Below are 72089 nucleotides of genomic sequence, written 5' to 3'. Positions count from 1 at the left end.
TTGGTTGTTAGCCAGTACGAGGGAAGTTATGAGGCTACCCATCTGGCTATGATCAAATATCTTCAGGCAGTCAAAGAAGAGGCCGGGGCACTTGAGGAATTCCGACTAAATCAAGTGCCTAGGTCTGAAAACAATCAGGCGGATGCATTGTCAAAACTGGCATCTTCCGCCTTCCATAACACGCCTCGGTCTGTCTTTTGGGAAGTCCTGGAAAAGAGAAGCATCTATGAAGATCCCATTGGAGTCCTGGATCGAAGCTCTACCTAGATGGATGGCATCCGGGCTTATCTTTCAGGCGACACCCTTCCTGATTCGCCACAGGAGGCAGCCGCCCTGAAGAAGCGAGCTGCGAGCTTCGAGTTGAGAAATGGAGAACTCTTCAAGGCGGGGTTTCTTAAACCCCTGTTGAAGTGTGTCACACCAGAAAAGGGGAGGGAAGTTCTCGAAGACTTGCACTCGGGATTCTGCGCCTCTCACATAGGCGGCAGGTCCTAGCCGTCAGAGCCAGACGACATTACTTTTGGCCCACTCTTGAGGCAGACGCCAAGGAATTGGTGAAAAAATGTGACAAGTGCCAAAAGTTTGGAAAACTTATTCATCGTCCGGCTACTGATCTGACGGCCATCCACAGCCCAATCCCGTTTGCAAAGTGGGGGATGGACATTCTAGGTCCTTACACGCCTGCTCCAGGCGGAAAGCGCTATATCTTAATGGCTGTGGATTATTTCACCAAGTGGGTTGAGGCTGAGGCGGTTAAAAACATCAAGACCTCAGATGTCATTTCCTTCATCTGGAAGAATGTTATCACCCGGTACGGGGTACCCATGTCTATGGTATTTGATAATGGTCCTCAGTTTGAGACGCCTCAGCTAAAAACTTGGTTGGGGGATCAGGGGATCTCAAGCTATTTTGCATCTGTTGGCTGGCCCCAAGCAAACGGCCAAGTTGAAGCTTTCAACAAACTCATCTCAGACGGCATTAAAAAGAAAATAGAAAGAGCCGGTGGCTTATGGGCAGAAGAATTAATCCATGTCCTATGGGCCATCCGGACAACAGCGAAAGGGGCAACCGGTGAAACCCCATTTCTTATGGTTTACAGTGCTGAAGCCGTCTTTCCCATCGAACATTACGAGCCGACTCTCAGAGTCATGCTGTATGATGAAGAGGCAAACTGGGAAGCAATGCGCCTGGCATTGGATTCACTCCCAGAACGCCGGGGCAATGCCGCCTTGCGTCATGAGATTTACCGTCTGAGAATGACTAGAGCCTACAACAAAAAAGTACACAAGCGTCCTTTGAAAGTTGACGACTTAGTGTTACGAAAAATGGAGGCAACCGGTAGGGCCAATGAGTTGAGAAAGCTAACACCAAATTGGGAAGGCCCCTACCGGATCTATGAAGAAGTAAGGGACGGCACCTTCCGCCTGGAAACCCCAGACGGCAGGCGCCTGCCTAGAACTTGGAATGTAGACAATCTAAAAAAGTACTACTTCTGATAATGTAACTTTTTGTAAACAATGAGTCAATTATTGAAGATTCAGTCTTTGTTTGCAAAATTGAGTTATCGTTTGATTATCCATCCGGGTAATATCCAGGCGGATTCCCCATCTACCTAACTAAGTTCGATACTTAGTGAAGGTTACATTTGTTTATCCGCCTGGGTAATGCTCGGATCCCTTGTTTATTTAAGTTGGATACTTTGTTTATTCAACTGCTTGACTATCCGCCTGGGTAATACTCAGACGGATCTCCATTTATCTAACTAAGTTTGATACTTAGTATGATCAAATAATTGCATGTCCGTCTGGGTAATACCCAGACAGACTCGTTTGCTTAAAAAAATAAGTTCGATACTTAGTGTAAATTCAATACTGACTAGAAACTAAGCACAAAAACGTTTAGTGGCTACGCAACCGGTCTCAAACAAGACCAGAGGCTAAAATGGCCGGATGATTGCTCATTTTATAAAATCGCCTGTCCCAACATGGACAAAGGCATCTGGCGACACCCCTCTGGGTGCAATCGTTGCAGAGAACAGACTATTTGTCGGTTCTACGTATCCATGCAGACGGCAAAAATTGAACGACTAAATTGGTCAACTCATAGCCGTCTGACCAAAATAACCTATGAAGAATGAATTAAGTTTCCGGATATCGGATGCCCATAGGCATCAGTCGTTCACCGGCTGAAGTTCTCACTTAGGTTATTTATTCCAAAATTGCACTTCCCACCCCAATTGGGGCAAAAGAGTTGTTCAATGGCTATGAAATCTCTACCAAGACGGACAAACGCCGTCTGTGTAGTGACTGAAACGCCTGTTGATGTACGGCTGTGCACTTGGTTTGGGGCAATCACTACTGTGATTGATTGACTTACAAACATATCATGCTCTTTGCAGCATCAGACGTTTTCAAGTCAATCAACCAGCTCCAATTGAAACCAATCACACACTCGTCCAGGGGCAAGGACAGTCGGACTATTGATACTATTGATAAGTTAGGCAAAAAATCGCCGCATGCTTTCGATAAGTTAAATAAAAATTCAAATGCAAAATGATCAAAACCGACTTAGTCGGTGCAATTCATAAAAGTCCATCCAACCAAACGGTTGTAATGGATCAAATGTTAACCGGACCCCGTCCGAGAGAAAGAAATTGTTAATTAACCCGGCTCCATAGCCGGTAAAAACACAAATACTCGGCACGCAGGCCGGAAAGGCAAGTGATGTGAATTATTGATCCGAAAATCAACAAAACACAAGGGATATGTTTAAGTCTAATTCTATACAGGAAATCCACCAAGAATTAAACAAAAACTAAGATTAATCAATTAAGAATCCACCTAATTAATCAATCCAAACGAATGTTTTAACTAAAACAAGCAAAACAGCAATTGATCGCAATCAACCAAAACTCAAGTATGCAACTTAAGAAATAAATCTGAATATTAATCTACGTATGTTTATTCGTGTGTTTACAGCCCTATTTATAAGACTTAGTTTACCTAGGAAGATTAGGACAAGTCCCTAATTCAATCCTAATTAAACTAGAATTCTAACTTGCTTGAAGAGCAAGCACCTTGGCGCACAAGCATACACCAAACTCCTTTGAGAACAAGCACACGCCTAAACTGATTTATTTTGCTAACTAACTGATTTTTAAAGCAACTAAATAAATAAATAAAAATTAAAGAACTAAATAAAGATTAAAGATCCTAATGCTTGAACCAAGAAAAACCCTTTCAAGTGAAAGGTAAAAACTTGTAAGCAAAAATCTAAGTAAAGAAAATTCAAGAAAGTTCAAGAAAGTGAACTAGACTCCAAGAAAAACCACTAAGCAAACCGTGGCTTTGCTTTGATATCCAAGAAAGTGTCCATGCAATGCTTGGCTTGAATCAATGTTTAGGGACAAGCTATCTTGATGCATGATAAGCAAATCTTCGAAGTTCTCCATGCTTAGACTTGCATCATCCTCCTCTTCTTCGAAAGAATTTTTCCTCAAATCTCGAAGTTCTTCATCAGGAATATACTTAGCCAAATCGCCAACATTGAATGTAGCACTAACTCCATATTCTCCCGGAAGTTCTAACTTATAAGCATTGTCATTGATCTTCTCAACAATCTTGAAAGGACCTTCACTTCTAGGCATCAACTTATTCTTGCGTTTTCCTGGAAATCTTTCCTTTCTCAAATGTAACCATACCAAGTCTCCAACATTGTAACTTTGTTGCCGTCTATGCTTGTTTGCTCTAGCTTTGTACATGTCATTTACTTTCTCTATTCTTGTTTGAACTTGAGCATGTAATTTCAGCATACTCTTCAACTTAGACTCGGCATCTTTGTGAATTAATTCACCCTTAGGCAATGGAACAAGATCAATTGGAAGTTTCGGATTGACTCCATAAACTACCTCAAAAGGACTATGTTTGGTAGCATATGTAGGTGATCTATTATAAGCAAACTCCGCATGAGCTAACTTGATGTCCCAATCCTTTTGTGTCTTACTCACTAACCCACGCAATAGCGCACCAAGAGTACGATTAGTAACCTCGGTTTGTCCATCAGTTTGTGGATGGTAAGATGTACTAAAGAGCAATTTAGTTCCCACAAGCTTCCATAGAGACTTCCAAAAGAAACTCATGAACTTTTTATCTCGATCACTCACAATAGTTTTCGGAATTCCATGCAATCTAACAATCTCTTTGAAGTATAATTCCGCCACTTTCATAGCATCATCCACTTTGTGACAAGGAACAAAATGAGCCATCTTAGAGAACCTATCCACAACAACCATAATAGAGTCTTTCCCCCGTTGTGTTCTCGGCAATCCCACAATAAAATCCATAGAAAACAACTTTGAACCATGTAGTTCATCAAGTAGATCATCTAATCTTGGAATAGGAAATCGGTATTTGATAGTGATGTTATTCACACTCCTACTATCAATACACATGCGCCAACTCCCATCTTTCTTTGGGACAAGTAAAGTAGGCACGGCACAAGGGCTCATACTTTCTCTCACGTATCCTCTAGTCATAAGCTCTTCAATTTGCCTTTGCATCTCCTTTGTTTCTTCCGGATTATTTCTATAGGCTGCCTTATTAGGTAATGGTGCTCCCGGAATCAAGTCAATTTGATGCTCTATCCCACGAATAGGAGGTAGTCCCGGAGGTAATTCCTTAGGAAAGACATCCTTGAATTCTTCTAAAACAGATTCCAATTCATACGGCCTCTTTGCTTGTTTATCTTGATCAATTCGAATCTCATTAGAAACAAGTATATATACCACATTGTTGCTGCAAATCTCTTTTTCTAATTCCCTCTCACTAATCAAATAAGAATTCTTCGAATTAGAGGTAACATTAGAAGACTTGTTGCTTATCAAAGGTTTTAAAGCAACCGGTCTCTCTTTTTCTCCTTTTCTCACAACATACACATTAGTCCTTCCATCAAACTTCACAAATCTATCATATTGCCAAGGACGGCCTAATAGTATATGACAAGCATCCATAGGACAGACATCACACAAAACTTTATCATGAAATTTACCAATTGAAAAGGAGATTAAGGCTTGTTTAGTTACCTTAACATCACTCGAATTATTAAGCCAATGAAGCTTATAAGGGCTTGGATGTTCAGTAGTTGGCCACTTCAATTTGTCTACCAAAGTAGTAGATACCACATTAGTGCAACTCCCCGTGTCTATGATCATGTCACACAACCTATCTTCTACCTTGCACCTTGTAAGAATGATTTTCTCCCTTTGATTGTTTTCCATAGGTACGGTTTTAGAGTGTAGCGCCCTTCTTAGAACCAAACTTTGACCATGAGTCTCGGGATCAATTTCGTCAATATGCCCCTCCTCTTCTTCAAAGTTTTCCTCTTCGTTCTTTTCTTCATAGTCACTACCCTGCTCACACTTAGCTTGTTCTTGTTCCCACTCTTGAGCAGTCATTACTCTTTTTGATGGACAATTAGTTGCAATGTGACCAACACTACCACACTTGAAGCACTTCCTATCTTCAACAAGCTTTTTAGGAGCTTCAAATTTTGATTTAGTCTCCTTGTAGTTCGAACTAGAACCACTTTTCTCCAAGCTGTTCTTCTCAAAAGGTTTAGTGAAACCTTTTACAAAGGGCTTAGTGTACGTCCCTTTCTTCCCCTTTATCTGTTTTTCAACTTTCAAAGCTACCTTGCAAACATCCTCAAAGGACCAATATTGTTGCAATTCAACTTTTTCAGCAATATTATCATTCAACCCCGAAATAAATCTAGCAATCTTATGCTCAACAATCTCTTCTAAGCCACATAGCATGCATAACTTTTCAAATTCACCAATATAATTCTCAACAGTCATAGAATTTTGTTTAAAAAGTTGCATCTTAAGATAAACATCTTGAATATAATCACTAGGTACGAACCTTTTTTTCATGTGCTTCTTGAGTTGTTCCCAAGTTGAGATTCTGGCACGCCCCTCCTTATGCCTCTTCTTCTTTAGATTATCATACCAAAGACTAGCATAACCGGTCAGTTTTAATTCAGCCAATTTGCATCTTTTCCTTTCATCATACTCCTTGTAATCAAAGAGTGTCTCGGCCCTTCTAATCCACTCAAAGTATTTTTCAGGTTCATTCATACTCCCATTGAATTCGGGAAGATCTAATCTAAGGTTCCTATCATCATCCTTTGGTCGATCTCTCCTCCTAGGCCTTGGTGATTCATCACTTGAGGAATAATTATTTCGTGGCCTCCTTGGGTTCCTCCTTGGTTGTTCTTACTCACTTGAACCAGAATTAGGGTTAGAATTCCATTTCCTTGAAGAATCTCCAGCAAGAGTATCAAACCTTTTTAATATCTCATCCATCCTTGCTGCCAACTCGTCAATTCGCCTATCTCTTCTAAGATTTTGAGCCTGTTCTAAGGTTAATCCCCTTGGAACCTGAGGAACCTCCTCGTCACTCATGATTCCTACACAAACCAAGTCAGTTTATGCAAAAATCTTGATTAAAAGATCGAATCTTGAAGGAAAACTAGGCAACACAAAAACCGGACTCCCATCCGCAAATCAGTGCACAAACACCAAAAGTTTGAGGCTGTGTAGAACGCGTTACTCAACTAAAAATTATGAAATTTTATATGGTGATAGATGGACGTTTTTAGAGTTCAATGCAAAAAGAACCACGTAAAAATTCCCAGCCAATTGTTCCCAGTTTAATTTTTGCCGAAGTTGCGCAAACCTGCTCTAATACCAAAGATGATGTGAATTATTGATCCGAAAATCAACAAAACACAAGGGATATGTTTAAGTCTAATTCTATACAGGAAATCCACCAAGAATTAAACAAAAACTAAGATTAATCAATTAAGAATCCACCTAATTAATCAATCCAAACGAATGTTTTAACTAAAACAAGCAAAACAGCAATTGATCGCAATCAACCAAAACTCAAGTATGCAACTTAAGAAATAAATCTGAATATTAATCTACGTATGTTTATTCGTGTGTTTACAGCCCTATTTATAAGACTTAGTTTACCTAGGAAGATTAGGACAAGTCCCTAATTCAATCCTAATTAAACTAGAATTCTAACTTGCTTGAAGAGCAAGCACCTTGGCGCACAAGCATACACCAAACTCCTTTGAGAACAAGCACACGCCTAAACTGATTTATTTTGCTAACTAACTGATTTTTAAAGCAACTAAATAAATAAATAAAAATTAAAGAACTAAATAAAGATTAAAGATCCTAATGCTTGAACCAAGAAAAACCCTTTCAAGTGAAAGGTAAAAACTTGTAAGCAAAAATCTAAGTAAAGAAAATTCAAGAAAGTTCAAGAAAGTGAACTAGACTCCAAGAAAAACCACTAAGCAAACCGTGGCTTTGCTTTGATATCCAAGAAAGTGTCCATGCAATGCTTGGCTTGAATCAATGTTTAGGGACAAGCTATCTTGATGCATGATAAGCAAATCTTCGAAGTTCTCCATGCTTAGACTTGCATCAGCAAGTTTTGGCATACAGCCGCTGAATAAAAAGAAAATTAAAAAAGCAAAGACTGGCATACTGCCGCTGAGGGGTCACTTCTGGCCTACAGACGGAGCCTCCTGGTTCTCCCCCTTCTCATCATCTGAGGGAATTTGGTGCGCTTCACCGGGACCAGGAAGCTCAGGCGCGGTCGGCTCATTGTTGCTGAGCCAGGCGTCAAAGGAGGCAGGCTCTGGCTCGCCTTGCTCTCTCAAGTACACCACGTACTCGGCATAGCTGTGTGCCATTGCCCAGATGCTATAATCCGCGTCTGGGTACAAGGCAGCCCAAGCAATCTTCATACAGGCGTCGTTGCCAGCATCACTCTCAGCAACAAGGCGGTTTTGCTCTGCCTCCAGGCTTGCTGCAAATTTTTTTTGAGCTTGAGCAGCATCCTTCTCCAGCCTCTCAACCTTAGATTTCAGTTTGCCAAGGTCCGCCTGGGCCTTCTTGAGCTCCTCATCAGCCTGTTTGGCGCTCTCGTCTGCCTTCTTCTGGGCCTCCTCCGCCCCCTTCTTGGTCGTCTCAACCTCCGCTGCCCGCTGGTCGGCCGCCTTCAGATCTAGCTCCGGCTGCTGGATTTTAGACGCCTGTGTCATAATTATTGCTTTAGTTTCAAGTTCATTTACGATAGTCGAGTGGAAAGCAATATTATCAGCGTCTATGGCGGACTTCTTAGCCCTTTTTACCTCTTCCCGTTTGCGGGAATAAGGACGTTTGAGCCCGTCCACCCACAGCATGGCCTGCAAAAAAGCAGGCGGTATAAGAATTACAAGCGGGATAATTACTTGGAAAAAATTAAATTGAATTGACAAGTTTCTTACCTCAGCCAGAAGGGATAGAATGCGTTCAAGATTGAACGTCTCTATCCCAGGGATATTGTCCTTATCCCTCTTCCGGACGGCTTCCAGCATGGCCTTGGCGTGCTTCTGGACGTCTGGCCAGCGGGGAGATTGATCTGCACCACAATCAATACGTGATGAGTGCGAAACTAAGGCAGCACCTATTTGTTGCCGACCGTTTGAGGATGACGTCTGTTGGGAGTGGGATTTCACCCGTAAAGGCCACCCCAGCTCAAGCGGGGATTCAAAAGGGTTCTTACCTTCAGAGCCGGCCAAGCGAGAAACGCTTGCAGGCGTGGGGAACCCCGCGGCTGCTGATAAGGGGTTGACAAAATCAAGGCACACGCTGCCGCCTACCTTCTCGAGTCGCCCCTGATTTGGGTATTTTATACCCGGCCAGGTGGCCCAATCAGAAAAAGCCACGTGTCTTTCGTAAAGGTTCCATTTGGACCTATAGAATGATGACACGTGGAGGGTGGACTCTTCTCCGTCCTACGTGGACTGAAGGTCCAGCAGGGACCATTTTGGTGGCGACGCGTGTCACACAAAAAGTGCTTCAAAATCCTTTGGGCACAGTGACACGTGTCACTCAGGCATTGGCCCTGGGATGGCGGCCTTCTAAGGCCCAAATCCCGAGGCGCCGCAAAACGGCGTGACCTAATTACTAGGTCACCAGATCCTAGGAAGGCACACTTTTCAAAAGGACCCTATAAATAGGGACATTATGTCATTTATGACAGAAGAGAGAATTTTTGACACGCAATACGAGGCAATACATCACTTACCACAAAGCTGTCGTTTCCAAGGAACACACAGCACTTTACCTGAGCTTGGAATCCAAGCAGATAACTTTACTTCCGCACGTTTTATCTCCGAACGTTTACTAACTTAATCTTCGGAGGCGGACCACCGACCATCCGGCGGTCCGTTTGCTTTGCAGGTACAGGCATCCTCAGTTGAATCCAGTTTCAGTGTTGTAACTCTCCCGAGGGACAAAAACTCCCGAAACATTTGGCGCCGTCTGTGGGGAGAGTACCTCTGAAATGGCTTCACAAGAACCTGTACCAAATCCCTAGAAAGGAGCAGTCGGCCAAGAAGCCAGCCCAAGCTGGCAAACAGAAGTCGGTCAGGGACCGTCAGCCGACTCCTCATCCTGCCCCTAAGGAGAAGGCCCGGCCCCAATTTGATCTCACTCGGCTCCGTTTCCCAGAAACGAGCACAAGAAAGCCCATCCGGCATGTATAGCCGGATGGCAGCAAGAAGACGTTCTCCGACGCTCGGCAATACATCGAGGAGAAGAGAACTCAGCTATCAGAGTCGGCTTCAACGTCGACTTATCATGATAGCTTTCGGAATACCTCTGTGAGGTGTTCCCAGTCTGTACATAAGACCCCAGCAAGCAGCCAAAGGGTTCAGTCTGGGCCTCATGTGATTCAATCCGCCCAGTACATGGCACCGCCACTGTACCAGGCGCCAGTAGTACCTTACATGCAGCCTACCCTCTACGGGGGACAGGCGGCATACGGCTATCAGCCGATGGACTGGCAGCTTAGACTGCAGCACCTTGGAGATCATTCCTCTGCTTTCTCCAGAGAAATAACTAAAGCCGTGCAGCCGGCTAAAGTTAAAAACGTTCTGGTTGGAGCCTATGACGGGACCTCCAACCCAGAGGACCACCTGTTGGCATACACCCACCTCATGTATTTACAGGGGTTGGATGATGCCGCATGGTGTCGTTGCTTTCCAGCCACCCTGAAGGGCATAGCCCAGCAGTGGTTTGGCAACCTGCCGGCTGGCTGCATAAATAGCTTCAAGACGCTTGCGTTCTTGTTTGCATCAAACTTCTCTATGAACATCCCTGCCAAAAAGACAAGTCTTGACTTGGGCAATGTACAGCAGGGAGATAGAGAAGGTTTGCGATCCTACGTCAGGCGGTTCAATCAGGTCCGAATCTAGATTCATGGGTTGTCTGATGAGGTCGCCTTCACAGACTTCTTTAAGGGTCTGAAGGACGGGTCTACTTTTAAGTACGAACTCGTCCGCAAACAAATCTTTACCCTACAAGGAGCCTTGCGAGAGGCGGAAGCCTACATACAGGCGACCGAACTCTGCTCCTCCAATAAGCACTCGGACCATAAGAAGTCCGACCGGCAGAAGAGAGCAAAAAGAAAAGGCAAGTCTGGGCCATTGATAACTCTGATCAACCGGCCCAGAAGAAGAAAAAAGAGTGGAAACCGTACGTCCCAAGGTACGAATTCCACAAGGACTGCTGCTCCATCCTTTTGGAAATTAAGGATCGGCTAACTCTTGAAAAGCCGACTGCTATGAAAGGTTCCGCTGAAAATCGGAACAAGAACAAGCATTGCCATTTCCATGAGGATGTTGGCCATGACACGAACGACTGCTTTAGTCTCAAGCGGGAGCTCGACCGTCTGGCCGACAAAGGACAGCTGAAGTCCTATGTGAATTCCAAAGTGACTTCAAAAGCAAATCCGGGGCAGTCCAAGAAAAAGACTCCCCAGCCTGCTGTGAGTGCCGAAACTGATGAAGAACCGGTGTATACCATAGCAGGCGGATTTGCCGGTGGTGGCCCGACCATTCGGGGTACCAAGGACCATCTAAGAAAGATTGTCAATTCTGTTGAGGAGGGGGATACAGCTAGCACATCCACCTTCCCTAAAGTTGTCATCACCGAACAGGATAGAGGCAAAGTCCGTCGGCCGCATGATGACCCTGTTGTCATTGAGTGTAAAGTCGCCAACCAGCTGGTTGGCCGAATTCTGATTGACACAGGAAGTTCCTCTGACCTCATCAGCCTCAAATGCTTGTCCAATCTCAAGTAAAAACCGGATAGCATGATGGAGGTCAACCACACCTTAGTTGGGTTTGGAGGAGGACTTGTGCAGGGGAGACGGTCGGCACATGACCATCCGTTTCCTAGTGGTTGAAGAGCTCACGGCTTACAACCTCATCTTTGGCCGACCCACTCTTAATGAGTGTAAGGCCGTCATCATCCCTGCTCTCATGTTACTCAAGTATGAGAAGGATGATGGAACAGTTGGTTCCCTTAATGGGGACCAAAAGACGGCTCGAGAGTGTTATCTCTCGTACGTCAAGCCTGCGGCCGCAGCATCCGGCCGGGGCAAGCAAATGATTGACCTCGACGATGTCGAGGAAGAACAGTCGGCCCCACCAGCCGGAAAGAAAAGAAAGACTAATCAGCTGGTGGTGGTCAAAAAAGAAAAGCAATAGCAATCACTGACCGGGGAAAGGTCGGATGATCTTCGTCCCCAGCCTACTGGAGAGCACATTGATATCCCTCTGGATGATAGCCGTCCAGAGCGGACTGTTAAGGTGGGGACGATTGCCTTTGCAAAGTTGGGTGAAAACCTTCACCAGCTGCTCAAGGAATTCAAAGACATCTTTGCCTTTGAAGTGGAGGAGATGCCAGGCATCAGCCCGGATCTCGCTGTCCACAAACTCGCCGTGGATCCTAAAAAGAAGCCCATCCGGCAAAAGAAAAGAAACCACGGCGAAGAAAGAAGTCAGGCGGCAGCTGCCGAAGTAAAAAAGCTGTTAGATGCCAAGTTCATTCGGCCGTGCAACTTCCCTGAGTGGGTAGCTAACGTTGTGTTAGTAAAAAAGCCGAATGGAACTTGGCGGATGTGTGTTGATTACACAGACCTCAACAAGGCATGTCCAAAGGATAGCTATCCACTGCCTAAGATCGACAGTCTGGTCGACTCAACAGCCGGACATGCCCTGATGAGTTTCATGGACGCCTATTCAGGTTTCCATCAGATCCCCCTGTGGAAAAAAGATCAAGAAAAGACGGCATTCGTCACTGATCAGGGGTTGTTCTGCTATACGGTGATGCCGTTTGGTTTGAAGAATGCGCCTGCTACCTTCCAACGAATGATTAATACGGTCTTCATTAATCAAATCGGAAGGAATGTAGAGGCGTACATTGATGATATGATAGTCAAATCCAAACAGCAGGCGGATCACCTTGCTGATCTCCGAGAAACATTCGCCACACTCAGGCGGCATAAGGTCATGCTTAACCCGAAAAAGTGTGTCTTTGGTGTTGAGTCTGGGAAGTTTCTCGGATTTTTGATTGACCAAAGAGGAATAGAGGCCAACCCTGAGAAAATACAGGCGGTAATCGACATGTAGTCGCCCCGTACTGTGAAGGAAGTGCAAAAACTAACAGGTTGTCTGGCGGCCCTGGGGAGATTCCTCAGCCGTTCAGGCGACAAGTGTCTCTACTTTTTCCAGGCAATCAAAAAGAAGACAAACTTTGAATGGGGGGATGATGCAGAGGCGGCCTTTCAAAGGCTAAAAACTCATCTGCACTCTTTGCCGAGGCTTGTCAGCCCTTTGCCTAAAGAGAAGCTCTTCATGTACTTAGCCATCTCTGATCATGCCCTCAGTGCTGTCCTCTTAGCTGAAAGAGACGGCATCCAGCTCCTGGTGTATTTCATAAGCCATGTTTTGAGCAATGCGGAGCTTCGGTACCCCATGGTTGAGAAATTCGGCCTTGCCCTTTACATGGCCATCAAGAAGCTTAAACCTTACTTCTTGGCGCATGCGGTAGAGGTCTATACTGACCAACCGATCAAACGGCCACTCACAACCTTGGAGTCTTCTGGACGAATGCTCAAATGGGCGATTGAAATGCAAGGATTAGAAACCACTTATGAATCAAGGAAGGCAATAAAGGGACAAGCATTCGCTGACTTTATTGTCGAAATAACAAGGCCAGTTGTTCCGGACAATACGGACCAGGTCTGGAAAGTGTATGTGGATGGGAGCTCCACTGTGAATGGCTGTGGTGCGGGGATTATCTGTCAATCTCCTGAAGGAGATAAGTACGAATACGCACTACGGTTCAAGTTTCAGGTCTCTAATAATGAGGCCGAGTATGAGGCCCTGATGGCCGGCATCCGGTATTGCAAGGCGGCAAGGGCGAAGAAGATATCCGCCTGCTCTGATTCTCAACTGGTCGTACTTCAAGTTAATGGAACGTACGAGGCCACTCATCCAGCCATGATAAAATATTTGCAGGCGATCAAGAGTGAAGTTGAGACACTTGAAGAATTTCATCTAACTCAAGTGCCCAGGTCTTCAAACAATCAGGCGGATGCTCTGTCCAAGTTGGCATCATCCGCCTCCTGTGAAACGCCTCGGTCAGTCTTCTGGGAGGTCATGGAAAAAAGAAGTATATCTGAGGAAGACCCCATTGGAATTCTTGACCGAAGCTCAACCTGGATGGACAGCATCCGGACCTATCTTGCAGACGGCACGCTCCCTGACTCACCACGGGAGGCGGCTTTTCTAAAAAAACGAGCAGCTAACTTCGAGTTGCGACAAGGAGAGCTCTTCAGGGATGACGTTTTGAAACCCCTGTTGAAGTGTGTTACCCCTGAAAAGGGGAAGGAAGTTCTCGAAGAGTTGCATTCGGGATTCTGCGCCTCCCATATAGGCGGCAGATCCCTCGCGGCCAAGGCCAGGCGGCTTTACTTTTGGCCAACTCTGGAGTCGGATGCCATGGAAATGGTGAAAAAATGTGACAAGTGCCAGAAGTTTGGCAAGCTCATCCATCGTCCGGCTACAGACCTGACGCCCATCCACAACCCAATACCCTTTGCCAAATGGGGCATGGACATTCTGGGGCCATATACAACTGCACCAGGCGGCAAGCGCTATATATTGGTGGCTGTGGATTACTTTACCAAGTGGGTAGAGGCTGAGGCAGTCAAAAACATCAAGACTAAAGATGTCATTTCCTTTATCTGGAGGAACATAATCACTCGTTTCGGGGTACCCATGTCTATGGTTTTTGACAATGGTCCTCAATTTGAGACGCCTCAACTCAAGACTTGGCTGGGAGACCAGGGGGTCTCAAGCTTCTTCGCATCTGTCGGCCGGCCGCAAGCAAACGGCCAGGTCGAAGCCTTCAACAAGTTAATCTCAGACGGGATTAAAAAGAAAATTGAGCGGGCTGGTGGCCTTTGGGCGGATGAATTACCACACGTCCTTTGGTCCATCAGAACGACTGCTAAAGGGGCAACGGGAGAAACCCCATTCCTAATGGTGTATGGTGCAGAAGCTGTTCTGCCCATTGAGCACTATGAGCCGACCCTTCGAATCATGTTGTATGATGAAGAGGCGAATTGGGAGGCCATGCGCCTAGCATTGGACTCACTTCCAGAGCGCAGGGGCAATGCTGCCTTGCGTCATGAGATATACCGTTTGAGAATGACTCGGGCATACAACAAAAGAGTACACAAGCGTCCTCTCAAAGTGGGGGACTTTGTGCTACGGAAAATGGCGGCAGTCGGTAGGACGAACGAACAGGGAAAGCTAACCCCAAATTGGGAAGGCCCCTACCGAATCTATGAGGAAGTAAGAGACGGCACCTACCGCCTGGAAAACCCAGACGGCAGGCAGCTGCCCAGAACTTGGAATGTAGACAACTTGAAAAAGTACTACTTCTAAGTACGCATGTAAAAACCTCAATTTTGTAAATATCACGTATTGTTAATGAGAATATGCCTTCATTTCCCAACTTGTCTTTTTATTTAAGCTCTTAGTGTCGCCTGTATACAATACAGACGGCCAATACGTTTGTAGAGCGTTTGTCTCAACAGCAGACATTCCAATCCTTCTGAAGGAACCGATTGTTGTAGAACAGTCGTTCCTACGAAATTCATCAAGTTTACACCAACACTTGACGAATATTTACTTAATCATTTAAGAGGCCTAAGGCCAGATAAAATCATGATGAGGCCCATGGCCGGATGTTAATAAACAAAAAGAGACCGAATGGTCACAGTCTGCTCCAACATGAGTATGACCGTCTGCTCCAACATGAGTCAGATAACCGGCGACGTCCATTTGGGCGAATTCGTCGAGGAGAAGCATCTCCCATTTGGGTGGCACATTGCTCTACGAATATATCAAGCGGCCCTACCGAATGCTAAGGCAGCATTCGCAGTCGTTTGTTTTAATCGAAAATGAAATCTAAAAGACCTGAATTTTCTATCTAGCGCAGTTCAGAAATGGTCACTGTTTCATAAGTAGAGGCTAAGCGAGGCATAAAGCCGGATGCGTCTGTTATTGCTCAGGGGCAAAACAGGCGGAATATTTGATTAATATACAAGTTAAGTTAACTACTTAACACTTATTGAGGCTATTGGCCGGATGACGCCTGATCCTTGCCTATGGGGCAAGACAGGCGGACAATTATTTTTAAAAGGAAATTGGTTAAGTTACAAACTTAGCATTTTATCTCAAAGAGGCCTATGGCCAGAGGCGCTTGTTTTTGCTTATGGGGCAGAACAGGCGGAGGTTTACCCTTAGCAAATTAGCTAAGTTGGAAATTTGAGTTAGTTCGAGCCAATGGCCGAATGAACACTTTATGTTTGCCAATGCTGGATGGACGTCTGCCGCGTGGTTTGGGGCAATCACCATAGTGATTGATTGACTTAGAAACCATGCATACTCTTCCAAGTATCAAAAATTTCTAAGCCAATCAATCCAATAAACCGAAACCACTCGACATCCGTCCAGGGGCAAGAACATTCGCATGGTATACAGGTTATAATACTTGGCCAAAAACATGAAATGAAAAATTCAAAATGCAAAGGACAACAATATGGATAACTTCAGCCAAATGGCCGAATGATTCAAATTAAAAAGACCAATCGTCACCTGACGATTGGTTAAGATTGTTATCTGGCAAAGCCAGAAAGATTGTTAAATTACCCGACCCCTCGGTCGGAAAAGATAGAAATACTCGGCACACAGGCCGGAAAAGAAAAGTACATGGCCATTCGGCCGCAGACAAGCATAAAAGCTTAAGTGATCAGGGGAGAGCCTCTTCAGTGGCAGCCGGCCTGTCGTCCTTCGGCTGCTCTTCATCCTTTTTCTCTTGCTCCTCCGCCTGATCCTCCTCCTCGCCACCAGAGGACGACTCCCCTGAAGAGTCGGACCCAGAACTTTCCTCGGCCTCAGCATTCTCAGCCTCTTCAATAAGGCGAGCGTCGAATGCTTTGCTGGCTTCATCAAATTTGGATTTCCAAATCTGATAGTCCGAGTCCGGCTGTACAGCCGCCCAAGTGTCCCGCATGATGGCTTCATAATCGCTCATCATTTGCTTAACAAGAGCCTCTCTCTCTTAATCAGCCACGGACTCAAACTTGGACTTCAGCTGATGCTCCTGGTTGCTGAGGCGCTGCTCCAGGCGGCCCACCTTCTGCTTGGCTCTCTCGGCCTCTTCTTTGGCATCTTGAAGAGGCTCGAGCTTCTCCTTAAGAGTTGTAATCTCTTTCTTAAGGGAAGCGATGTGCAGGCGGGCCGAGTCCAGGTCCTTCTTCACCTGCATATTGGCTTCCGCCTGCGAATACATCATATCAAGCGTCAGATACTCATTCTGAGCAATATCAAATTGAGCTCGATCCAAGGCGGACTCGGCCCGAGCTTTAGCGACTGTTACCTCTTTGGATTTCTCCTTAAGGGGTTGCCTGAGCCCTTGGACGCGCAGCATGGCCTGCAAAAGAGCCGAATGGTTAAAACCAGGCGGAAAAAGAAATAATGCTTAATAAAAAAAAAAATTGAGCTAAGACTCATACCTCGCAGAGGTTCCCCAAGATGCCATCCAAGTCAAGGGTGCCGACTCCTCTAACAGACGCCTTGTCGTCAGGATCAACCGCCCTTAGCATGGACTTGGCCATCTGGACTATAGTCGGCCTCTGCACAGGAACTGAGAAGGAGAGAAAGTTAGAAAAATAACTCAAGTACATCTAAATGGAAGAACAATAGGGGCGAATGGATTTTACCGTCGTCCTTCTGTTCCTCCTCTCTCCCCAGGCTCCTCTTCTCTCCTGCTAAGCCGACAGCAGTGGTGGGTTGCTTAAAGCCACCCTTCGATGCCCTCTGGGCATCCGGTTTGCTGATCTCCTTTTCAGTTTTGAGAGAAGAAGCGTCTGGGCCCTTCTTGGGCCTATGAGCAATGTGCTTCCAGCCGCCCTTGCCGGATGCGCTCACATCACCCACCCTAGTCTTTTGGATTTTAGGGTCGGATGGTTTTGAAGGAGATTTGGAAGGCGCACCCTACATCAACACAAGATAAACGCAAGTTAGAAATCATTCGGGCAAATTTAATATTGGTCAGAATTGAAAGTATAACAATTTTCTACCTTGGAGGTGCCGCCAGTTTTCTGCTCGTCCACTTTGGTGTGAGTGGTTACTTCTGCCCTGTTTAAGACATTCGACCTGTATCGAGCAGCAGATACAGCCGGCTTCCTTGTGGCCGAGAGCTTTTCCGTTGCTTTGTCTGCAAAAATGAACAAGTGATTAGCATCATTAAACAAGTACTGAAAAGCAGAAGTAAATTGCATAAAAAATAGACGGCCGACTACCTCTCGGCATCTCAGAACTTAGCCCACAGGCGGCTAAGAATGTCCCTTCTTCAAACCACTTGTACAAAGGGAGATAGCATTGAGGGGTGACCTCCTTGTCCCCCTCATCATTCGTCCACACGGACACGGTAAACAACCCCGCGTCCATGATCTCCTCCTTTGCCCGCCTGGGAATAGGCGGCAATGCGCTCCTGCCTGCTAGGAGAGGTGGATCCTTATTCCACCTGTTATACTTTTGGTTCAGGCGGCTGTCGGCAGACTTTACTATGTAAAACTTAGTCCTCTAGTCTTTCCACTTGTTCTCTTTGCCAACAGCCATCATGTACCCCTTGCAAGTGGTCAAGGTGTACCAGCCTTCACCGCCCCTAGCAGGTGCCCTGCTCAGATAGTGCATGTGGGTGAACGCTTCAAAGCTCGCCTCCACCTGCAGCATCTCACAGGCGGCAACGTACCCCAGAATATTGATCCAGGAGTTGGGTACAAGTTGCCAGATACCCAGTTGGTATCCGTCCAAGATCCTCTCCACGGCCGGATGGAGAGGGAAGCGGAGGCCAGCTTGGAAGGCCGCTTCATAGCAGCCGAATGCTTTGTCTTGATAGCTGGCCAGGCTCGGCCAGGTTATGGTGTTGCCCTCGTTAGGGACCGACAAAGTGTAGCCATAGCCTAGGACGACCTTGCGCCTAAAATTGGCAAGGCCGGACGCCATGGCGCTCCGCCTGCCTGGCGGAACATGCTGATAGTAGGGGGCTCTCTCCAAGCGCTTGGAAGCACTCGGCTCGGCCCAGCTTTCCCCCCTATCCACTGCCAGGGACTCTCTGGCAGAATCTATGTTTGATCTAGCCTCCTCTGAAGTTACGGAGGCATTCTCTGAAGAAGATGACGAGGTCGACTCCTCATCAGAGCTCTCATAAGAGCTAGGGGACCACCGACTGGTGCCAGCGGGGTCCTCCCCTAGACTCTCTTCCGGCGCCTGTCCAGAAGGCCCGGGTTGATATTCTTCATCCGCCTCCCCCAGGATTCCATCACTGGGAGTTCCACTAGATGTGGGCGAATGGTAATAAGTGGGGGTAGGAGGAAGATAGGAAGGGTTGTCAGGGTGTTCCGACAGCTCACTTCGAGGCACTCTTATTGAGCCGTCTGAAAAAACAGTCGACCCATCCGAATGGTAGAAAACTCCATCGGAGCTACACTGCCTTGTTGTTCTTTTGATTCTGGCCATAGTGTCCTGCACAGACACGGAAACGGTCGGATTCGGAGAAGTTCGCAAAGCAGGGTCTTTGGCCAAGCATTCGGCACTGCTAGTTCTAGATTCAGCCGTCCCCGGTGACCGACTGATCACTATCCTACGCCGTGCCGCATGCAATTGGGGAGCCATTTTTTCGAAAACAAATAAAAAATGAAGAGTAAAAAGAAAATACAGGCGTTACCTTTAAAAGAAGGGAGAAAGACGCCTGGTTAACTAAAGAACAGTCAAACTGGTAGCCGAGTGTCGGATGCTTGAAAAACGCTTAGGGAATTTTGAGATTCTTTAAGTCAAAAAGTCCAAGATTCTCCAGAGATTCGCCAAGGTGTGAATCCAAGAGGGGGGGTCAAACTTACTATTTATAGGGGGGTAAAACCCTAATTTTTTCCCTCCAGTAAATTTTCGAATCTGACCACTCAGATACTGACACCTGTCACAAGAGTCACGTGCAATGCACGTGGCCCCTGTGAGGGGAAAATGATTTGGGTATTTTATACCCGGCCAGGTGGCCCAATCAGAAAGTGCCACGTGTCCTCCGTAAAGGTCCCATTTGGACCTATAGAATGATGACACGTGGAGGGTGGACTCTTCTCCGTCCTACGTGGACTGAAGGTCCAGCAGGGACCATTCAAGTGGCAACGCGTGTCACACAAAAAGTGCTTCAAAATCCTTTGGGCACAGTGACACGTGTCACTCAGGCATTGGCCCTGGGATGGCGGCCTTCTAAGGCCCAAATCCCGAGGCGCCGCAAAACGGCGTGACCTAATTACTAGGTCACCAGATCCTAGGAAGGCACACTTTTCAAAAGGACCCTATAAATAGGGACATTATGTCATTTATGACAGAAGAGAGAATTTTTGACACGCAATACGAGGCAATACGTCATTTACCACAGAGCTGTCGTTTTCAAGGAACACACAGCACTTTACCTGAGCTTGGAATCCAAGCAGATAACTTTACTTCCGCACGTTTTATCTCCGAACGTTTACTGACTTAATCTTCGGAGGCGGACCACCGACCATCTGGCGGTCCGTTTGCTTTGCAGGTACAGGCATCCTCAGTTGAATCCAGTTTCAGTGTTGTAACTCTCCCGAGGGACAAAAACCCCCGAAACAGCCCCGATATCCGCATCGTCTTAGCCCCGGCTGAGGCGCCAGGAGTTGACGCAGAGGCGGACTTTTTTATCTTGTTAAGAACGGCTGGGGCCTCCTCTTTAGCCCGTTTGAGGTTCTTCTCAAATGATTTCCCAACTTCTCCCCCCTGTGAAAATAAACAAGTCAAGGTTAGTATCCGGGCAAGACAGTTTATAAAATAAACTTAAGAAAGGGTCAGGCGCTCAATACCTTGGCCCTGAGCTCGGACGCAGCTTTCTCCGCAAGATCTTTGCGGATGGTCGCAGAAGACCGCTTGGGAGTTTTCTCCGACTGCAACATGTTTAGTGCTTCTTCTGCAAAAATAAAGAAATTGGTCAAAATCATAAATCAATTCCGATAGAAAAATACTACAGACGGTATGAACTCAGGCGCATACGTTTATTAAACATGTGCCCTAGCCCGCAGGCGGCTAGGAAACATTCATCCCTGAACCAGGCGCTCTTGGGAATCCAATTCTTAGGGACTTTTATTGTTTCCCCGGTTGACAGAGTTACGTCCGTGAGGCCGAAAAAGTCTGCCTCGATTATTTTGTCAAAGTCTTCCTCTGGGATCCGGGGAAGAGCGCACTTCCTGCCCAACAAGTCAGGCTTCTTATTGTGCAGACGGAATTCATAATTTTCCCGTCTGGTTGGGGCTTACATCAGGTAGAACCTGTGCTTCCAGCCATCGAACTTTGAGACCTTGTCCAAGGTCATCATGTATTGCGGCTGTGTGGTTAGAGTATACCACGCTCTCCAGCCGCCTGGGCTTCTGCTGAGGTAATGCATGCTTGCAAAAGCCTCCCAGCCGGGGTTAAGCCCTTGGAACTCGCAGGCGGCAACATACCCCAGAATGTTGGTCCAGGAGAGGATGATGCAAGTCTAAGCATGGAGAACTTCGAAGATTTGCTTATCATGCATCAAGATAGCTTGTCCCTAAACATTGATTCAAGCCAAGCATTGCATGGACACTTTCTTGGATATCAAAGCAAAGCCACGGTTTGCTTAGTGGCTTTTCTTGGAGTCTAGTTCACTTTCTTGAACTTTCTTGAATTTTCTTTACTTAGATTTTGCTTACAAGTTTTTACCTTTCACTTGAAAGGGTTTTTCTTGGTTCAAGCATTAGGATCTTTAATCTTTATTTAGTTGCTTTTAAAATCAGTTAGTTAGCAAAATAAATCAGTTTAGGCGTGTGCTTGTTCTCCAAGGAGATTGGCGTATGCTTGTGCTCCAAGGTGCTTGCTCTTCAAGCAAGTTAGAATTCTATTTTAATTAGGATTAAATTAGGAACTTGTCCTAATCTTCCTAGGTAAACTAAGTCTATAAATAGGGCTGTAAAACACACGAATTATAGAGAGATTAATATACATTGTTTTAAGTTTAAACACTTAAGTTTTGTTGATTGTGATCAATTGCTGTTTTGCTTGTTTTAGATAAAACATTCGTTTGGATTGATTAATTAGGTGGATTCTTAATTGATTAATCTTAGTTTTTGTTTAATTCTTGGTGGATTTCCTGTATAGAATTAGCCTGAGCTGGGCACCATCGCTTGGGGAGAAATCTGGTAACGCAAGTATAGGTGCTTCACATAGATTCTTTTTAACCAACTCAAACGCGCTTTGAGCTTCTTTAGTCCATTCGAATTTACCCTTGTCCTTCTTCAAACATTCGGTCATAGGCGCCACAATACTTGAGAAATTCTTGACAAATCTTCTATAGAATGAAGCTAGACCATGAAAAGACCTTACTTCACTCATATTAGTAGGAATAGGCCAAGTTTTAATAGCCTCTACTTTCGAATGATCAACTGAAACTCCATCTTTTGATACAACATAACCAAGAAAAGTAACACTAGGCACTAAGAAGTAGCATTTTTCAAGCTTAGCATAGAGTTTCTTCTCTCTTAACACTTAAAACACACTTGTTAGATGATTTAGATGATCATGCAAATTTTTAGAGTATATCAGAATATCATCTAAATAAACAACAACAAACTTGCCAAGGAAAGGTTTAAGTACCTCATGCATCAACCTCATGAAAGTGCTAGGTGCATTAGTGAGTCCAAACGGCATCACCAACCATTCATACAACCCTAACTTAGTCTTGAATGCTGTTTTCCACTCATCTCCTTCTCTCATTCGAATTTGATGATAACCACTCATAAGATCAATCTTAGAAAACAACTTTGAACCATGTAGTTCATCATGTAGATCATCTAATCTTGGAATAGGAAATCGGTATTTGATAGTGATGTTATTCACACTCCTACTATCAATACACATGCGCCAACTCCCATCTTTCTTTGGGACAAGTAAAGTAGGCACGGCACAAGGGCTCATACTTTCCCTCACGTATCCTCTAGTCATAAGCTCTTCAATTTGCCTTTGCATCTCCTTTGTTTCTTCCGGATTACTTCTATAGGCTGCCTTATTAGGTAATGGTGCTCCCGGAATCAAGTCAATTTGATGCTCTATCCCACGAATAGGAGGTAGTCCCGGAGGTAATTCCTTAGGAAAGACATCCTTGAATTCTTCTAAAACAGATTCCAATTCATACGGCCTCTTTGCTTGTTTATTTTGATCAATTCGAATCTCATTAGAAACAAGTATATATACCACATTGTTGCTGCAAATTTCTTTTTCTAATTCCCTCTCACTAATCAAATAAGAATTCTTCGAATTAGAGGTAACATTAGAAGACTTGTTGCTTATCAAAGGTTTTAAAGCAACCGGTCTCTCTTTTTCTCCTTTTCTCACAACATACACATTAGTCCTTCCATCAAACTTCACAAATCTATCATATTGCCAAGGACGGCCTAATAGTATATGACAAGCATCCATAGGACAAACATCACACAAAACTTTATCATGAAATTTACCAATTGAAAAGGATATTAAGGCTTGTTTAGTTACCTTAACATCACTCGAATTATTAAGCCAATGAAGCTTATAAGGGCTTGGATGTTCAGTAATTGGCCACGTCAATTTGTCTACCAAAGTAGTAGATACCACATTAGTGCAACTCCCCGTGTCTATGATCATGTCACACAACCTATCTTCTACCTTGCACCTTGTAAGAAAGATTTTCTCCCTTTGATTGTTTTCCATAGGTATGGTTTTAGAGTGTAGTGCCCTTCTTAGAACCAAACTTTTACCATGAGTCTCAGGATCAATTTCGTCAATATGCCCCTCCTCTTCTTCAAAGTTTTCCTCTTCGTTCTTTTCTACATAGTCACTACCTTGCTCACACATAGCTTGTTCTTGTTCCCACTCTTGAGCAGTCATTACTCTTTTTGATGGACAATTAGTTGCAATGTGACCAACACTACCACACTTGAAGCACTTCCTATCTTCAACAAGCTTTTTAGGAGCTTCAAATTTTGATTTAGTCTCCTTGTAGTTCGAACTAGAACCACTTTTCTCCAAGCTGTTCTTCTCAAAAGGTTTAGCGAAACCCTTTACAAAGGACTTAGTGTACGTCCCTTTCTTCCCCTTTATCTGTTTTTCAACTTTCAAAGCTACCTTGCAAACATCCTCAAAGGACCAATATTGTTGCAATTAAACTTTTTCAGCAATATTATCATTCAACCCCGAAATAAATCTAGCAATCTTATGCTCAACAATCTCTTCTAAGCCACATAGCATGCATAACTTTTCAAATTCACCAATATAATTCTCAATAGTCATAGAATATTGTTTAAAAAGTTGCATCTTAAGATAAACATCTTGAATATAATCACTAGGTACGAACCTCTTTTTCATGTGCCTCTTGAGTTGTTCCCAAGTTGAGATTCTTGCACGCCCCTCCTTATGCCTCTTCTTCTTTAGATTATCATACCAAAGACTAGCATAACCGGTCAATTTTAATTCAGCCAATTTGCATCTTTTCCTTTCATCATACTCCTTGTAATCAAAGAGTGTCTCGGCCCTTCTAATCCACTCAAGGTATTTTTCAGGTTCATTCATACTCCCATTGAATTCGGGAAGATCTAATCGAAGGTTCCTATCATCATCCTTTGGTCTATCTCTTCTCCTAGGCCTTGGTGATTCATCACTTGAGGAATAATTATTTCGTGGCCTCCTTGGGTTCCTCCTTGGTTGTTCTTCCTCACTTGAACCAGAATTAGGGTTAGAATTCCCTTTCCTTGAAGAATCTCCAGCACGAGTATCAAGCCTTTTTAATATCTCATCCATCCTTGCTGCCAACTCGTAAATTCGCCTATCTCTTCTAAGATTTTGAGCCTGTTCTAAGGTTAATCCCCTTGGAACTTGTGGGACCTCTTCGTCACTCATGATTCCTACACAAACCAAGTCAGTTTATGTAAAAATCTTGATTAAAAGATTGAACCTTGAAGGAAAACTAGGCAACACAAAAACCGGACTCCCAACCGCAAATCAGTGCACAAACACCAAACATTTGAGGCTGTGTAGAGTGCGTTACTCAACTAAAAATTTTAAACTTTTATATGGTAATAGCTGGACGTTTTTAGAGTTCAATGCAAAAAGAATCATGTAAAAATTCCCAGCCAATTGTTCCCAGTTTAATTTTTACCGAAGTTGCGTAACCTGGCTCTAATACCAAAGATGATGTGAATTATTGATCCGAAAATCAACAAAACACAAGGGATATGTTTAAGTCTAATTCTATACAGGAAATCCACCAAGAATTAAACAAAAACTAAGATTAATCAATTAAGAATCCACCTAATTAATCAATCCAAACGAATGTTTTATCTAAAACAAGCAAAACAGCAATTGATCACAATCAACAAAACTTAAGTGTTTAAACTTAAAACAATGTATATTAATCTCTCTTTAATTCGTATGTTTTACAGCCGTATTTATAGACTTAGTTTACCTAGGAAGGTTAGGACAAGTTCCTAATTCAATCCTAATTAAACTAGAATTCTAACTTGCTTGAAGAGCAAGCACCTTGGAGCACAAGCATACGCCAATCTCCTTGGAGAACAAGCACACGCCTAAACTGATTTATTTTGCTAACTAACTGATTTTAAAAGCAACTAAATAAAGATTAAAGATCCTAATGCTTGAACCAAGAAAAACCCTTTCAAGTGAAAGGTAAAAACTTGTAAGCAAAATCTAAGTAAAGAAAATTCAAGAAAGTTCAAGAAAGTGAACTAGACTCCAAGAAAAGCCACTAAGCAAACCGTGGCTTTGCTTTTATATCCATGAAAGTGTCCATGCAATGCTTGGCTTGAATCAATGTTTAGGGACAAGCTATCTTGATGCATGATAAGCAAATCTTCGAAGTTCTCCATGCTTAGACTTGCATCAATAAGTGAACGACAACGTTCACAATTGCATGAAAGAAATCAAGCATATTAAATATGGGTGTGATTTCTGTAAATGTTTTATAAAGAGTATTACTCTTAAAACATTTTGAAAAACCATTTATCATAAGATGAACCATTCAGGTTTTGGAGTAATTTAATTTCATGCAATTTTATCACTCCGGTTCTATTTAATTGTGGTTTAGAATTAAATTATGTGTCCATTAGATTATGAGAGTATTCAAAATAGGGTATCAAGAAAAGTCTTGATAAGGAAACACCAATTAGGTGAACATTGAATATTATAATCGAAAATTATCCCCTAATCAAGGTCATTTAAATGATGGTCGATTAATGAACGCTTGAGATTAGTGTGTAGTTTGATTTATAGCACCGTTTCTTGTGCTACAAGGACATGATTGTCATGAATCATTTGCACAGGTATTGGTTTAGAACCATACTAGATTGACCTATGAGAATACTTTAAGATATTTAAAAGGAAAAATGGAAACTAAAAATCCAACATTTGCGCGATCTGACACTAAAAATCCAACCTTCTATTAATCTCATAAAAATCCAACCTTTATGCCCTACCTTCTTTAACAGATCCATTACTTGTTGATGATCGACTTTTGTAAGTTATGTGCCACGTGTCAGTCATTATTTGGTCAATTATTTTTTTAATCATTAAAAAACAAAAAAAAAATTTAAATTTTTAAAAAAAAAAAATCAGAAAAGCCCAACCCTACCTCCTGACCACCCCATCCCCACCCTACCTAAACACCCCATCCCCACGTCCACCGCCCATCATCGCACCTGCTCCAAAGCAACCACCAACCGCCGCACCTACTCCAAAGCAACCATCGATTCCCCTGCCATCACTACTGTTTTGGGTGTTTTTGTCCCTCGGGAGAGTTACGTCACGAAGTCTGGTCCGGCTGAGTTGTACCTGCAAAACAACGGAGACTCCGGGTGGTTGGAGCTCCGCCTTCGAAGGTCAAGTTAGTAACTTGAAAGGAAATAAAGAGTACGGAAATTTAGGTGGGGATCTGCTTGGATTCCAAGCTCAGGTGTTTCTCTGATGAGAGAGAATGTAGGTGTAATAAATTATTGAATGTGTCCCCAAAATGGGGAAATATCTCCCTATTTATAGGGTCATTGGAGGACGTGCCCCTATCTAGGTCACTTGACCTAGATTTCAGTGGGCTGCGCCGTTTTACGGCGCTTCCTGGGATTAGGGCCCTTGAAGGCCACCATTTCAGGGATGTATCCAAGGGGGCCATGTGTCAAAAGGATATTAAGCCACGTGGGCCATCCTGAACTCGACACGTGGCCTCCTCTCATTGGTCCACGTGTCTAGAGTATTTTTACCCTAAACATTTGCCCCTCACAGGTCTCACGTGCATATCACGTGAGGCCTGTGACACGTGTCCACCTATCAAAGGTGAACGGTAACGGGTAGTAAAATTTGAATTTCAAACAAGGATTTCCCCCGTTTTCACCTTCTATAAATAGAAGTTTACCTCCCACTTTTTCTTCACCTTATTCACATTTGACTTTTTAGAGAGAGAAAAAGAGAGATTCTAGAGAGAGATTCTCTGCCTACGTCTGCATCAAAGCAGTTTCAAGTTTCCGTGTGCTAGAAGTTCAACACCCGGTTTACCGGTTTTAGCGGTTTTCAGATTTTTCAGAGTAAAAGTAAGGTAACCGCCTGTACCATTTTAGCTTTCCTCTTTTTCAACTTGTATACAATTCTTTCTCCGCCCGTATACATAGTTTTTTTTAGAAAATATAGATGAGTTCTCAATCCACTCACTCGGCACTGCCTAGGACACTCAGCCGGTCCCCCGGAACGGCTTAGTCTAGAACAGGGGGTTCCTTTTCTGGACTGTCGGAACCGATATGCTCATCTCCGAATTCCTCCCTCTCTGTGTCTGTGTAGGACACAATGGCCAGAATGAAACAGACGGCCAGAAGGTCTAGGAGCCAGCGCACTATAGAAGTGCCAGCCGATGAGGTTGTTCCCGACGGGGAACAGAGGGATTTGGAGGAGAGTGGTTCTAATGAAGAGGTTCCCTCTACTTCAGGGAGCTCGGGGGTACGAGAGGTAGATGACGAGGGAGCCGCCTCCTCTAATGAAGCCGGCGATGCTGAGGCCGGCGAAGGGTCAAGGGCCGAATCTTCAGGCTCTGACCAAGATAACTTTGCGGCTGACTATCAGCAGCCGCCTAAGGTCGCCGACCTACCCAACCCCAAACGAACTAGGATGCTGTCGGGTAACATCGCCCTACTCAAGAGCGGCTTTAGGGCTTTTAAGGAAAAGCACCCCTTTGGAAGGGGCTGGGACATCATCGTTCCACCGGCTGACGCTGTAATGGCCTGGAGCGACGATATTGATAATGCAGACCATTACTTCGTCTGCTACGAGGCGGTCATTGAAGCCGGCCTCCGGTTCCCCCTCCACCCCGGGATTAGGAAAATCCTAAAGGGGTACGATGTAGGGGTTTGGCAGCTCACCCCCAGTTCATGGGTGAATATTCTTAGTTACATCGCCGCCTGCGAGCTCCAGAATATAAATCCAAGCTTCTCCGCCTTCGTTCACATGCATTATTTGAGCAAGGCCCCAGGCGGCCATGGGGCATGGTATACTCTGACTACCTTGCCCCAATATTTGATGACTTTTGACAAGGTGTCCAAATGGTCCGGGTGGAAAGACAAGTTTTACTTGATTTCTTCCCCAACTTTGAGACATAACCGGACACTGCGCCGGAACAACACTGAGCCAGCTCTTCTAGGAAGGAAGTGCCCTCTCCCAACGCTATCTACTAAGGCTCGGGAGCAAATAATAGAGCCGGGATTTTTTGAAACAACCAACGAGCCCATGGGGGATGGAACTCACATTATAGTTCCCAAGAACTGGATCCCCCATCCGGACTTCTTCAAGGACGAGTGCTTCTTGTCCGCCTGCGGGCTGAGTACCATGTTTCCCAAGGGTAGAATACCTTACATCCGGAGTGTTTGTTATTTTTATTTTTATTGCAAACTTGCCATAATTTCTTCTAACCTTGAATTCTGTACATGCAGCCGACGCCTTGAAAATGGTCGACCCGGCAAAGACACCGGCTAAGTCGGCGGCGTTGCTGCGCAAAGAGGCTGCACTCGCCAAGAAAGCAGCCGTCGAAGCCAAGGACTCTAAGAAAGGCGGGGTAAGACCGCCTGACTTTTTATGTGTATACATTTTCATTCATCCATTTTTTTTTTTTTTTAAAAATAATTTGCCGGTTGGGTATACTTACCCTTGTTCATTTCTCAAGACTCTGCAAAGCGAATTCCACGATCCTTCTCCAAGCTTCTCAAAAGGCAAGGAGATGATCTAAAGAAAGCTCCGGCTGCGAAGGCCGCCAGGAAGGATCCCCCTCCCCAGACACATTCTTCTGCCAAATCCGATCGTCCAACGACCGGAGGCAAATCGCCTGCTGCGATGAAGATTTTGAGCGAAAGCTCATAACGCTCTCAGCAGAAAGCGCCGGATGCCTCTACGGCATCGAAGGGTGGCGAGCCACCTAATGTTGCAGACGGTGCGGCAATAACTGGGGAGGAGAAGAAGCCTGCGCCCCATCCGAATACCCAAGGTAAGGGAAGGATTGAAATACCTTGGGGGTTCAGTCAGCAGCCGGCAACGGATGAGTGCCACCTATGCTGCCTCTTACTCACAAAGTACTACTTTTGGTGCAGATCTGACATCCGACGAGCCGGATCTTGCGGGTTTCGCCAAACGGATGGTGAGGACCCTCACCCGGTCGGAGAAGAACTCCATACCTGACCTGCAGGTGGTGGACTTCGACCGGATAATGGGAAAACTGGCTGAGGTAAAAAATCCCACAACCCCAATACTTTTCCTTTATTTGAACTAAGCTTATCATAATCCGGCTGCTCTTTTCTCAGGTGATGCTGAGAGTGGATGGCCTCCGGGGCCCCTTCAGGCGAAAACAGGAAGAGGTAAATGACGCCAAACGGAGGGCCCTTGAAAACCTCAACTCTGCTGAATATGCTAATTATATGTGTGATTTAAAGATTAAAGCAGTAGAGTTGAAACAGGAGGAGCTGATCCAGAGTTTGACGGCTGCGAACGACGAAGCTAGCAGTCGAGCTGATGATCTTGATCAGAAACTGAAGGACGCCAAGTCTGAGCTCAAGGCATTAGAAGAGGCTGATCAAGAAAACACTCAACTTCGAGCAGACGTTTCCCGTCTGGGGGTTGAGCTTGTCAATCTGCGAAACAAGTAGTCAGACGAGCTAGCCCAAGAGCAAAAGCGGCTAACGGAGGAGAATGAGTGTGATAATCTGGCCCGGCTGAAGATCACTTGGAGCCTCCTCTACCCAGATATAGACTTTGAGGTCTATAAGCTAAGGTATGATTACGCCACTGAGGTGTATGATGCCCAGCTACTGGGTGATGCTCCACCGCCTCGCTTCAAATATTGGGTTGCTGAGCAGGGATATGAAGTCTCTGATAATGAGGAGCCGGCGGCGGATGAGCGAAATGAGGGCCAAACCAGCCAAACTCGGCCGGAGCAGCAGCATCCACCTCAGCCATAGGCGGGCCTCCCCACTTTCTGCGGCAGTATGCCATTTTGTTTCTTTACCGGCTTGTATGCCGTGTTTTGTTGTATCTTTACCAACCATGGGGTTGGTTTAACAATTTATTTTTTGTTTCTTCACCGGATGTAACTCCGGTTAACACAACTTCTGGCCTTTGAGCCATTTTAAATATTTAATGAAGTATTCCGACTCAGTCGGTTGTTTATACTTGTTTGTGTTTGAGTTTTTCAATTTGAATTTTGCGTCTGTTTGCAATTCTTTAATATTTTTCCTAACTTAAAAAAGCATGCGGCAATTTGCAATCCGGGTGCTCTTGCCCCTAGGCGGCTGTGTGGTTGGTTTTATTTCAAATTGATTGATTGGCTTGAAAACACTTGATACTAGGAGAAGTATGAAGTATTTTTAGGCCAATCAATCATAATGGTGATTTCCCCAAACCAAGTGCACAGCCGGCCATTAGAGCGGGTGCTCTGAGCTTCTTACCCAGGCGGTTATATTCCGTCTGGGGTTAACACATAGCCATTACACAAAATCTTTTGTCCCAATAGGGAGAGTGAGTGAAACTTTGGAATAAATAACCTAAGTGAGAACTTCAACCGGTGACCGACTGATGCCCTAGGGCATCCGGTATTCGGTAACTTAATCGTTCTTCATAGATTATTCTGGTCAGACGGCTATGAGCTGACTAATTCGGTCGTTCAATTTTCGCCATCTGCATAGGTACGTAGAACCGACGAATAGTCTATTCTCTGCGACGATTGCACCCAGAGGGGTGTCGCCGGACGCCTTTGTCCATATTGGGACAGGCGGTTTTATAAAATAAGCAACCATCCGGCCATATTGGCCTTTGGTCTTGTTTGAGACCGGTTGTATAGTCACTAAGCGTTTTTGTGCTTAGTTTTTAATCGGACCATTGGCCGAGCGTTATTACAACATTGAATTTACACTAAATATCGAACTTAGTTGGTTGAACGAATAGTCCGTCTGAGTATTACCCAGGCGGACAAGCAATTATTAAATTACACTAAGTATCAAACGTAGTTAATTAAACAAAGAGTCCGTCTGAGTTTTACCCAGGCGGACAAGCAATTATAACATTAAATAAAACTAAGTATCAAACTTAGTTAGTTAAACAAAGGGTCCGTCAGAGTATTACCTAGGCGGACAAACAATAAAAATGGCAAAATAAGTCTGCAAACAAAGTTTGAATTCTCATTGATTGACTTACTGTTTACAAAAATTTACATTTCTCAAAAGTAGTACTTTTTTAAGTTATCTACATTCCAAGTTCTAGGCAGACGCCGGCCGTCTGGGGTTTCCAGACGGTAGGTGCCATCCCAGACTTCTTCATAAATCCGGTAGGGGCCTTCCCAATTAGGGGTTAGCTTCCCAGCCTCATTGGCCCTACCGGTTGCCTCCATTTTTCGCAACACAAAGTCGTCAACTTTCAAAGGACGCTTGTGCACTTTCTTGTTGTAGGCTCTGGTCATTCTCAGATGGTATATCTCATGGCGCAGGGCAGCGTTGCCCCTGCGTTCTGGGAGGGAGTCCAATGCCAGCCGCATGGCCTCCCAATTTGCCTCTTCATCATAAAGCATAACTCTGAGAGTCGGCTCGTAGTGTTCAATGGGCAAGACGGCTTCAGCACCGTATACCATAAGAAATGGGGTTTCTCCGGTTGCCCCTTTAGCAGTAGTCCGGATGGACCATAGGACATGAACTAACTCTTCTTCCCATAAGCCACCGGCACTTTCAATTTTCTTTTTTATGCCGTCTGAGATGAGTTTGTTGAAGGCTTCAACCTGGCCGTTTTCTTGGGGTCGCCCGACTGATGCAAAACAATGTGAGATACCCTGATCTCCCAACCAAGTCTTGAGATGGGGGGTTTCAAACTGAGGGCCATTATCAAACACCATAGACATAGGTACCCCAAACTGGGTGATGATGTTCTTCCAGATGAAAGAGATGACATCCTTTGTCTTGATGTTCTTAACCGGCTCAGCTTCTACCCATTTGGTGAAATAATCCACAGCCACCAAAATGCAGCGCTTTCCGCCTTGGGCAAGCGTATAAGGACCCAAGATATCCATGCCCCATTTAGCAAATGGGACTGGGCTGTGGATTGTTGTCAGATCAGTAGCCGAGCAGTGAATAAGTTTGCCAAACCTCTGGCATTTGTCACATCTCTTCACCAACTCATTAGCGTCTGCTTCAAGAGTAGGCCAAAAGTAATGCCACCTGGCTCTGACGGCTAGGGACCTGCCGCCTAAATGAGAGGCACAGTACCCAACATGCAATTCTTTGAGAACTTCTTTTCCCTTTTCTGGGGTAACACACTTCAAAAGAGGTTTAAGAAAACCCGCCTTGAAGAGCTCTCCGTTTCTCAACTCGAAGTTTGCTGCTCGCTTCTTCAAGACGGCTGCTTCCTGTGGTGAATCAGGGAGTAAATCGTCTGCTAAATATGCCTGGATGCCATCCATCCAGGTAGAGCTTCGGTCCAGAATTCCAATGGGCTCTTCATATATGCTTCTCTTTTCAAGAACTTCCTAAAAGACCAACCGAGGCGTATCACAGCAGGCGGATGAAGCTAATTTGGACAACGCATCCGCCTGATTGTTATCCAACCTAGGCACTTGATTCAGACGGAATTCCTCAAGTGCCCCAGCCTCTTCTTTGACTGCCTGATGAGTTGCCTCATATTTTCCCTCATACTGGCTAACGACTAACTGTGAATCAGAATAGGCGTCAATTTTAGTTGCCCCTGCTGCCTTACACATGCGGATTCCGGCTAGCAGGGCTTCATACTCCGCCTCGTTATTTGAGGCCTGAAACTTAAACCGCAGTGCATATTCAAATCTGTCCCCCTCAGGGGATTCATATATAATTCCTGCACCGCAGCCGTTCTTCGTTGAGCTTCCGTCTACATACACTTTCCAAACCTGGTCAATGTTATCCGGTTGCACCGGTCGTGTCATTTCAACAATGAAGTCGGCAAACGCCTGACCTTTCACTGCCTTTCTAGGTTCAAAAGTGATTTCAAGACTTTGCTTTTCAATAGCCCATTTCAACATTCTGCCAGATGACTCTAAGGTAGACATTGGCCGCTTGAGGGGCTGGTAGGTGTAAATTATCACCGGATGAGCCAGAAAATACGGTTTCAATTTCTTGAAATCCATATACAGGGCAAGGCCAAATTTTTCTACCATGGGGTACCGGAGCTCAGCATTTTTTAGAACATGGCTAATGAAATAGACCGGGAGCTAAACACCGTCTCTTTCAGCAAGGAGAACAGCACTGAGGGCATGATCTGAAACGGCTAGGTACATGTAAAACACCTCTTTAGGAAGTGGACTAACAAGCCTTGGCAAAGAGTGCAAGTGTTCTTTCAGCCGTTGAAAAGCCGCCTCAGCATCATCCCCCCACTTAAATCTGGTCTTCTTCCTGATTGCTGTGAAGAAGTAAAGGCATTTGTCACCTAACCGGCTGAGGAACCTCCCCAATGCCGCCAGACAACCGGTTAGTCTTTGTGCTCCCTTGACAGTGCGGGGTGACTTCATGTCAATTACCGCCTGTATCTTCTCGGGGTTAGCCTCTATCCCCCTTTGATCAATAAGGAATCTGAGAAACTTCCAAGACTCAACACCAAAGACGCATTTCTTAAGATTTAACATAACCTTATGCCGCTTGAGTGTGGTGAAGGTTTCTCGGAGATGAGCAAGGTGATCCGCCTGCTGCTTGGATTTGACTATCATGTCATCAATGTACGCCTCTACATTCCTCCCAATTTGATTAATAAAGACCGTATTAATCATCCGTTGGAATGTAGCCGGCGCATTTTTCAAGCCAAACGGCATCACAGTGTAACAGAATAACCCCTGATCAGTGACGAAGGCCGTCTTTTCATGATCTTTCTTCCACAGTGGTATCTGATGGAAGCCGGAGTAAGCATCCATAAAACTCATCAAGGCATGCCCGGCTGTCGAATCGACCAGACTGTCGATCTTAGGAAGCGGATAACTGTCTTTGGGACATGCCTTGTTGAGGTCTGTGTAATCAACACACATACGCCAGGTACCATTCGGCTTCTTTACAAGCACAACATTCGCCACTTAGTCGGGGAAATTATATGGCCGAATGAACCCAACGTCCAACAGCTTTTTAACTTCGGCAGCTGCCGCCTGGCTTCTTTCCTCGCCGTGATTCCTTTTCTTTTGCCGGATGGGCTTCTTTTTAGGGTCCACGACGAGTTTGTGGAAAACAAGATCCGGGCTAACGCCTGGCATCTCTTCCACTTCAAAGGCAAAAATGTCTTTGAATTCTTTCAGCAGAAGGTGCAAGTCTGCACCCAACTTTGCATAAGAAACCGTCCCAACCTTCACAGTACGCTCCGCACGACTGTTGTCCAGAGGTATATCAACATGTTCTCCAGCCGGTTGGGGACAGAGCTCATCTGACCGTTCACCGGTCAGTGATTGCTATTTTTTCTCTTTCTTCACCTCCACCAACAGAGGTGCCTTTCTTTTCTTCCCGGCTGCTGGTGGGGCTGGTACTGGGTCGACATCCTTGACATTGTCAAGGTCTATTGGTTCCTAGCCGTCTGGGGCCACAGTATCTTTGACGGCTGAGAGATAGCACTCCCGGACCGTCTTCTGATCCCCATTCAAGGAACCAACAGAGTCGTCATCCCTCTCATACTTAATGAGCATGAGGGAAGGGATGATTACAGCCTTGGCTTCGTTGAGGGTTGGCTGGCCCAAAATAATGTTGTAGGCGGTCAGCTCCTCAACGACTAAGAACTTGACGACCAGGTGTCGCCCTTTCCCTTTCTCACCAAGCCGGATTGGTAAATCAACCCTTCCGACTGGGTAAACCATTCCACCCCCAAAACCAACCAAGGGGTGGGCAACCGGATGCATGCTGCTGTCATTGTATTTCAGCTTTTGCAGGCACCGGATGCTGATGACGTCTGATGAGCTACCGGTGTCAATAAGGATCCGTCCAACCAGCTGGTTGGCAACCTTACATTCAATGACGACCGGGTCATCATGCGGACGGTGGACGCTGCCCCTGTCCTTCTCAATGATCAGGACGTCTGGGAAGGAGGAGCTAGCAGACGCCTGTTCATCATCATCTTTGTCCATCTTTCGAAGATGGCTCTTAGTGCCCCGGATGGTAGGGCCACCGTATGAGAACCCGCCTGCTATTGTGTAGACCGGCTCCTTGTCAGTGTCCGAACTACTAGCAGACTGGGGGGGTCTTAGACGACTACCCCGGTTTCTTCTTATTAGTCCCTTTGGACTAAGAAATGTAGGACTTTAACATCCCCTTGTCAGCCAGACGGTCCAACGCCCGTTGAAGGCTGAAACAGTCGTTGGTGTCATGGCCAACTTCCTCATGGTATTGGCAGAATTTGTTTTTGTTCCTTGATTGAATGAAACTTTTCATTGGATTCGGCTTCTCTAGGGACAGCCCGTCCTTAATTTCCATGAGGATGGAGTTGCAGTCCTTGTTAAACTCGTACTTAGGGACGTACGGTTTAAATTCTTTCTTCTTCTTCTGGGACGGCTGATCAGAGTCACTAACCGCCCAGACTTCTTTTCTTTTCTTGCTCTCTTCTTTCTTTTTGGCCGGCTAAGCAGGCCGGCTGTCTTTCTGTTTGTAAGACTTCTTGGAGTCCGACTGATTACCAAGCGTACAGAGGTCGGTTGCTTGAATATAGCTTTCCGCCTCCCTCAGGCCTTGTAAAGTGAAAGCCCCTTTTCTGACTAGGTCGAACTTAAAAGTCGACCCGTCTCTCAGACCCTTGAAAAAGTCTGTAAAAGCTACCTCATCAGACAGTCCTTGAATCTGAATTCTAATCAGATTGAACCGCCTGACATAGGAGCGCAACCCTTCTCTCTCCCCCTACTTAATGGTGCTCAAGTCAAGGCTTGTTTTCTTAGCAGGGATGTTCATTGAGAAGTTGGAAGCAAACAGGAAGGCAAGCTTCCTGAAACTATCAATGGACCCGGCTGGCAAATTGCCAAACCATTGTTGGGCAATGCCCTTCAACGTAGCCGGAAAGCATCGATACCCAGTGGCATCATCCAATCCTTGTAAGTACATGAGGTTGGTGATTTGGGTATTTTTACCCGACCAGGTGGCCCAATCAGAAAGTGCCACGTGTCCTCAGTAAAGGTGCCATTTGGACCTATGAGATGATGACACGTGGAGGGCGGACATTCCTCTGTCCTAAACAGACTGATGATCCAGCATGGACCATTCAGACGACGACACGTGTCGTCCAAAAAGATGCCCAAAGGCCTTTTGGGCTCAGTGACACGTGTCACTCAGGCATTGCCTCTGGAATGGCGGCCTTCAAGGGCCCAAATCCCGAGGCGCCGTTTTGCGGCGTGACCTAATTCCTAGGTCACCAGACCCTAGAGAGGGAACACTTTCCAAAGGGACCCTATAAATAGGGACATTCTTACATTTATGACAAGACAGAGATATACACGCAATACGAGACAACACGTCACTTATTACAGAGCTGTCGTTTTCAAGGAACATACAGCACTTCACTTGAGCTTGGAATCCGAGCAGATAACTTTATTTCCGCACGTTTTATTACCGAACGCTTACTAACTTAATCTTCGGAGGCGGACCACCGACCATCCGGCGGTCCGTTTGCTTTGCAGGTACATGCGTCCTTTGTTGAATCCAGTCTCAGTGTTGTAACTCTCCCAAGGGACAAAAACCCCCGAAACAGTTGGTGTAAGCCATAAGGTGATCTTCCGGGTTGGTGGTACCATCACAGGTACCTACCAATACATTCTTAACCTTGGCCGGCTGTGCCGCCTCGGTTATCTCCCTGGTGAACGCAGAAGGTTGTTCACCCAGGTGAAGCAGACGGAGCTACCAGCCTAGTGGCTGGACATTATGATATGTCGCCTAACCTCCAAAGAAGGTCGGCTGCATATAGTAAGGTGGATACTGGCCGTAGACCTGATAAGGTACATACGGTGCAGTCCCGATCATCTGAGGGCCAGAGTGGACGTTATTACCGCCTGTCTGACTCTCATGCAAGGAAAGTGCATTCCCTGCAGAAGTATTGTTGAAGCTGTCTGGAAAATTCGACGCAGAAGCCGACTAAGACAACTGTTGATTTCTCTTCCGGTTGATGATCTCCCGGGCATCAAGAGTTAAATTTTTGCTTCCCACCGACTGTTGAGTCCGGCAGGTGTTGTTGGTATTCCTCTTAGGTAGACGAATTTTGGACCAATCAATGGTCCCGGCTGCCTTCTCCTTTGGATGAGGAGTTGGCTGCTGATCTCTGACTGACTTCCCCTTTTCCAGAGGAGTCTTCTTGGCCGATTGACCCCTACTTGGGCCAGCCCGGCTCTTAGTGATCAGATCTTTGATTTCACCCTTGAAACTTGTCATGAACCTCATGAGTTCGTCTCGGGTGACAGGAGCTGATCCAGCTGCCGTGTGGGTTCCCCTTCCGGCTTCCTAGGGGGTCAATTTGTACCCGCCTGGGTGGCACCCCGCTCCAGAGTGTCTCTGTACCGGATGCGCTTAGTTATTAGAGAGCCATCATCGGCTGTATAGGCTTCAACTTGAGGATCTTCATCCTCTTGGTCCCTAGGGAGAGTTACGTCACAAAGTCTGGTCCGGCTGAGTTGTACCTGCAAAACAACGGAGACTCCGGGTGGTTGGAGATCCGCCTCCGAAGGTCAAGTTAGTAACTTGAAAGGAAAAAAAGAGTACGGAAATTTAGGTGGGGATCTGCTTAGATTCCAAGCTCAGGTTTTTCTCTGATGAGAGAGAATGTAGGTGTAATAAATTATTAAATGTGTCCCCAAAATGGGGAAATATCTTCCTATTTATAGGGTCATTGGAGGACATGCCCCTATCTAGGTCACTTGACCTAGATTTTAGTGGGCTGCACAGTTTTACGGCGCTTCCTGGGATTAGGGCCCTTGAAGGCCGCCATTTCAGGGATGTATCCAAGGGGGCCATGTGTCAAGAGGATATTAAGCCACGTGGGCCATCCTGAACTTGACACGTGGCCTCCTCTCATTGGTCCACATGTCTAGGGTATTTTTACCCTAAACAACTACCACCTTCCCCCGCCACCACTCCCTTTCCCTCCCTGAGCAGCGCAACCTCCCCCTCCCCTACGCAGCGCAACCTCCCCCTCTCCCCCTCCCTCCCCTGCGCAGCGCAACCTCTGTCTCTTCCCCTCCCTCCCCTGCGCGAAACCTAGCCCCTATCAAACCCCAATCAACGGCGACCCTAAACCCACCCCAAAATCAAGCCCTGACCTACCCCAACTTCCACATTATCAAACCTCAATCAACGCTCAACGACCCTAAACCAACCATAGACCCTATCCCGGCCCGCGTCGTTTGGGAGGACTACGTGAGGCTTGTGGTTGGGCGTTGGTTTAGGAGGGGAGAGAGTGGAGGAGGAGGAAGAGGGTTTCGATTTCGGGTTTGGGTAGGGTGGGTAAGTGGTGGCAGAGGTGGTGTACTGGTGGTGGTGTAGAGAGGAGAGAGAAAGAAGAGGAGTGAGAAGGAAAGTGAGAATTAAAAAAAAAAAAAATTAACTTGTTTAACAGGTTAAAGCTCAAATGGATCTGTCAAAAAAGGTGGGGTATAAAGGTTGGATTTTTATGAGATTAATGGAAGGTTGGATTTTAATGTCAGACCGCCAAAAGGTTGGATTTTTAGTTTCCATTTTTCTTATTTAAAAATCGTCATAATTATACTTCTCATTATGGCTAACAGAACCTCTTTCCTCGACCATGAGTATTGTTTTGGGTAATATTACCCACCACATGGCGCATTAAAATCAGGACACGTGTCCACCAAGAATTGGTCTATAAAGGGCCAATAGCACGATGACACGTGGAATCCACTATCAGGAGTAGGAATGACGGCTTTCAAAGGCCCAATCTCCCAAAAAGCCACCAAAAAGGGGGCAGCTCACCAAATTTAGGTTATATGACCTACGTAAGGGCATATTTTCCCACGACCCTATAAATAGGGAGATTTTCCCCATTATGGGGACAAGATTATTTATTACCTCACACCTACCTTTCTCTTACATCAGAGAAATCATCTGATCTCGGAATCTGAGAAGATCTCACTTTTACCTTTTTCAGCACATTTTACTCAGTCCCACGCATTCTAACAAAATCGTCGCAGGCGAAGCTCCCACCACCCGGAGTCTCCGTTGTTTTGCAGGTACAGGCGTAGTCGGATCAGTCTCTGAGCTATAACTCTCCCGAGAGACAAAAACACCCAAAACATTTGGCGTCGTTTGTGGGGAGAGTACCTCAAAGATGGTTCAAGAGTCTGTACCACCTCCTGACCCTAAGGATCATCAGCCGGAGTTCTTTACAAACTAGGAGGATGATGATCCCCAAGTTGAAACATATGTGGCCAAAGATGGGTCACTCATTACCAAGCGCCTCTATAGACACCCAATTGTGTCTCCCCAAAAACCAAATCCAGTGATGAATATCTTTCACGTCATTAATTATCGAAAAAGGTGAAATGTGAAAAGTCTTATGATGCAGTTGTTTTAATAAAAATACTTCTTTCTGTTTTTGAAAATATTTCTTTTCTTAGTCTATTTATGAAAAATGTCCACTCCAGTTTAGTTTGGTCCATGTTAAGGGTCCAAAAATGGTGTAGTTGGATGGGACTTGAAAATACCTTTCCAACGATATATTATAAGCCCAATTCCGATAATAATGAGGAAGTTATGGCCAAAATACTAAACTGGGCCCAAACCGAATTTTACCTACGACCCAATGAACATGTGGAGGGTCCAAAGGTTTAATCCCATTCCTAAATTAATTAGGATTAATTGAAGCTTCTATGAGTTTCTAAAGATCTTAATTATACTTTTTAAAAAGATAAAATTAAAGAATTTGACACTGATATAAAAACTTTCCTTTTTTAAGTCCTAATTCTATTCAAATTTAAAGATGTTCAAAAACAGTCAGAAATTATTTTTGTGCCTCATAATTTTTATCCAAATCTTATATGGTTGGATAAATTTTGAAATTATCTTTTCAATGATATATTATATATTAATTCTGAGCTATAACGAAAAAGATATGAAAAAAAAATACAAAACTATATCCAAAACTAACACCCTTCCATTATTTCGGCCATATCTTTTAATCTACAAAAGATTTTAATCTAATTTTAATTGAGTTGGAAATTAGACTTCAATAGCTTTCCAAGGACATATTATATGACTTATTTGTACTTCTGGATCAAAAGATATGATAAAAACAAATTCGTAAAAAAACTGTCCCAGTGCCAGACGACGGTTTCTGTCGCCAGACGACAGAACCAATTTTATTCCGATTCGAATTCTTACTCTTTTTTATCGGTTTTCGAACTGTTTTCTTATAAATAGGCTCCTAGACCTCCGTTTTCAAATCACCCAGAATTCTCGAATTCTCTCTCTTCCTCTCTTAAGCAATAACTTATTCTTTCTCTCTCTAGCTTTCTTAACTAGCTTTTTAACAAACAAAATTCCACATACATTAGTTCTAGACACCAAGCCAAGTTTAAATTTGCCTTAGCCCTAGACATGAAAGGTTGATAATTTTTGAGGGTTTGGTCCCAAATCTCTATTTCAATTATTTAATTTAATTGTTTGATTTATTATTTTCCTTGAAGTTACTATCGCGTGTATTTTGTTATTAGAAAGAGGTACGAGGCATCCAAGTAAGTTGCTCCAATTATTCTTTTGATATAGAAATCATGCTTTAATTATTTAAATTCCTAGTATCATGTTAGGATGTCTTAATGTTCCTAGTATCATGTTAGGATGTCTTTATGTTCCTAATATCATGTTAGGATGTCTTTATGTTCCTAGTATCATGTTTAGGGTAATAAGATTTTTAATATCATGTATGTTTATATGATGCTTCCTATTCTTTCCTTCTAACATGTTAGGGATAAAACATTGATCTTTAATGTTTAGTGACATGCTAGGGTTTGTTATTAATCTTGTTAGTATCATGCCTAGGATCTTGCTATTATTGTGCTTTATTGAGAATATTATGATGATGATTTTAATTGTTATGTTGCTTGATATATATTATTGTTATTGCTTGATCATGCCTTTTATGCATGATTAAAGGGATTTTGTACTTGTAATCACGCTTAATAAATAATTAATAATCTTGTTTGGGCTAATTTGATTATAATTCAAGTGATCGCTAATAATAGATTTGTTTGTGCATTAATATTCAACCAACATAGATTAAACAGGTTAGGGCTAACCTATTGATTGTATGTTAGTAAAAAAGCGCACTTGAATATGAGAAGAATAAAGTTGAGGCCTATTTTTAAGGTAGGTTCAATCTCTTTTAGGTTGGATTTGTACCTTCATCCTTGAATATCCAGTCATGGTTCCAGACCACTATGGATTTAGCGATCTCATGGATTGTGAAGGGGTGTACCCTTCACCCTGTGAATGGTTTACAAGTTTCTAAAACTTGTTGGTGACTCTTTTACTCTAGCTTCATTCCCTTTGGACGCCACCATGCTTAAGTGTATGATCACAGTGGGGATCAAGTGTGGGATGCTTGAAATACTCCCTACAGTTTCAAGAAGCTTGCCTACTTGTTGAAAGGCATAGCCCAACAATGGTTTGGCAACTTGTCGGCCGGGTGTATAGACAGCTTCAAGAAGCTTGCCTACTTTTTTGCGTCCAACTTCTCCATGAACATCCATGCGAAGAAAACAAGTTTAGACTTGAGCACCATTAAGCAGGGGGAGAAGGAAGGACTTTGCTCTTACGTTAGCCGGTTCAACCTGACCAGAATCCAAATTCACGGGCTGTCTGATGAAGTAGCCTTTATAGACTTCTTCAAGGGTCTGAAGGATGGGTCAACTTTCAAGTCTGACCTCGTCCAAAAGAGGGTTTTCACCCTTCAACAGGCATTGATGGAGGTGAAAAGCTTTATACAAGCAACCGACCTCTGCTCGCCCAACAACCAGTCAGACTCCAAAAGGTCTGACAAGCAAAAAGATAATTGGTCTGCTGCACTGGCTAAGAACCAAGAAAAAAGCAAAAAGAGAAAAGATGTATGGGCGGTCAATGATTCTGACCAGCCGTCCCAGAAGAAAAGGAAGGAATTCAAACCGTACTCCCCAAGGTATGAGTTTAATAAGGACTGCAACTTCATCCTCATGGAGATTAAGGATCGATTGACTCTTTAGAAGCCGAATCCTATGAAAAGTTCCATTCATACACGGAACAAAAATAAATTCTGCCAGTACCATGAGGAGATTGGCCATGACACCAACAACGGCTTTAGCCTTCAGCAGGCGTTGGATCGTTTGGCTGACAATGGGATGTTGAAGTCCTATATCTCAAAGTCCAAAGGGACTAATGAGAAGAACACAAGACACTCGTCCAAGACTGCCCAACGTACTATTAGCTCGGACACTTACAAAGAGTCGGTCTACACCATAGCAGGCAGGTTCTCAGGTGGTGGTCCGACTATCCGGGGCACCAAGGACCATCTGAAAAAGATAGCCAAGGCTGCTGATGAAGAGCAGGCGTCTGCTAATAGAACCTTCCCAAACGTCCTTATTACTAAGAAGGACCAGGGCAGCGTTCGCCGTCCGCATGACGACCCGGTTGTCATTGAATATAAGGTCACCAACCAACTGGTCGGACAGATCCTTATAGACACCTGTAGCTCCTCGAACATCATTAGCTACAAGTGCTTGCAAAAGCTCAAGTATAAGCCCAGCAGCATGCATCTGGTATCCCATCCCCTAGTTGGTTTTGGGGGGGGGGATGGTGTACCTAGTCGACAAGATTGACTTACCTATCCGGCTTGGAGACAAAGGAGAAGGGTGGCACCTAATCGTCAAGTTCTTGGTAGTTGAGGCGTTGGCCGCTTATAACATCATTTTGGGCCATCCAACACTGAACAAATCCAAGGCTGTTATTATCCCTTCCCTCATGTTACTGAAGTATGAAAGGGATGACGATTCTGTTGGCTCACTAAATAGAGACCTGAAGACGGCTCGAGAATGTTATCTCTTAGCCGTCAAGCCCACTCTAGCCTCATCCGGCTAAGGGAAGGAGCCAATATACCTTGATGAAGTCAAGGATCCCAGCCCAGCCCCACCAGCAGCCGGAAAGAAGAGAAAAGTCGATCAGCTGATGGAGGTGATGAAAGAAAAGAAATAGCAATCACTGACCGGAGAGCGATCAGAGGAGCTCCGTCCTCAGCCGGCTGGTGAGCACATGGATCTCTCTCTGGATGATAGCCGTCTAGAGCATATTGTTATGGTGAGGACGGCTGCCTATGCTAAGTTGGGTGCAGACTTATACCTCTTGCTAAAAGAATTCAAAGACATTTTTGCCTTTGGAGTGGAAGAGATGCCAGGCGTAAGCCCGGATCTTGCTGTCCACAAACTCGATGTGGATCCGAAAAAGATGTCCATTCAGCAAAAGAAGAGAAATCACGGCGAGGAAAGAAGTCAGGCGGCAGCTGCAGAAGTTAAAAAGTTGTTAGACGCTGGGTTCATTCGGCCATGCAACTTTTCTAATTGGGTTGCAAACGTTGTGCTTGTAAAAAAGTCGAATGGTACCTGGCGCATGTGTGTTGATTACACAGACCTCAACAAGGCATGTCCAAAGGACAGTTACTCGCTTCCAAAGATCGACAGCCGAGTCGACTCTACAACCAGTCATGCCTTAATGAGCTTTATGGACGTCTATTCCGGTTTCCACCAGATACCCCTGTGGAAAAAAGATAAAGAAAATACGACCTTCGTCATTGATCAGGAAGAAGAATGCGCCTGCTACTTTCCAACGTATGATTAATATAGTCTTCATTAATCAAATTGGGAGGAATGTAGAAGCGTTCATTGATGATATGATAGTCAAATCCAAGCTATAGACGAATCATCTTGCTAATCTTTGAGAAACCTTCACCACACTCAGGCGGCATAAGGTTATGTTAAATCCCAAGAAATACGTCTTTGGTGTTGAGTCTGGGAATTTTCTCGGATTCCTGATTGATCAAAGGGGGATAGAGGCTAATCTTGAGAAGATACAGGAGGTAATTGACATGAAGTCACCCGGCACTCTCAAGGAAGTTCAGAAGTTAACCGGTTGCCTGGCGAAATTGGGAAGATTCCTCAGTCGGTCAGGTGACAAATGCCTTTACTTCTTCCAAGCAATCAGGAAGAAGACTATATTTGAATGGGGGGATGATGTTGAGGCGGTCTTTCAAAAATTGAAAGAACACCTGCACTATTTGCCAAGGCTGGTTAGCCCTGTGCACAAAGAGATGTTATATATGAACTTAGCCGTCTCAGACCATGCCCTTAGCGCTATTATCCTTGCTGAGAGAGACAACATCCAGCTCCTGCTCTATTTCATTAGCCATGTGCTCAAAAATGCTAAACTCCGGTACCCCATGGTTGAAAATTTTGGCCTTGCTCTTTACATGGCATCCAAGAAGTTGAAACCATACTTCTTGGCACATCCGGTTGTGATCTACACAATCAACCCCTCATGCGGCCGATGTCTACCTTGGAGTCATCCTATAGGATGCTCAAATGGGCTATTGAAATGCAAAGTCTTAAAATCACTTACGAACCAAGAAAGGCAGTGAAGGGCTAGGCGTTTACCGACTTCATTGTCAAAATGACAAGGCCGGTTCCACCGGATAATCTTGATAGGTTTGGAAAGTGTACGTGGGTGGGAGCTCTACTATGAACGGCTGTGGTGTAGGGGTTATCTTTGAGTCTCCTGAGGGGGACAAACATGAGTATGCACTGCGGTTTAAGTTCCAAGCCTCAAATAATAGGCAGAATATGAAGCCCTGCTAGCCGGCATCTGCATGTGTAAGGCGGCAGGGGTGATCAAAATTGACGCCTACTCTGATTCGCAATTGGTCATTAGCCTATACCAAGGTGAGTATGAAGCCACCCACCCGGCTATGATCAAATACCTTCAGGCGGTCAAGGTTGAAGCTGGGGCACTTGAAAAGTTTCATCTAAGTCAGGTGCCCAGATCTGAAAACAATCAGGCGAATGCATTGTCCAAACTGGCATTCTCCGCCTACTGTGATACGCCTCGGTCAGTCTTTTGGGAAGTTCTGGAAAAGCAAAGTATACATGAAGAGCCCATTGGAATTCTTGACGGAAGCTCCACCTGGATGGAACCCATTGGAATTCTTAATCGATGGCATCCGAGCATACCTTGTGACATGGCGCAGTCAAAAGAGCTGGAATCGAAGCACGTTGACGAGGAAGAAGATTCTCGTGTCACGTGAATTTTACCGTTTGACGGTAATTCTTGCCGTGTCACGGCGGAGCCACGTGGCAAGGTGCACAGGCATGTGATCTAAACGCTCCTGGATGCTCCAGCGAATATTCCTGGCATCTTTGACCAGGTTTAGACGATTTTCCGTAACTTTTGGACAGTATTTTCTTACCAAAAATACGCAAAAAATTGTAACTGGTATTTAAGTGGTACCAAAATTACCATTTGATCCCTAGCAAGCATCAGGGTCACATTTTCGACATTTTAAACACCCAACATGGTCGGATAGTTGACTTGAAGATGTGAATCATCTACGGCCCACGTTCGGGGACAAGCGAACCAACTACAGCCCACATTCGGGGACAATCAAACCACCATAATTTCACGGCACAAAGTTCTCGATACATAGAGACTTGCAATATTATTAGACAAGTTTTTCCTCAAGCATGGAAAATTGTCGATCGTTGTCACCTCTCAAAACGAAGAAGTCAACGATTATAACATCTATCGACTTTCCTCAAGCATGGAAAGTATCTCAATCGATGGATTTTTTCAAGCATAGAAAACCGCCAAATTCATCTGTCGACTTTCCTCAAGCATGGAAAGTATTATCGGTGGGTTTCTTCAAGCATAGAAAACCGCCAAATTCATCAGTCGACTTTCCTCAAATATGGAAAGTATTATCGGTGGATTTCTTTAAGCATAGAAAGCCGCCAAATTCGTATGTCGACTTTCCTCAAGCATGGAAAATATCATCCGGTAGATTTCTTCAACTATAGAAAGCTACCAAACTCATCAGTCGACTTTCCTCAGGCATGGAAAGTCTTTCAACAAAACGACATGCATTGGATTCCTTCAAGCATAGGAAGCTACCAAACTCATTTGTCACCGATACACTGGTGTCAAATACGCATTCTATCTCTTTACTCTTTTATCTGTGGAACTAACACTTTTCTGCAGGTTTCGGTGTATATAGGGTGATTTAGGATCATAGAACGTCTTAAATGAATCTCCGCCCCTATCGACTACTTTGACTATCGTTTTCGAAATTGACGTTTCTACAAACTCAGTGAAAGTGGGGGTTTCTGTAGACACCTAAAAATGGCTCCCCGAAACCAAACCTAATGATGAACAACCTTTCACCGTCATTATTGGTAGGGTTGAGTATTTAATCCCAGGAGTGCTTAAAATTCATATGCAATCAAATTCAGTTCATAAAATAGTCAACGAATTAGTCCTAATGTTTAGTCAAAGCATAGTCCAATATTTATGTTGGCCCAAAACTTTTTATTCATTTCATATTATTTATTATTTTAGCCCAATTAATAAATAATAAACCTAAATAGCCTGAAATTACGAAACGACACATAAAAATGCTGAGCATAATTAGGGTTTAAATGTAAATGGACGTAAAAATGGAAGTAGCATCCCCCGCGTCACGGCAAACTGTGCCTCATCACAGCATATTTCCCCGTGTCACGGTGCCAATCCCGTGACACGGGATTGCTCCGTGTTTTCTCCACATAATCCTTAAACGCGTTTTACCTTATGTAGCTTGTTTTCAGTCCTGCGTCACATTAAATTGTCCCGCGTCACACAAAGTGTTTCGGGGGTTTTTGTCCCTCGGGAGAGTTACAACACTGAAACTGGATTCAACTGAGGATGCCTGTACCTGCAAAGCAAACGGACCGCCGGATGGTCGGTGGTCCGCCTCCGAAGATTAAGTCAGTAAATATTCGGAGATAAAACGTGCGGAAGTAAAGTTATCTGCTTGGATTCCAAGCTCAGGTAAAGTGCTGTGTGTTCCTTGAAAACGACAGCTCCGTGGTAAGTGACGTATTGTCTCGTATTGTGTGTCAAGAATTCTCTTTATTTTTTCGCGTGTTATCATAAATGACCTAATGTCCCTATTTATAGGGTCTTCTTGAAAAGTGTGCCCTCCTAGGATCTGGTGACCTAGGAATTAGGTCACGCCGTTTTGCGGCGCCTCGGGATTTGGGCCTTAGAAGGCCGCCATCCCAGGGCCAATGCCTGAGTGACACGTGTCACTGTGCCCAAAAGGATTCTGAAGCACCTTTTGAGTGACACGTGTCGCCACCTGAATGGTCCCTGCTGGACCTTCAGTCCACGTAGGACGGAGAAGTGTCCACCCTCCACGTGTCATCATTCCATAGGTCCAAATGGCACCTATATGGAGGACACGTGGCGCTTTCTGATTGGGCCACCTAGCCGGGTATAAAAATACCCAAATCATTTGCCCCTCACAGGGGACACGTGCATTGCACGTGACTCCAGTGACAGGTGTCAGTATCTGAGTGGTCAGATTCAAAAATTACTGGAGGGAAAAATTAGGGTTTTTACCCCCCTATAAATAGTAAGGTTTGACCCCCCTCTTGGATTCACACCTTGGCGAATCTCTGGAGAATCTTGGACTTTTTGACTTAAAGAATCTCAAAATTCCCTAAGCGTTTTTCAAGCATCCGACACTCGGCTACCAGTTCGACTGTTCTTTAGTCAACCAGGCGTCTTTCTCCCTTCTTCTAAAGGTAACGCCTGTATTTTCTTTTTACTCTTCATTTTTTCTTTGTTTTCGAAAAAATGGTTCCCCAATTGCATGCGGCACGGCGTAGGATAGTGATCAGCCGGTCACCGGGGACGGCTGAATCTAGAACTAGCAGTGCCGAATGCTTGGCCAAAGACCCTGCTTTGCGAACTTCTCCGAATCCGACCGTTTCCGTGTCTATGCAGGACACTATGGCCAGAATCAAAAGAACAGCAAGGCAGTGTAGCTCCGATGGAGTTTTCTACCATTCGGATGGGTCGACTGTTTTTTCAGACGGCTCAATAAGAGTGCCTCGAAGTGAGCTGTCGGAACACCCTGACAGCCCTTCCTATCTTCCTCCTACCCCCACGTATTACCATTCGCCCACATCTAGTGGAACTCCCAGTGATGGAATCCTGGGGGAGGCGGATGAAGAATATCAACCCGGGCCTTCTGGACAGGCGCCGGAAGAGAGTCTAGGGGAGGACCCCGCTGGCACCAGTCGGCGGTCCCCTAGCTCTGATGAGAGCTCTGATGACGAGTCGGCCTCGTCATCTTCTTCAGAGAATGCCTCCGTAACTTCAGAGGAGGCTAGATCAAACATAGATTCTGCCAGAGAGTCCCTGGCAGTGGATAGGGGGGAAAACTGGGCCGAGCCGAGTGCTTCCAGGCGCTTGGAGAGAGCCCCCTACTATCAGCATGTTCCGCCAGGCAGGCGGAGCGCCATGGCATCCGGCCTTGCCAATTTTAGGCGCAAGGTCGTCCTAGGCTATGGCTACACTTTGTCGGTCCCTAACGAGGGCGACACCATAACCTGGCCGAGCCTGGCCAGCTATCAAGACAAAGCATTCGGCTGATATGAAGCAGCCTTCCAGGCTGGCCTCCGCTTCCCTCTCCATCCGGCCGTGGAGAGGATCTTGGACAGATACCAACTGGGTATCTGGCAACTTGTACCCAATTCCTGGATCAATATTCTGGGGTTTGTTGCCGCCTGTGAGATGCTGCAGGTGGAGGCGAGCTTTGAAGCGTTCGCCCACATGCACTATCTGAGCAGGGCGCCTGCTAGGGGCGGTGAAGGCTGGTACACCTTGACCACTTGCAAGGGGTACATGATGGTTGTTGGCAAAGAGAACAAGTGGAAAGACTGGAGGACTAAGTTTTATATAGTCAAGTCTACCGACAGCTGCCTGAACCAAAAGTATAACAGGTGGAATAAGGATCCACCTCTCCTAGCAGGCAGGAGCACATTGCCGCCTATTCCCAGGCGGGCAAAGGAGGAGATCATGGACGCGGGGTTGTTTACCGTGTCCGTGTGGACGAATGATGAGGGGGACAAGGAGGTCACCCCTCAATGCTATCTCCCTTTGTACAAGTGGTTTGAAGAAGGGACATTCTTAGCCGCCTGTGGGCTAAGTTCTGAGATGCCGAGAGGTAGTCGGCCATCTTTTTTATATGCAATTTACTTCTGCTTTTCAGTACTTGTTTAATGATGCTAATCACTTGTTCATTTTTGCAGACAAAGCAATGGAAAAGCTCTCGGCCACAAGGAAGCCGGCTGTATCTGCTGCTCGATACAGGTCGAATGTTTTAAACAGGGCAGAAGTAACCACTCACACCAAAGTGGATGAACAGAAAACTGGCGGCACCTCCAAGGTAGAAAATTGTTATACTTTCATTTCTGACCAATATTAAATTTGCCCGAATGATTTCTAACTTGCGTTTATCTTGTGTTGATGTAGGGTGCGCCTTCCAAATCTCCTTCAAAACCATCCGACCCTAAAATCCAAAAGACTAGGGCGGGTGATGTGAGCGCATCCGGCAAGGGCGGCCGGAAGCACATTGCTCATAGGCCCAAGAAGGGCCCAAACGCCTCTTCTCTCGATGCTGAAAAGGAGATCAGCAAACCGGATGCCCAGAGGGCATCGAAGGGTGGCTTTAAGCAACCCACCACTGCTGTCGGCTCAGCAGGAGAGAAGAGGAGCCTGGGGAGAGAGGAGGAACAGAAGGACGACGGTAAAATCCATTCGCCCCTATTGTTCTTCCACTTAGATGTACTTGAGTTATTTTTTCTAACTTTCTCTCCTTCTCAGTTCCTGTGCAGAGGCCGACTGTAGTCCAGATGGCCAAGTCCATGCTGAGGGCGGTCGATCCTGACGACAAGGCGTCTGTCAGAGGAGTCGGCACCCTTGACTTGGATGGCATCTTGGGGAACCTCTGCGAGGTATGAGTTAGCTCAAGCAACTTTTTTTTTTTTTTATTTAGCATTATTTCTTTTTCCGCCTGGTTTTAACCATTCGGCTCTTTTGCAGGCCATGCTGCGCGTCCAAGGGCTCAGGCAACCCCTCAAGGAGAAATCCAAAGAGGTAACAGTCGCTAAAGCTCGGGCCGAGTCCGCCTTGGATCGAGCTCAATTTGATATTGCTCGGAATGAGTATCTGACGCTTGATATGATGTATTCGCAGGCGGAAGCCAATATGCAGGTGAAGAAGGACCTGGACTCGGCCCGCCTGCGCATCACTTCCCTTAAGAAAGAGATTACAACTCTTAAGGAAAAGCTCGAGCCTCTTCAAGATGCCAAAGAAGAGGCCGAGAGAGCCAAGCAGAAGGTGGGCCGTCTGGAGCAGCGCCTCAGCAACCAGGAGCATCAGCTGAAGTCCAAGTTTGAGTCCGTGGCTGATCAAGAGAGAGAGGCTCTTGTTAAGCAAATGATGAGCGATTATGAAGCCATCATGCGGGACACTTGGGCGGCTGTACAGCCGGACTCGGACTATCAGATTTGGAAATCCAAATTTGACGAAGCCAGCAAAGCATTCGACGCTCGCCTTATTGAAGAGGCTGAGAATGCTGAGGCCGAGGAAAGTTCTGGGTCCGACTCTTCTGGGGAGTCGTCCTCGGGCGGCGAGGAGGAGGATCAGGCGGAGGAGCCAGAGAAAAAGGAGGAAGAGCAGCCGAAGGACGACAAGCCGGCTGCCACTAAAGAGGCTCTCCCCTGATCACTTAAGCTTTTATGCTTTTCTGCGGCCGAATGGCCATGTACTTTTCTTTTCCGGCCTGTGTGCCGAGTATTTGTATCTTTACCGACCGAGGGTTCGGGAAATTTGACAATCTTTCTGGCTTTGCCAGATAACAATCTTAACCAATCGTCTGGTGACGATTGGTCTTTTTTAATTTAAATCCTTCGGCCATTTGGCTGAAGTTATCCATATTGTTGTTGTCCTTTGCATTTTGAATTTTTCATTGCATGTTTTTGGCTAAGTATTATAACCTGTATACCATGCGAATGTTCTTGCCCCTGGACGGATGTCGAGTGGTTTCGGTTTATTGGATTGATTGACTTAGAAATTTTTGATACTTAGAAGAGTATGCATGGTTTCTAAGTCAATCAATCACTATGGTGATTGCCCCAAACCACGCGGCAGACGTCCATCCAGAATTGGCAAACATAAGTGTTCATTCGGCCATTGGCTCGAACTAACTCAAATTTCCAACTTAGCTAATTTGCTAAGGGTAAACCTCCGCTTGTTCTGCCCCATAAGCAAAAACAAGCGCCTCCGGCCATAGGCCTCTTAACCAATTTGCTAAGTTTGTAACTTAACCAATTCTCCTTAAAAATAATTGTCCGCCTGTCTTGCCCCATAGGCAAGGATCAGACGTCATCCGGCCAATAGCCTCAATAATTGCTAAGTAGTTAACTTAACTTGTATATTAATAAAATATTCCGCCTGTTTTGCCCCTGAGCAATAACAGGTGCATCCGGCTTTATGCCTCAATTAGCCTCTACTCATGAAACAGTGACAACTGCGTTAAATAGAAAATTCAGGTCTTTTAGATTTCACTTTCGATTAAAACAAACGACTGCGAATGCTGCCTTAGCATTCGGTAGGGCCGCTTGATATATTCGTAGAGCAATGTGCCACCCAAATGGGAGATGCTTCTCCTCGACGAATTCGCCCAAATGGACGTCGCCGGTTATCTGACTCATGTTGGAGCAGACGGTCATGCTCATGTTGGAGCAGACTGTGACCATTCGGTCTCTTTTTGTTTATTAACATCCGGCCATGGGCCTTATCATGATTTTATCTGGCCTTAGGCCTCTAATGATTAAGTTAATATTCGTCAAGTGTTGGTGTAAACTTGATGAATTTAGTAGGAACGACTGTTCTAAAACAATCGGCTCCTTCAGAGGGATTGGGGCGTCTGCTGTTGGGACAGACGCTTTCCAAACATATTGGCCGTCTGTATTTGGTACAGGCGACACACTTAAAAAGCTTAAATAAAAAGATAAGTTGGGAAATGAAGGCATATTCTCATTAACAATACGTGAGATTTACAAAATTGAGGTCTTTACATTCGTACTTAGAAGTAGTACTTTTTCAAGTTGTCTACATTCCAAGTTCTGGGCAGCTGCCTACCGTCTGGTTCTTCCAGGCGGTAGGTGCCGTCTCTTACCTCCTCATAAACTTGGTAGGGGCCTTCCCAATTTGGGGTTAGCTTTCCCTGTTCATTCGCCCTACCGACTGCCTCCATTTTCCGTAGCACAAAGTCCCCCACTTTGAGAGGACGCTTGTGTACTCTTTTGTTGTAAGCCCGAGTCATTCTCAGACGGTATATCCCATGACGCAAGGCAGCATTGCCCCTGCGCTCTGGAAGTGAGTCCAATGCTAGGCGCATGGCCTCCCAATTTGCCTCTTCATCATACAACATGATTCGAAGGGTCGGCTCATAATGCTCAATGGGCAGAACAGCTTCTGCACCATACACCATTAGGAATGGGGTTTCTCCCGTTGCCCCTTTAGCAGTCGTTCTGATGGACCAAAGGACGTGTGGTAATTCATCCGCCCAAAGGCCACCAGCCCGCTCAATCTTCTTTTAAATCCCGTCTGAGATTAACTTGTTGAAGGCTTCGACCTGGCCGTTTGCTTGCGGCCGGCCGACTGATGCGAAGAAGCTTGAGACCCCCTGGTCTCCCAGCCAAGTCTTGAGTTGAGGCGTCTCAAATTGAGGACCATTGTCAAAAACCATAGACATGGGCACCCCGAAACGAGTGATTATGTTCCTCCAGATAAAGGAAATGACGTCTTTAGTCTTGATGTTTTTGACTGCCTCAGCCTCTACCCACTTGGTAAAGTAATCCACAGCCACCAATATATAGCGCTTGCCGCCTGGTGCAGTTGTATATGGCCCCAGAATGTCCATGCCCCATTTGGCAAAGGGTATTGGGCTGTGGATGGTCGTCAGGTCTGTAGCCGGACGATGGATGAGCTTGCCAAACTTTTGGCACTTGTCACATTTTTTCACCATTTCCATGGCATCCGACTCCAGAGTTTGCCAAAAGTAAAGCCGCCTGGCCTTGGCCGCGAGGGATCTGCCGCCTATATGGGAGGCGCAGAATCCCGAATGCAACTCTTCGAGAACTTCCTTCCCCTTTTCAGGGGTAACACACTTCAACAGGGGTTTCAAAAAGCCAGCCCTGAAGAGCTCTCCTTGCCGTAACTCGAAGTTAGCTGCTCGTTTTTTTAGAACAGCCGCCTCCCGTGGTGAGTCAGGGAGCGTACCGTCTGCAAGATAGGTCCGGATGCTGTCCATCCAGGTTGAGCTTCGGTCAAGAATTCCAATGGGGTCTTCCTCAGATATACTTCTTTTTTCCATGACCTCCCAGAAGACTGACCGAGGCGTTTCACAGGAGGCGGATGATGCCAACTTGGACAGAGCATCCGCCTGATTGTTTGAAGACCTGGGCACCTGAGTTAGATGAAATTCTTCAAGTGACCCAACTTCACTCTTGACCGCCTGCAAATATTTTATCATGGCCGGATGAGTGGCCTCGTACGTTCCATTAACCTAGAGTACGACCAGTTGAGAATCAGAGCAGGCGGATACCTTCTTCGCCCCTGCCGCCTTGCAATACCGGATGCCGGCCAGCAGGGCCTCATACTCGGCCTCATTATTAGAGACCTGAAACTTGAACCGTAGTGCGTATTCGTACTTATCTCCTTCAGGAGATTGACAGATAATCCCCGCACCACAGCCGTTCACAGTGGAGCTCCCATCCACATACACTTTCCAGACCTGGTCCGTATTGTCCGGAACAACCGGCCTTGTCATTTCAACAATAAAGTCAGCGAATGCTTGTCCCTTTATTGCCTTCCTTGATTCATAAGTGATTTCTAATCCTTGTATTTCAATTGCCCATTTGAGCATTCGTCCAGAAGACTCCAAGGTTGTGAGTGGCCGTTTGATCGGTTGGTCAGTATAGACCTCTACCGCATGCGCCAAGAAGTAAGGTTTAAGCTTCTTGATGGCCATGTAAAGGGCAAGGCCGAATTTCTCAACCATGGGGTACCGAAGCTCCGCATTTCTCAAAACATGGCTTATGAAATACACCGGGAGCTGGATGCCATCTCTTTCAGCTAAGAGGACAGCACTGAGGGCATGATCAGAGACGGCTAAGTACATGAAGAGCTTCTCTTTAGGCAAAGGGCTGACAAGCCTCGGCAAAGAGTGCAGATGAGTTTTTAGCCTTTGAAAGGCCGCCTCTGCATCATCCCCCCATTCAAAGTTTGTCTTCTTTTTTATTGCCTGGAAAAAGTAGAGACACTTGTCACCTGAACGGCTGAGGAATCTCCCCAGGGCCGCCAGACAACCTATTAGTTTTTGCACTTCCTTCACAGTACGGGGCGACTGCATGTCGATTACCGCCTGTATTTTCTCAGGGTTGGCCTCTATTCCTCTTTGGTCAATCAAAAATCCGAGAAACTTCCCAGACACAACACCAAAGACACACTTTTTTGGGTTAAGCATGACCTTGTGCCGCCTGAGTGTGGCGAATGTTTCTCGGAGATCAGCAAGGTGATCCGCCTGCTGTTTGGATTTGACTATCATATCATCAATGTACGCCTCTACATTCCTTCCGATTTGATTAATGAAGACCGTATTAATCATTCGTTGGAAGGTAGCAGGCGCATTCTTCAAACCAAACGGCATCACCGTATAACAGAACAAACCCTGATCAGTGACGAATGCCGTCTTTTCTTGATCTTTTTTCCACAGGGGGATCTGATGGAAACCTGAATAGGCGTCCATGAAACTCATCAGGGCATGTCCGGCTGTTGAGTCGACCAGACTATCGATCTTAGGAAGTGGATAGCTATCCTTTGGACATGCCTTGTTGAGGTCTGTGTAATCAACACACATCCGCCAAGTTCTATTCGGCTTTTTTACTAACACAACGTTAGCTACCCACTCAGGGAAGTTGCACGGCCGAATGAACTTGGTATCTAACAGCTTTTTTACTTCGGCAGCTGCCGCCTGACTTCTTTCTTCGCCGTGGTTTCTTTTCTTTTGCCGGATGGGCTTCTTTTTAGGATCCACGGCGAGTTTGTGGACGGCGAGATCCGGGCTGATGCCTGGCATCTCTTCCACTTCAAAGGCAAAGATGTCTTTGAATTCCTTGAGCAGCTGGTGAAGGTTTTCACCCAACTTTGCAAAGGCAATGGTCCCCACCTTAACAGTCCGCTCTGGACGGCTGTCATCCAGAGGGATATCAATGTGCTCACCAGCAGGCTGGGGACGAAGATCATCCGACCGTTCCCCGGTCAGTGATTGCTATTGCTTTTCTTTTTTGACCACCACCAGCTGATCAGTCTTTCTTTTCTTTTCGGCTGGTGGGGCCGACTGTTCTTCCTCGACATCGTCGAGGTCAATCATTTGCTTGCCCCGGCCGGATGCTGCGGCCGCAGGCTTGACGTCCGAGAGATAACACTCTCGGGCCGTCTTTTGGTCCCCATTAAGGGAACTAACTGTTCCATCATCCTTCTCATACTTGAGTAGCATGAGAGCAGGGATGATGACGGCCTTACACTCATTAAGAGTGGGTCGGCCAAAGATGAGGTTGTAAGCCGTGAGCTCTTCAACCACTAGGAAACGGATGGTCATGTGCCGACCGTCTCCCCTGCTTCCCAGGCGGACAAGTAGGTCGATTCGTCCGACTGGGTGCACAAGTCCTCCCCCAAACCCAACTAAGGTGTGGGTGACCTCCATCATGCTATCCGGTTTGTACTTGAGATTGGACAAGCATTTGAGGCTGATGAGGTCAGAGGAACTTCCTGTGTCAATCAGAATTCGGCCAACCAGCTGGTTGGCGACTTTACACTCGATGACAACAGGGTCATCATGCGGCCGACGGACTTTGCCTCTGTCCTGCTCGGTGATGACAATTTTAGGGAAGGTGGATGTGCTAGCTGTATCCCCCTCCTCAACAGAATTGACCATCTTTCTCAGATGGTCCTTGGTACCCCGAATGGTCGGGCCACCACCGGCAAATCCGCCTGCTATGGTATACACCGGTTCTTCATCAGTTTCGGCACTCACAGCAGGCTGGGGAGTCTTTTCTTGGACTGCCCCGGATTTGCTTTTGAAGTCACTTTGGACTTCACATAGGACTTCAGCTGTCCTTTGTCGGCCAGACGGTCGAGCTCCCGCTTGAGACTAAAGCAGTCGTTCGTGTCATGGCCAACATCCTCATGGAAATGGCAATGCTTGTTCTTGTTCCGATTTTTAGCGGAACCTTTCATAGCAGTCGGCTTTTCAAGAGTTAGCCGATCCTTAATTTCCAAAAGGATGGAGCAGCAGTCCTTGTGGAATTCGTACCTTGGAACGTACGGCTTCCACTCTTTTTTCTTCTTCTGGGCTGGTTGATCAGAGTTATCAATGGCCCAGACTTGCTTTTTCTTTTTGCTCTCTTCTGGCTTAGGAGCCGGCTGAGCAGACCGAGTCTCTTTCTGCCGGTCGGACTTCTTATGGTCCGACTGCTTATTCGAGGAGCAGAGTTCGGTCGCCTGTATGTAGGCTTCCGCCTCTCGCAAGGCTCCTTGCAGGGTAAAGATTTGTTTGCGGACGAGTTCGTACTTAAAAGTAGACCCGTCCTTCAGACCTTTAAAGAAGTCTGTGAAGGCGACCTCATCAGACAACCCATGAATCTGGATTCGGACCAAATTGAACCGCCTGACGTAGGATCGCAAACCTTCTCTATCTCCCTGCTGTACATTGCCCAAGTCAAGACTTGTCTTTTTGGCAGGGATGTTCATAGAGAAGTTTGATGCAAACAAGAACGCAAGCGTCTTGAAGCTATTTATGCAGCCAGCCGGCAGGTTGCCAAACCACTGCTGGGCTATGCCCTTCAGGGTGGCTGGAAAGCAACGACACCATGCGGCATCATCCAACCCCTGTAAATACATGAGGTGGGTGTATGCTAGCAGGTGGTCTTCTGGGTTGGAGGTCCCGTCATAGGCTCCAACCAGAACGTTTTTAACTTTGGCCGGCTGTACGGCTTCAGTTATTTCCCTGGAGAAAGCAGAGGGTTGATCTCCAAGGTGTTGCAGCCTAAGCTGCCAGTCCATCGGCTGATAGCCGTATGCCGCCTGTCCTCCATAGAGGGTAGGTTGCATGTAAGGTACAACTGGCGCCTGGTACAATGGCTGTGCCATGTACTGGGCGGACTGAATCACATGCGGCCCAGACTGAACCCTTTGGCTGCTTGTTGGGGTCTCATGTACAGACTGGGAACACCTCACAGAGGTATTCCGAAAGCTATCATGATAAGTCGACGTTGAAGCCGACTCTGATTGCTGGGTTCTCCTCTCCTCAATGTATTGCCGAGCGTCAGAGAACGTTTTCTTGCTACCATCCGGTTGTATCTGCCGGATGGGTTTTCTTGCACCCATTTCTGGGAAACGGAGCCGATTAAGGTCAAATTGGGGCCTGGCCTTCTCCTTAGGAGCAGGATGAGGAGTCGGCTGACGGTCCCTGACCGACTTCTGTTTGCCAGCTTGGGCTGGCTTCTTGGCCGACTGCTCCTTTCTAGGAGTAGGCGACTTCTTTGAGGCGAGCTGCTTGATTTCACCCCTGAGGCTGCTAAGGAGTGACATTAGCTCATCCCGAGTGACGGGAGTTGATCCTGCCGCCTGGGAAGGATCAACCGGCCGCCCCGAGGGCTTCTTTGGCTGGCCAGCAGTTTTGCTTGGTCCTGCCTGAACATGGGGACGCTCTCGCCGTTCCTTACTGCGGATGCGTTTAGAGATGAGGGATCCATTTGGATCCACATAGGTTTCGACATCAGCGTCGTCACCTGAGTCATGGTCCGTTTGGACCAGTACATCATTTGGAGGCCGAATGGTCTCCGGATTTGGTACAAGCTCTTGTGAAGCCATTTCAGAGGTACTCTCCCCACAGACGACGCCAAATGTTTCGGGGGTTTTTGTCCCTCGGGAGAGTTACAACACTGAAACTGGATTCAACTGAGGATGCCTGTACCTGCAAAGCAAACGGACCGCCGGATGGTCGGTGGTTCGCCTCCGAAGATTAAGTCAGTAAATATTCGGAGATAAAACGTGCGGAAGTAAAGTTATCTGCTTGGATTCCAAGCTCAGGTAAAGTGTTGTGTGTTCCTTGAAAACGACAGCTCCGTGGTAAGTGACGTATTGTCTCGTATTGTGTGTCAAGAATTCTCTTTCTTTTTTTGCGTGTTATCATAAATGACCTAATGTCCCTATTTATAGGGTCTTCTTGAAAAGTGTTCCCTCCTAGGATCTGGTGACCTAGGAATTAGGTCACGCCGTTTTGCGGCGCCTCGGGATTTGGGCCTTAGAAGGCCGCCATCCCAGGGCCAATGCCTGAGTGACACGTGTCACTGTGCCCAAAAGGATTCTGAAGCACCTTTTGAGTGACACGTGTCGCCACCTGAATGGTCCCTGCTGGACCTTCAGTCCACGTAGGACGGAGAAGTGTCCACCCTCCACGTGTCATCATTCCATAGGTCCAAATGGCACCTATATGGAGGACACGTGGCGCTTTCTGATTGGGCCACCTAGCCGGGTATAAAAATACCCAAATCACAAAGTTCTCTCGTGTCACGGAATTTTATGCCGTGTCGCGAAAGTATTTTTTTAGGGTTTTTATCTTTTTAGGGTTCCTTGTGTTCCCTATGCTCATTTTCCCTATAAATACCCCCTCATTTCTGTTGTTCGGGGCACCAATTAATTTTCTCTTCTCTCTTCTTTTCTTTAAACACTAGCCTAACTTATTCTTTCAAAATTCACTCCTTCAAGGAGTCCGTACTTTACTCGAGGTTATGTCCTTAAACCATGGCGTGAAAGGTAGAACAGTTTGAGGGTTTGGCCCCAAATAAACTCTATTTAATTTAATTTAATTTAAATTATTGTTTTATTTATTTCCTTGAAGTTACTAACTCGTTTATTGTTTTATAGTAGCAAGCAAGCAAAATCAAAGTAAGAAATCATGTTCCTTTTATTTCTATTATTTTTCCAAGGATTTTATATTGTTGGATTATTGTTGAATTGCTTCAAATATTGATGTATATTCTATTATATTTTATGATCACCATATTGCATGTTTAAAGGGAATATGTCATTGAATATAACGCAATAAGATAATTTGGACAACCGGTTTAGGTTCCTGTAGGCGTCGTTCGAAGTGCGCCTACGTTAAAGCATGTGTGAATATGCTTGACACTCATAGAAAGTGGGAATTGATGTATACAATTAGGGACAAATAAAGTAGGGAGCAGCCAATAAGTTTTTAAGGAACTTGTAAACCGTTCACGGATCATAAAAGGCAACCACGAATAAGGGACAACGATATACAACAACGATTGACCCGTGAAGGTTACACCCCATTCATAATCCATGAGATTACTAACTCCATATGGCTCAGAACCACGAAAGGAGGATCGGGGATGATGGTACGAAGTGAGTTATGGAGTCACACTCGCCCGTATTGGCCTCTACTCGATTCTTATAGTGAAAAGTGATTTCTCCGATCTCAAAGGAATACAAACAAGATATTCAATTTGATCCAAACTATTATTATGCTAAATTGGTTTAATATTAATGCAACATATAATTCTAAAATATTAGTGATCACTTGATTTAATAACAAGATTAAAAAGGAATCTAAACCGGTCGTCCAAATTATCTTATTAGTCGTGATTTTCAATTACATATTCCCTTTGAACATGCAATATGGTGATCATAATAATAATAGAGTAAATATTAATATTAGAAGAAATTTAACAATAATATAGTTAGTCAAATAAAATATAAATAATAAACTTAATCATGATACTAGCAATATTAAAATAAAATAAGAGTAATTAAATTAATTAATTACTCACATTCCGCGCGTTCCTTTAAATTGCTACATCATGAATAAATTGTTAGTAACTTCAATAAAAAAAATATAAATCAAATGAAAATTAAATCAAATTAAAAGTAGAGTTGATTTGGTCCAAACCCTTAGTTAATTCTACCTATCACGCCTTGGTTAAAGTATAGAACTTCAGGTATTGTATGGACTCCTTGGAGTGCTTAGGGGAAGGAATGAAAGAATAGGGAGGCTAGTGTTTAGGCTAAAGAGGGAGAAGAGAATTATTTTGTGATCATGCTTGTTGATGATTGAAAAGGGGAAATATGACCTCTATTTATAAGGAAAAAGAAGGGTCAAAGAATTAAGAAAAGATAAGAATTCGAATTGGAATAATACTTTTGCGATAGACAACAATTTTTGCGGTTTTTGTTTTTTTATCATATCTTTTGATCCAGAAATTGGAATAAGATAAATAATATGTAGTTAAAAAGCTGTTGAAGTATACTTTCTAACCCAATTGGAATCAGATTAAAATACTTTGTAGAATAAAATATATGGCCGAAATAGTGAGACGGTGTCAGTTTTAGATAGAGTTTGATATTTCATTCATAACTTTTCCGTTATAGCTCGGAATTGATATTATAATATATCATTGGAAAGATAATTTCAAGGGATATCCAACCATATAAAATTTAGATAAAAACTATGAGGCACAAAAATAATATCTGTCTATCTTTAAACATCTTTCAATTCGGATAAAATTAGGACTTTCAAAAAGAAAAGTTTTATTCAATTTCAAACTCTTTAATCTTATCTTTTCAAAAATGATAATTAAGATCTTTTAGAAACTTATAGAAGCTTCTAATTAATCCTAATTGGTTTAGGAATGGGATTAAATAATTTGAACCCTCCACATGATCATTGGGTCGTAGGTAAGGTGGGCTTAGGTTCGGTTTGGGCTCAATTTAGTATTTTGGCCATAACTTATTCGTTATAACTTGGATTTGGGCTTATAATATATTGTTAGAAATATCTTTTCAAACCCCATCCAACTATTCAATCATTGGACCCAGATTATGGAGCAAAATAAACAAGATTAAACGTTTTTATAAAAGGACCATAAATGAATTATTTTAAAGGACACAAAATGAATTATTTTGGGTTTAAAGGCACGAAAAGAAGAAAATAAGTTATGGTTTGGGGAAATGGGCTAGGAATTAGGTTGGTTTATGAAATAGAAATATGGATTTAAGCACTCTAAAGATTAAATACTCAACCCGACTATTTATGCCAAATTTCGCTCAAAGGCGACCTAAGGCTGGGACGTACGACGACTAGAGTATTGAAACGTAAAAGGTAATAGACAAGATGATTTGATGACGCAGAGAACCCAAATGCGGGAAAAACTACGGGTGGGTGCAAGACCACCGATTCACTATGGAAAACTGATGATTACAATAAATATGAAGAACTTTAAATGCTAGGCTACGGTGAGTCAGTTGTGTTTTTCTTATACAAATACTCCGCTATTTATACAAGAGCAAACTAGGTTAACTAAGCTAGCTAGAGAGCCGTTGGAGCCGTCTAACGATCTCCTTGAAATCCGGAGGCTGTTACTAGACTTAGTCTCGGACTTATCCTTTTGCTGAAGATAACATTTGAAGAAGAGAATACTTGAAATGAGAAGATAATTCTGTAGTTTGAAGAAGTCATCCTTTAGGACCTGGTCAACCCGAGTTTTCTAGGAGGTTTAGTCACGCTGACTGCTTGCCGTCTTTTGAATCGTGCGACCTGTCGTGCGTCTTGACGAGCCTGAAAATTACCCATAATAATTTGCCCCCAATTTTTGGATTGATCGTGGGCAAATCAAGGGAACAATTAACTTCCCATTAACCCACTATAATTTCAAAAAACTGTAATAACTTCTCTCACCTAATTATTGCATAAATAACCGTGCCCTTTTTCTACTTCCACACTCTTCCTCCAATCTTCTTTTCTCTCTCTAAAAATCCCCAAACTTACTCACTTTGCTATTGATTCAAATTTCTCTGGCGGTTTTGCCTGCTTCGACCCTTGCTTTTCCGGGTAACTTTCGCACTTTATACTTTCATTTTTCTTCAATTTGTAGTTTAGCGTATGACTAGGAAGTCGAATTTGGCTCGAAGAACGAGATTTTCACTTAGGGTTTTAGAGCAGGGCGAAAGTGAGATTGTTGGTGACATGGCTGAAAACGATGATCCTCCTAGTGACCTTGGTGAGGGGGAAGTTCCAGTTTTTCTTGCTTTAGCCGGGTTACCCGAGTGTACCTTGGTTCAGATTCCTTCTAACGACGAAAGACCAGAAGATTGCCCAGAGGGGCACATTGCGCTGTACAAGTACCCTTTCAAGTTAGGATATTCCATCCAATTTGGCCATTTGGCAAGGTCGTTGATGGAGGTACTGGACATAAGCCCTAGGCAAGTGATGCCTCAATTTTGGAGGGTTGCTCACACATTGGAGAAGGTGACCAAAGATTGGGAGGACCCCTTTGACCTCTCAGATCTGGTTTATGCTTACAAACTACACCTCTCCAAGAAAAATAGGTGTACCTTAGTGTTGAAGAGAGGACACCCTGCCCTTGTCAAGCGAGCGGGAGAAAACGATCGTGGTTGGAAGTCGCGTTACATGTTTGTTGAAAGGGAATCCTTGGGCGTAGAAGCTAGTTGGATTCGTTATGGTTGGCGCGACAGAGGTATTTTTATATCTCTTGTCGCCTAATTTTTCAATTTGTTTTGACGTGTGTTCTTATGGCTTGCTTTGTTGCAGATATTGACGTTGCTGTGGTCTCTCCGGGAAAGAAAAGTTTGAGAAAAGTTGAGGCCGTGATGAGCGTTCCTGTTAAGCAGCGATCTTTCGGACGTTCTTCTAGTGTTGTGGGGGGCGTTGAAGCGGAAACAAATTCGCAAAAAATGGTTGCAGGTGTTGTCTTTTGTCTCTCTGCTCTTTACCTGGGTTTTACTATGCCTCGTGGGTGTTTATAGGTTGTGCCTGGTGTTTGTTTTACCTCAGAATCCCAATCTGGTAAATCCAAGAATATGTCTTATGCTGAGATGTTAGAACGTGCGTCGAAGAAGAGGAAGCAAGCTGCGGGGAGTGCTGATGAAGTTCTGGACGTCCGTCCTATTCAAACAATGTCTAGTCCCCGTACCAAGGAGATTCCAAAGGCACCCAAGGAGTCTGACTACGTGGTGCGCGTTCCTGCTGATTTCCTTGCTGGCACGTCTATGTCTGCGTCAATTTGGCCTTCTACAGAGAGGCTGCTTTTCCCTGGCGCTGAGAGGCGTCTAGAGAAGATGTCCCCTGCCCAAATTGTTAGTGAGGTAGTGTCGCTCCAATTGAACGTGAGTCATCCTTGTTCTGTTGTTTTCTCTATTTGACATTTTCCCGTTTTGATATTTTTTTCTTTTCTTTGGTTCTCGTAGTCCCTGCAAGATTTGTTAGCCATTCGAGGACATTTTGTTTCAAATGAGAAGGAGATGAATTCACTTCGCTCTTCAGTTGGCACTATTAGTACTCAGAAGCGCACTGCTGAAGAAGAGGTGAAGAAGCTGAGGAAGCTCGTTGATGAGAAGGATAAGCAAATTGCCACCTTGGAGATAAGGGGGCAGCGCGTCTCTGAACTGGAGGGCTCGGTTCAACAGAAGGACAAGCAGATTGCTGATTTAGAAGCTGCTTTGGTCGAGGTTCGCGAAGATGCTGTAAACTCCAAGTGTCTTGACCAGTTGATGGCTCGTGCCAAACTGTTGAAGTTTTTCCTGTCTGGCCAACTGACTGTGGAGGTTGCTCAAGGGGAGTTGGACAAGTATTTGTCTTCTCTTGGGACTTAACCTGACTTGGTGTCAGAAGATGACGCCCATGGGGACGACGCAAAGTCTACTGCTGATTCTAAAGATACGTTGGAGGGTGTTGTGTCCGGTGTCAAGACTCTCGAGGATACTTTTGTCGAGTCGGTTCTTGACGTTCCTACCAACGTCGCAGCTGAAGTCACTCCAGAGGCGCTGCTGGGGATAATGTTGAAGAAGTCGCTGCTGAAGATGCTTGACTTCTGTTGTCTCTCCCTTTTGTTGAACTCTTGAACTTGCTTTCTTTTTGTTGAAATTGGTTTGTTTTACTGGTCGTCGTGGGATGATCAGGTTTGTGTTTCTTGTTGTTTTTTGGACATCGTTTTTCATTTTGCTGCCTTTTCCATTCAGCAAAGAACATTTAGACCTGCGTTCACGCTAGATAAAATATATTGTGTTTAATCATTTATGCATGTCTTGCGTACACTTGTGATCTTAGGTTCAGTACAAGATTTGCCAAAAAGTAATCGTAGAGATAACTTAGTTATTTTTCAAACTTTTGTCGTGCATTTTAATGCACTTTTACATTCTAAGAGGCATAAAGTGGAAAAGTTACACTTGTTGGGGCGAAAAATAAAAAGATTACATTTGTTAGGGAAGCTTGAGTGCTCGTACGTGGGAGGTGCCCCCAATATCTTACGTCGTTCGTTGATTGGCCAAATCAAACGTCGTCGATGAGATATTTTCTTGCCATGGCTTTTCTTGGGTCGTGACTGACTGACTTCCTGTCGTGTCTCGTCCAACTATGACTGACGTACCGTCGTGTCGTATTTCTGAGTCTGGCGTCTTGTTGCCCTTGCGACTTTCTGTAAAACAGGCGTTAGGGTTGGCCGTTGGCGTTTTTGCTAACGGCCCTCCGATGCTTAAGTTAGTACACTTAATTGAAAGAGTATTAAAAAGAAATAAAGGACTTAAGACTTAAGATCGTGCGTTTGAGTACCTTTGGTCTTTACCTAGAATTGGTAAAGTTTAAGATGTGTCGCGTTCCAACTTCGAGGAACGACCTTACCTTCTTTGGACATAAGTCTGTATGCCCCTTTGCCTGTGACGTCGAGGATCTGATAAGGTCCTTCCCATGTTGGTCCTAGCTTTCCGTCCGATGGATCTTTGGTGTTTTGGAACACTTTCTTTAACACCCAATCTCCGATTCTGAAAACTTTAGCTTTGACGTTCTTGTTGAAGCTTCGTGCGACAATTTGTTGTTGTGCTTCCATTCTTAGGTAGGATGCTTCCCTTAACTTTTCTGATGTGTTAAGGTCGGACGACAATTTTATGTTGTTTTGATCACATGTCATAAGACCATAGCGAGCTGTTGGGATGCGTACCTCAGATGGCAAAACTGCCTCGCACCCGTAGACAAGTGAGAACGGCGTTTGCCCGGTTGACGTCCTTGGGGTCGTCCTGTTTGCCCAAAGAACTGACGGAAGTTCCTCTGCCCACTTTCCTTTAGCTTCTTTGAGTCGTTTCTTGAGTGATTGAATGATTGTGTTTATTGCTTGACTCGGCTTGGCCTTTGGCTTGTGGGTACCTAGGTGTGGACGTACAAAGTTTGATGTTCCACTTGTCGCAGTACCTTCGGGTTTTGTCGCTTATGAACTGTGATCCGTTGTCACACACGATTCCCGAAGGGATGCCAAACCTGCAGATGATGTTATTCCATATAAATGAAATGACTTCCTTGTCACGTACTTGAGTGAATGAATCTGCCTCTATCCACTTTGAGAAGTAGTCCGTCAAGGCGAGCATGAACACTTTTTATCCTGGGGTGACTGGTAGTTTCCCTACTATGTCCATTCCCCATTTCATGAAGGGCCATGGGCATAGCGTTGGATGCAGCATCTCAGGTGGCTTATGCGTCAACCCTACGAATCGTTGGCAGCTGTCGCACTTTGCTACATACGCTTCAGCGTCTTTCTTCAAGGTTGGCCAGAAGTATCCCATTCGCAGAACTTTGTTTGCTAGACTGCGGGCCCTAGAGTGGTTGCCGCATTCTCCATCGTGCTTCTCCTGCAGGACGTCTTGCTGCTCGTCTCCGATGAGACATCTTTGCCAAAGACCTGTGGATGATATTTTGAACAACACATCATGCTTTATGGCATATCTAGAGGCTTTGTACCTGATTTTCCTTGCTTCAAGGGGGTTGTCTGGGAGGACGTCGTTCTTTAGGTATTGGATGATTGGCGTCGCCCAATTGGGGGTTATGTCGATCGCCATGACATCTGGTATGTGAGACGTGTCAACTGACGGACTCTAAAGGTGAATCAAAGGGATGGTACTGAAAGGTGACTTTCTGAGTGCTGAACCCAAGTTGGCCAGGGCGTCAGCTTGGGCGTTCTGTCCCTTGGGATTTGTTTGATTGTGAATGGGTTGAACTGCTTTTCCTTTCTTTTGGTGATTTCCAAGTAGGCCGCCATTTTTGAATCTTTGGCTGCAAATTCCCCATTGAGCTGACTGACGATCAATATGAGTCGTTGTACACGTTGAGGCCTGTTGCCTTTAAGTCCAGTGCGACGGTCATGCCTGCAATTAGGGCCTCGTACTCTGCTTCGTTATTCATCGCTTTGAAGTCACAGCTGATGGACTGTACGATCACGTCCCCTTGTGGTGATTTTAGAATGACGCCTAACCCGGCGCCTCTATGGTTCGACGAACCATCGCAGAACATTGTCCAGATTGCTTCTTTTTGTACATTGTTTATTTCTTCGAGTTCTTGGGCGGCTAATGGTTCCAGTTCCGGGCTGAAATCTGCCACAAAATCAGCAAGGGCTTGGGAATTTATGGCCGTTCTTGGCTGGTATTTGATGTCATATCCACTAAGAGCGACGCTCCACTTGCCTAACATGCCTGTCAAATCTGGGCTGCGCAATACAGACTTAAGAGGGAAATTAGTGCGTACCACCACTGGTGGGTTTCAAAATAGTGTCGCAATTTTTTAACGGCACTTATTAAGGTGAGTACTAATTTTTCAAGGGCGGAATACCTGGTCTCTGCGTCGAGAAGAGACTTACTGATGTAGTACACCAGCAGTTGCTGGTTGTCGTCTTCCCTAGCCAAGACTGCGCTTACGGATGTCGTGCTGACTGCTAAGTACAACTGCAATGTCTCGTGTTCTCCTGGCTTAGACAGCAAAGGTGGGGATGCCATGTATTGTTTGAGGTCTTGCAGGGCTTTCTCATGCTTCTCCGTCCATAGAAATTCCTTGTTTTTCCTCAGGACGTCGTAGAACGGGCGACCCTTATCGGAGGACTTACTTATGAACCTATTCAATACCGTGACACGTCCTGTCAACTTTTGTACTTCCTTAACATTCCTAGGGGTCTGGATGTTGATAATGGCTTTGATCTGGTCGGGACTTGCTTCGATCCCTCTTTGAGTCACGATGTACCCTAAGAATTTTCCTACAGACACTCCAAAGGAACATTTAGTAGGATTCAGTTTCATACCGCATTGTCTAAGGACGACGAAGGATTGCTTGAGGTGACCGATATGATCTTCTGCTTTTTTGGACTTAACTAACATGTCGTCGATGTATACTTCCATAGTGTCCCCTAGTTGTTCTTTAGTCCGAACGGCATGACTTTGTAGTAGTAGATTCCCTTGTCCGTCATGAAGGTTGTCTTCTCTTGGTCGTCTGGATGCATCAGTATTTGGTTGTACCCTGAATATGCGTCCATGAATGTGAGCAGCTCATGACCGGCGGTTGCGTCGACCATTGCATCGATATGCGACAGAGGGAATGGATCTTTGGGACATGCTTTATTTAGGTCAGTGAAGTCTATACAGACTCTCCACTTCCCGTTCTTTTTACTGACTACCACGACATTTGCTAACCAATCGGGGTATTTGACTTCTCTTATCTTCCCTGTTTCGATCAACTTTTGGACCTCGTCATTGATTACTTGGTTCCGTTCTGGTGCAAACTTGCGTCGCTTCTGCTTGATCGGTTTGTGAGTAGGATCGACGTTCAACTTGTGGGTAATCACGTCGGGGCTGATACCTGTCATGTCTTCATGCGACCAAGCAAAGCAATCTTTGTTAGCTTTAAGGAATTCGATAAGTTCAGTCTTTATACCTGGGTCGAGCGATGCTCCAATTTGGACGGTATGCTCTGGTTCACTTGGGTCCAGCGCCACTTCATCGATCTCTTGCTCGTTGGGCTCTTCTGACGCTGGTTGACGGGCAATCTACGACGTTGAAAGGTTGACGCCCCCAGCAAAGGTTGGCAGCACGATCTCTTCGCTTGTATTGAGAGCCTCTCCACTGAAACCTACGAGGACTTTTGACTTTCTAATGACATCTCTAGCGTCGATCCCCATGTCTTCCAAGGTGCTTTTGAAAAGGACATTGGCTGAGCTTCCTCCGTCGACGAGTACTCTTCGCAACAGGCAATTGCCGATGGTCAAGGATACCACTAGGGAATCATGATGCTCCTCTCGATAATCTCCAAGGTCGCAATCGTCGAAGGCAAGGATCATTGCTTCTAAGGCTTTGTCTTGGTTTGATCTTGCGTCCATGGGGACGACCTCTTCGGGATTACCTGTTCTTGCTATTTTCTTTGCTGCAGAATAGGTTAGTCCACAAATATCAGATCCGCCATTAATAACATTTACTACCTTAGTGACCGTTGGTCCTTTTGGCGGCTGTTGAGACTCATTTTGTTGCTGGGGCGACGCTTCTTTGTTGCTTGGCTTGCCTTTTCCCAACAGTTCTTTGAGGTGACCTTTCTTCAGGAGGAAGGCTACTTCCTTTCTCAGGGCGTTGCAGTCTTCGGTACGATAACCATGATCAGCATGATAGTCGCACCACTTAGATTTGTCCTTGCTTTCTTCTGGCATGTCGCTCTTCCTTGGCCATCGAGCGACATTTCCTAGAGAGTGCAGTGCATTCACCACGCCCCCGATGTCGACGCAGAATCCAAATTCGGCAATGTCGGGGTATGCGTCGGCATCTTGCTTCTGGGACCTGTCGACAGAACCTTGGGCAACGTTAGTTTTAACATTATTCACTGCGTTTACCTAACCTGGCCTGTCATAGGGCCTGCGACGCCAGTTTTTCTTGTCGTTGGGCCTCCTAAAGACTCTGTCGTTGCTAGGGAACGGCGACAACTGGAAGCCTTTTCGGATGGCGAGGTCGTCCTCCAACCGCATCTGTGCTAGGGCGCGGGTTCTGACTTCCTCAAAGGTCGTGCATGGATACTTGGTCAGCTCTTTGTAGAGTTCCGAGTCGTCCATCAGCCCTCTCTTAAAAGCTTCGATGGTCGTACGGACGTCGTATCCTTTGATGCCGATCATTCCTTGTTGAATCTACTAAAATATGACTTGGTAGATTCATCTCTTGTTTGCACGACACGGTAGAGGTCGCTGGTTTGCTTTTTAACTTTGCAACTTTTATTGAATTTACTATAGAACCTGTTACACAAATTTTGAAAGTTAGTAATAGAACCACGTTTTATATCACATATCCATTTAAAGGCTGGCTCTATAAGGGTAGCTCTGAAAGATTTACACAGGACTGGCTCGAGCAGGTTGCGAGGGATGGAGTACTGCCACATCCGCTGCTTATAATGATTGACATGCTCCAGCGGGCAGGTGCTTCCATCATAGAGCGACGCTGGAGGAGGGATGTTGAGCCGTCTAGGGACGTCTGCCATTGCAATTTCTTCTACGAACGGTGACGCGGCAAAACTGTCTGCTTCCTCAGTTTTTATCGGGACGGGCGCTCCTGGCAGCCTCTTCAATAGGCGAAGCAACTTGGCGTTCTGAGCCTCGATCTTGCTCAACCTCTGGGCCGTAGGATCTAGCTCGTCCACCACTTCTTGGTCGTCGAATTGCTCTTCTTCCTCGTCATCTCTGTCTTCCCCTTCAGTATCTAGGTCCATCATGGTGGGGATGTCGTCAGTGGGGCGACGACGACCGGGGATGTTGCTGCGGACGGAGTCCAACTCTTTCCCGAGCGTCTTTGCGGTCTTTTGACTTTCTTTAGCGATCCGGGCGTTCTCCGCCTTTTGCTGCTCGAGCTCCTCTTGCGTCTTGCGGATCTGTTCCATGAGTTGCTAAATTGTCAGGTTTTCTTCGGATGAAACCATGGCGGCGGGGTGCTCTATTAAAAGGGAAGATTGTTTTTGGGATTTTTTCGATGGATTATCTAGTTGTCGGCCCCACGGTGGGCGCCAAATTGTTTATGCCAAATTTCGCTCAAAGGCGACCTAAGGCTGGGACGTACGACAACTAGAGTATTGAAACGTAAAAGGTAATAGACAAGATGATTTGATGACGCAGAAAACCCAAATACGAGAAAAACTGCGGGTGGGTGCAAGACCACTGATTCACTATGGAAAACTGATGAATACAATAGATATGAAGAACTTTAGATGCTAGGCTACGGTGAGTCAGTTGTGTTTTTCTTATACAAATACTCCGCTATTTATACAAGAGCAAACTAGGTTAACTAAGCTAGCTAGAGAGTCGTTGGAGCCGTCTAACGATCTCCTTGAAATCCGGAGGTTGTTACTAGAATTAGTCTCGGACTTATCCTTTTGCTGAAGATAACATTTGAAGAAGAGAATACTTGAAATAAGAAGATAATTCTGCAGTTTGAAGAAGTCATCCTTTAGGACCTGGTCAACCCGAGTTTTCTGGGAGGTTTAGTCACGCTGACTGCTTGCCGTCTTTTGAATCGTGCGACCTGTCATGCGTCTTGACGAGCCTGAAAATTACCCATAACACCGACCAATAATGGCGGTGAAAGGTTGTTCATCATTGGGTTTTGTTTTGGGGAGAATTTTAGGTGTCTACAGTTCCTTTTTAATCTTATTGTTTAAATAAGTGATCACTAATATTTTAGAATTATATGTTGCATTAATATTCAACCAATTTAGCTTAATGATAGTTTAGAGCAAATTGAATCTCCTGGGCACCATAATGGAACCCTCACCCTCCTCATCACTAGGTGGCCGAGCTATCCTTTTCGTCATGGCCATAGTGTCCTGCACAGACACTGACACAGAGATGGTCGGATTAGGGGACGAATGAATGGGGTAGACGACACCCCTAGTCCTATATTCAACCGTCCCATGCCAGGTGACCGACTGACAGCTATCCTAGGTCGTGCCATGTGTGTTTGTGAAACCATTTATGAAAACAATGAAAGACAAACACAGGCGGAGATTTAAAATTATAAGGAGAAAAGAGTCGGGCGGTTACCTTGTAGAAGGTACTGTTCGAAGGTAAATTGAGCCGATTAAAGCATGCGGACTGTAGCAAACGGCAGATAACAATCTTTTCTCTGAAAAATCTCAAATTCTCTCAAAGTTGTTTTCATGAATATGCGAAAAATGAGGGGTAAACTTCATATATATAGAGGGGTAATTCCAGGGATACCTTGGTAATTTTTCTAAAAGGTAAACAGTAAAATCTGTTCCACCAATTGTTGAGTGACAAGTGTCATAGATGCCACATGGCATGCCACGTCACATCTATGAGGGAAAATGTTTTGGGTAAAATTACCCCGCCACGTGGCCCATTAAAATCAGGACACGTGTCCACCTAGAATTGGTCCAAAAAGGGCCAATAGCAAGATGACACGTGGAATCCACTGTCAGGAGAAGGAATGACGGCTTTCAAAGGCCCAATTCCCTAAAAAGCCACCAAAAATGGGGTAGCCCACCGAATTTAGGTCATATGACAGAGATTTTCCCCATTATGGGGACAAGATTATTTATTACCTCACACCTACCTTTCTCTTACATCAGAGAAATCACCTAGTCTCAAAATCCGATAAGATCTCACTTTTACCTTTTTCTGCACTTTTTACTCACTCCCACGCATTCTAACATGATTGTTAGAGGCGGAGCTGCTACCATCCGAAGTCTCCGTTGTCTTGTAGATAAATGCCTAATCGGATCAGTCTCTAAGCTGTAACTCTCCCCCGAGGGACAAAAACCCCCAAACAAAAGTATTGTGAGTTCTCTTGTTTGAGTACTAGTCCGTTTTGATGTTAGTTAAACGTCTGCCGTAAAAGGAGATTATAACGGAAACACTCAGACGGCTAGGTCCTCTCAGTATGAGAAGCTACATTACAAGACTGGGAATGTACCCCTACTAATAATAGGGAAGATGTCTTTGTTGTTTACAAGGCCTCTCG

This window comes from Chenopodium album, chromosome 4, assembly GCF_948465745.1.
Source record: "Chenopodium album chromosome 4, dcCheAlbu1.1, whole genome shotgun sequence".
Lineage (NCBI taxonomy): Eukaryota > Viridiplantae > Streptophyta > Magnoliopsida > Caryophyllales > Amaranthaceae > Chenopodium > Chenopodium album.
Note: the sequence above shows the minus strand (reverse complement) of the source record.